The following is a 72,089-nucleotide window of genomic DNA, read 5'->3' as shown; positions in this document are numbered from 1 at the left end:
TCGAAATAGTGAAAATCTCACATTTCTGATAGTGCTACCCCTTTGTGAAATGTGGCCCGGACCAATCTCGGAATATTTTTTGCCACTAGTCACAATGAATTTTTAATACTAAGAAATGAATATGAAGATTGGTTTTGGGTTAAAATTTGTTGAAATGGCCCCCTAATTGAAAATATTCTTCTTTTCAGGGGAAATTTTAACAAGTTTTTTCCTTACTCTTACACTCGTTAGTTATATGTTAAAATCTCAACCTACACATCTCCAAAGATCATGAAATTTAACGGGGGCCTAGCCAAGACCGTTGTGCATTACTTTTCTCTTGGACAAGTTGAGAGAAAAATTAGTTTTCTTGCACTAACGATCGTTTTAATCGAAATAGTGAAAATCTCACATTTCTGATAGTGGTACCCCTTTGTGAAATGTGGCCCGGACCAATCTCGAAATATTTTTTGCCACTAGTCGCAATGAATTTGTACTACTAAGAAATGAATATGAAGATTGGTTTTGGGTTAAAATTTGTTGAAATGGCCCCCTAATTGAAAATAATCTTCTTTTCAGGGGAAATTTTAACAAGTTTTTTCCATACTCTTACACTCGTTAGTTATCTGTTAAAATCTCGACCTACACATCTCCAAAGATCATGTAATTTAACGGGGGCCTAGCCAAGACCGTTGTGCATCACTTTTCTCTTGGACACGTTGAGAGAAAAATTAGCTTTCTTGCACTAACGATCCTTTTACTCGAAATAGTGAAAATCTCACATTTCTGATAGTGGTACCCCTTTGTTAAATGTGGCCCGGACCAATCTCGGAATATTTTTTGCCACTAGCCACAATGAATTTGTACTACTAAGAAATGAATATGAAGATTGGTTTTGGGTTAAAATTTGTTGAAATGGCCCCCTAATTGAAAATATTCTTCTTTTCGGGTGAAATTTTAACAAGTTTTTTCCTTACTCTTACACTCGTTAGTTATCTGTTAAAATCTCCACCTACACATCTCCAAAGATCATGAAATTTCACGAGGGCCTAGCCAAGACCGTTGTGCATCACTTTTCTCTTGGACACGTTGAGAGAAAAATTAGTTTTCTTACAGTAAGAATCATTTTAATCGAAATAGTGAAAATCTCACATTTCTGATAGTGGTACCGCTTTGTGAAATGTGGCCCGGACCAATCTCGGAATATTTTTTGCCACTAGTCACAATGAATTTTTACTACTAAGAAATGAAAATGAAGATTTGTTTTGGGTGAAAATTTAATGAAATGGCCCCCTAATTGAAAATATTCTTCTTTTCAGGGGAAATTTTAACAAGTTTTTTCGTTACTCTTACACTCGTTAGTTATCTGTTAAAATCTCAACCTACACACCTCCAAAGATCATGAAATTTCACGGGGGACTAGCCAAGACCGTTGTGCATCACTTTTCTCTTGGACACGTTGAGAGAAAAATTAGTTTTCTTGCACTAACGATCATTTTAATCGAAATAGTGAAAATCTCACATTTCTGATAGTGGTACCCCTTTGTTAAATGTGGCCCGGACCAATCTCGGAATATTTTTTGCCACTAGTCACAATGAATTTGTACTACTAAGAAATGAATATGAAGATTGGTTTTGGGTTAAAATTTGTTGAAACGACCCCCTAATTGAAAATATTCTTCTTCTCAGGGGAAATTTTAACAAGTTTTTTCCTTACTCTTACACTCGTTAGTTATCTGTTAAAATCTCGACCTACACATCTCCAAAGATCATGAAATTTCACAGGGGCCTAGCCAAGACCGTTGTGCATCACTTTTCTCTTGGACACGTTGAGAGAAAAATTAGTTTTCTTGCACTAACGATCGTTTTAATCGAAATCCTGAAAATCTCACATTTTTTATAGTGGTACCCCTTTGTGAAATGTAGCCCGGACCAATCTCAGAATTTTTTTTGCCACTAGTCACAATGAATTTTTACTACTAAGAAATGAATATGAAGATTGGTTTTGGGTTAAAATTTGTTGAAATGGCCCCCTAATTGAAAATATTCTTCTTTTCAGGGGAAATTTTAACAAGTTTTTTCCTTACTCTTACACTCGTTAGTTATCTGTTAAAATCTCAACCTACACACCTCCAAAGATCATGAAATTTCAAGGGGGCCTAGCCAAGACCGTTGTGCATCACTTTTCTCTTGGACACGTTGAGAGAAAAATTAGTTTTCTTGCACTAACAATCATTTTAATCGAAATAGTGAAAATCTCACATTTCTGATAGTGCTACCCCTTTGTGAAATGTGGCCCGGACCAATCTCGGAATATTTTTTGCCACTAGTCACAATGAATTTTTAATACTAAGAAATGAATATGAAGATTGGTTTTGGGTTAAAATTTGTTGAAATGGCCCCCTAATTGAAAATATTCTTCTTTTCAGGGGAAATTTTAACAAGTTTTTTCCTTACTCTTACACTCGTTAGTTATATGTTAAAATCTCAACCTACACATCTCCAAAGATCATGAAATTTAACGGGGGCCTAGCCAAGACCGTTGTGCATTACTTTTCTCTTGGACAAGTTGAGAGAAAAATTAGTTTTCTTGCACTAACGATCGTTTTAATCGAAATAGTGAAAATCTCACATTTTTGATAGTGGTACCCCTTTGTGAAATGTGGCCCGGACCAATCTCGAAATATTTTTTGCCACTAGTCGCAATGAATTTGTACTACTAAGAAATGAATATGAAGATTGGTTTTGGGTTAAAATTTGTTGAAATGGCCCCCTAATTGAAAATAATCTTCTTTTCAGGGGAAATTTTAATAAGTTTTTTCCATACTCTTACACTCGTTAGTTATCTGTTAAAATCTCGACCTACACATCTCCAAAGATCATGTAATTTAACGGGGGCCTAGCCAAGACCGTTGTGCATCACTTTTCTCTTGGACACGTTGAGAGAAAAATTAGCTTTCTTGCACTAACGATCCTTTTAATCGAAATAGTGAAAATCTCACATTTCTGATAGTGGTACCCCTTTGTTAAATGTGGCCCGGACCAATCTCGGAATATTTTTTGCCACTAGCCACAATGAATTTGTACTACTAAGAAATGAATATGAAGATTGGTTTTGGGTTAAAATTTGTTGAAATGGCCCCCTAATTGAAAATATTCTTCATTTCAGGGGAAATTTTAACAAGTTTTTCCTTACTCTTACACTCGTTAGTTATCTGTTAAAATCTCGACCTACACATCTCCAAAGATCATGAAATTTCACGGGGGCCTAGCCAAGACCGTTGTGCATCACTTTTCTCTTGGACACGTTGAGAGAAAAATTAGTTTTCTTGCACTAACGATCGTGTTAATCGAAATAGTGAAAATCTCACATTTTTTATAGTGGTACCCCTTTGTGAAATGTAGCCCGGACCAATCTCGGAATTTTTTTTGCCACTAGTCACAATGAATTTGTACTACTAAGAAATGAATATGAAGATTGGTTTTGGGTTAAAATTTGATGAAATGGCCCCCTAATTGAAAATATTCTTCTTTTCAGGGGAAATTTTAACAAGTTTTTTCCTTACTCTTACACTCGTTAGTTATCTGTTAAAATCTCAACCTACACACCTCCAAAGATCATGAAATTTCAAGGGGGCCTAGCCAAGACCGTTGTGCATCACTTTTCTCTTGGACACGTTGAGAGAAAAATTAGTTTTCTTGCACTAACAATCATTTTAATCGAAATAGTGAAAATCTCACATTTCTGATAGTGCTACCCCTTTGTGAAATGTGGCCCGGACAAATCTCGAAATATTTTTTGCCACTAGTCACAATGAATTTTTTATACTAAGAAATGAATATGAAGATTGGTTTTGGGTTAAAATTTGTTGAAATGGCCCCCTAATTGAAAATATTCTTCTTTTCAAGGGAAATTTTAACAAGTTTTTTCCATACTCTTAAACTCGTTAGTTATCTGTTAAAATCTCGACCTACACATCTCCAAAGATCATGTAATTTAACGGGGGCCTAGCCAAGACCGTTGTGCATCACTTTTCTCTTGGACACGTTGAGAGAAAAATTAGCTTTCTTGCACTAACGATCCTTTTAATCGAAATAGTGAAAATCTCACATTTCTGATAGTGGTACCCCTTTGTTAAATGTGGCCCGGACCAATCTCGGAATATTTTTTGCCACTAGCCACAATGAATTTGTACTACTAAGAAATTAATATGAAGATTTTTTTTGGGTTAAAATTTGTTGAAATGGCCCCCTAATTGAAAATATTCTTCTTTTCAGGGGAAATTTTAACAAGTTTTTTCCTTACTCTTACACTCGTTAGTTATATGTTAAAATCTCAACCTACACATCTCCAAAGATCATGAAATTTAACGGGGGCCTAGCCAAGACCGTTGTGCATTACTTTTCTCTTGGACACGTTGAGAGAAAAATTAGTTTTGTTGCACTAACGATCGTTTTAATCGAAATAGTGAAATTCTCACATTTTTGATAGTGGTACCGCTTTGTGAAATGTGGCCCGGACCAATCTCGAAATATTTTTTGCCACTAGTCGCAATGAATTTGTACTACTAAGAAATGAATATGAAGATTGGTTTTGGGTTAAAATTTTTTGAAATGGCCCCCTAATTGAAAATAATCTTCTTTTCAGGGGAAATTTTAACAAGTTTTTTCCATACTCTTACACTCGTTAGTTATCTGTTAAAATCTCGACCTACACATCTCCAAAGATCATGTAATTTAACGGGGGCCTAGCCAAGACCGTTGTACATCACTTTTCTCTTGGACACGTAAAGAGAAAAATTAGCTTTCTTGCACTAACGATCCTTTTAATCGAAATAGTGAAAATCTCACATTTCTGATAGTGGTACCCCTTTGTTAAATGTGGCCCGGACCAATCTCGGAATATTTTTTGCCACTAGCCACAATGAATTTGTACTACTAAGAAATGAATATGAAGATTGGTTTTGGGTTAAAATTTGTTGAAATGGCCCCCTAATTGAAAATATTCTTCTTTTCGGTGGAAATTTTAACAAGTTTTTTCCTTACTCTTACACTCGTTAGTTATCTGTTAAAATCTCCACCTACACATCTCCAAAGATCATGAAATTTCACGGGGGCCTAGCCAAGACCGTTGTGCATCACTTTTCTCTTGGACACGTTGAGAGAAAAATTAGTTTTCTTACAGTAAGAATCATTTTAATCGAAATAGTGAAAATCTCACATTTCTGATAGTGGTACCGCTTTGTGAAATGTGGCCCGGAACAATCTCGGAATATTTTTTGCCACTAGTCACAATGAATTTTTACTACTAAGAAATGAATATGAAGATTGGTTTTGGGTGAAAATTTATTGAAATGGCCCCCTAATTGAAAATATTCTTCTTTTCAGGGGAAATTTTAACAAGTTTTGTCGTTACTCTTACACTCGTTAGTTATCTGTTAAAATCTCAACCTACACACCTCCAAAGATCATGAAATTTCACGGGGGCCTAGCCAAGACCGTTGTGCATCACTTTTCTCTTGGACACGTTGAGAGAAAAATTAGTTTTCTTGCACTAACGATCATTTTAATCGAAATAGTGAAAATCTCACATTTCTGATAGTGGTACCCATTTGTTAAATGCGGCCCGGACCAATCTCGGAATATTTTTTGCCACTAGTCACAATGAATTTGTACTACTAAGAAATGAATATGAAGATTGGTTTTGGGTTAAAATTTGTTGAAACGACCCCCTAATTGAAAATATTCTTCTTTTCAGGGGAAATTTTAACAAGTTTTTTCCTTACTCTTACACTCGTTAGTTATCTGTTAAAATCTCGACCTACACATCTCCAAAGATCATGAAATTTCACGGGGGCCTAGCCAAGACCGTTGGGCATCACTTTTCTCGTGGACACATTGAGAGAAAAATTAGTTTTCTTGCACTAACGATCATTTTAATCGAAATAGTGAAAATCTCACATTTCTGATAGTGGTACCCCTTTGTTAAATGTGGCCCGGACCAATCTCGGAATATTTTTTGCCACTAGTCGCAATGAATTTGTACTACTAAGAAATGAATATGAAGATTGGTTTTGGTTTAAAATTTGTTGAAACGACCCCCTAATTGAAAATACTCTTCTTTTCAGGGGAAATTTTAACAAGTTTTTTCCTTACTCTTACACTCGTTAGTTATCTGTTAAAATCTCAACCTACACATCTCCAAAGATCATGAAATTTCACGGGGGCCTAGCCAAGACCGTTGTGCATCACTTTTCTCTTGGACACGTTGAGAGAAAAATTAGTTTTCTTGCACTAACGCTCGTTTTAATCGAAATAGTGAAAATCTCACATTTCTGATAGTGGTACCCCTTTGTGAAATGTGGCCCGGACCAATCTCGGAATATTTTTTGCCACTAGTCACAATCAATTTGTACTACTAAGAAATGAATATGAAGATTGGTTTTGGGTTAAAATTTGTTGAAATGGCCCCCTAATTGAAAATATTCTTCTTTTCAGGGGAAATTTTAACAAGTTTTTTCCTTACTCTTACACTCGTTAGTTATCTGTTAAAATCTCAACCTACACACCTCCAAAGATCATGAAATTTCACGGGGGCCTAGCCAAGACCGTTGTGCATCACTTTTCTCTTGGACACGTTGAGAGAAAAATTAGTTTTCTTGCACTACCGATCGTTTTAATCAAAATAGTGAAAATCTCACATTTCTGATAGTGGTACCGCTTTGTGAAATGTGGCCCGGACCAATCTCGGAATATTTTTTGCCACTAATCACAATCGATTTGTACTACTAAGAAATGATTATGAAGATTGGTTTTGGGTTAAAATTTGTTGAAATGGCCCCCTAATTTAAAATATTCTTCTTTTCGGGGGAAATTTTAACAAGTTTTTTCGTTACTCTTACAGTCATTAGTTATCTGTTAAAATCTCGACCTACAGATCTCCAAAGATCATGAAATTTAACGGGGGCCTAGCCAAGACCGTTGTGCATCACTTTTCTCTTGGACACGTTGAGAGAAAAATTAGTTTTCTTGCACTAACAATCATTTTAATCGAAATAGTGAAAATCTCACATTTCTGATAGTGGTACCCCTTTGTTAAATGTGGCCCGGACCAATCTCGGAATATTTTTTGCCACTAGTCACAATGAATTTGTACTACTAAGAAATGAATATGAAGATTGGTTTTGGGTTAAAATTTGTTGAAATGGCCCCCTAATTGAAAATATTCTTCTTTTCAGGGGAAATTTTAACAAGTTTTTTCCTTACTCTTACACTCGTTAGTTATCTGTTAAAATCTCGACCTACACATCTCGAAAGATCATAAAATTTCACGGGGGCCTAGCCAAGACCGTTGTGCATCACTTTTCTCTTGGACACAGTGAGAGAAAAATTAGTTTTCTTGCACTAACAATCATTTTAATCGAAATAGTGAAAATCTCACATTTCTGATAGTGGTACCGCTTTGTGAAATGTGGCCCGGACCAATCTCGGAATATTTTTTGCCACTAGTCACAATGAATTTTTACTACTAATAAATTAATATGAAGATTGGTTTTGGGTTAAAATTTATTGAAATGGCCCCCTAATTGAAAATATTCTTCTTTTCAGGGGAAATTTTAACAAGTTTTTTCCTTACTCTTACACTCGTTAGTTATCTGTTAAAATCTCGACCTACACACCTCCAAAGATCATGAAATTTCACGGGCGCCTAGCCAAGACCGTTGTGCATCACTTTTCTCTTGGACACGTTGAGAGAAAAATTAGTTTTCTTGCACTAACGATCATTTTAATCGAAATAGTGAAAATCTCACATTTCTGATAGTGGTACCCCTTTGTGAAATGTGGCCCGGACCAATCTCGGAATATTTTTTGCCACTAGTCACAATGAATTTGTACTACTAAGAAATGAATATGAAGATTGGTTTTGGGTTAAAATTTGTTGAAATGGCCCCCTTATTGAAAATATTCTTCTTTTCAGGGGAAATTTTAACAAGTTTTTTCCATACTCTTACACTCGTTAGTTATCTGTTAAAATCTCGACCTACACATCTCCAAAGATCATAAAATTTCACGGGGGCCTAGCCAAGACCGTTGTGCATCACTTTTCTCTTGGACACAGTAAGAGAAAAATTAGTTTTCTTGCACTAACAATCATTTTAATCGAAATAGTGAAAATCTCACATTTCTGATAGTGGTACCGCTTTGTGAAATGTGGCCCGGACCAATCTCGGAATATTTTTTGCCACTAGTCACAATGAATTTTTACTACTAAGAAATGAATATGAAGATTGGTTTTGGGTTAAAATTTATTGAAATGGCCCCCTAATTGAAAATATTCTTCTTTTCGGGGGAAATTTTAACAAGTTTTTTCCTTACTCTTACACTCGTTAGTTATCTGTTAAAATCTCCACCTACACATCTCCAAGGATCATGAAATTTCACGGGGGCCTAGCCAACACCGTTGTGCATCACATTTCTCTTGGACACGTTGAGAGAAAAATTAGTTTTCTTGCACTAACGATCATTTAAATCGAAATAGTGGAAATCTCACATTTCTTATAGTGGTACCCATTTGTTAAATGCGGCCCGGACCAATCTCGGAATATTTTTTGCCACTAGTCACAATGAATTTGTACTACTAAGAAATGAATATGAAGATTTGTTTTGGGTTAAAATTTGTTGAAACGACCCCCTAATTGAAAATATTCTTCTTTTCAGGGGAAATTTTAACAAGTTTTTTCCTTACTCTTACACTCGTTAGTTATCTGTTAAAATCTCGACCTACACATCTCCAAAGATCATGAAATTTCACGGGGGCCTAGCCAAGACCGTTGTGCATCACTTTTCTCTTGGACACGTTGAGAGAAAAATTAGTTTTCTTGCACTAACGATCATTTTAATCGAAATAGTGAAAATCTCACATTTTTGATAGTGGTACCCCTTTGTGAAATGTGGCCCGGACCAATCTCGGAATATTTTTTGCCACTAGTCACAATGAATTTGTACTACTAAGAAATGAATATGAAGATTTGTTTTGGGTTAAAATTTGTTGAAATGGCCCCCTAATTGAAAATATTCTTCTTTTCAGGGGAAATTTTAACAAGTTTTTTCCTTACTCTTACACTCGTTAGTTATCTGTTAAAATCTCCACCTACACATCTCCAAAGATCATGAAATTTCACGGGGACCTAGCCAAGACCGTTGTGCATCACTTTTCTCTTGGACACGTTGAGAGAAAAATTAGTTTTCTTACAGTAAGAATCATTTTAATCGAAATAGTGAAAATCTCACATTTCTGATAGTGGTACCGATTTGTGAAATGTGGCCCGGACCGATCTCGGAATATTTTTTGCCACTAGTCACAATGAATTTTTACTACTAAGAAATGAATATGAAGATTGGTTTTGGGTGAAAATTTATTGAAATGGCCCCCTAATTGAAAATATTCTTCTTTTCAGGGGAAATTTTAACAAGTTTTTTCCTTACTCTTACACTCGTTAGTTATCTGTTAAAATCTCGACCTACACATCTCCAAAGATCATAAAATTTCACGGGGGCCTAGCCAAGACCGTTGTGCATCACTTTTCTCTTGGACACAGTGAGAGAAAAATTAGTTTTCTTGCACTAACAATCATTTTAATCGAAATAGTGAAAATCTCACATTTCTGATAGTGGTACCGCTTTGTGAAATGTGGCCCGGACCAATCTCGGAATATTTTTTGCCACTAGTCACAATGAATTTTTACTACTAAGAAATGAATATGAAGATTGTTTTTGGGTTAAAATTTATTGAAATGGCCCCCTAATTGAAAATATTCTTCTTTTCGGGGGAAATTTTAACAAGTTTTTTCCTTACTCTTACACTCGTTAGTTATCTGTTAAAATCTCCACCTACACATCTCCAAAGATCATGAAATTTCACGGGGGCCTAGCCAAGACCGTTGTGCATCACTTTTCTCTTGGACACGTTGAGAGAAAAATTAGTTTTCTTACAGTAAGAATCATTTTAATCGAAATAGTGAAAATCTCACATTTCTGATAGTGGTACCGCTTTGTGAAATGTGGCCCGGACCAATCTCGGAATATTTTTTGCCACTAGTCACAATGAATTTTTACTACTAAGAAATGAATATGAAGATTGGTTTTGGGTGAAAATTTATTGAAATGGCCCCGTAATTGAAAATATTCTTCTTTTCAGGGGAAATTTTAACAAGTTTTTTCGTTACTCTTACACTCGTTAGTTATCTGTTAAAATCTCAACCTACACACCTCCAAAGATCATGAAATTTCACGGGGGCCTAGCCAAGACCGTTGTGCATCACTTTTCTCTTGGACACGTTGAGAGAAAAATTAGTTTTCTTGCACTAACGATCATTTTAATCGAAATAGTGAAAATCTCACATTTCTGATAGTGGTACCCATTTGTTAAATGCGGCCCGGACCAATCTCGGAATATTTTTTGCCACTAGTCACAATGAATTTGTACTACTAAGAAATGAATATGAAGATTGGTTTTGGGTTAAAATATCTTGAAACGACCCCCTAACTGAAAATATTCTTCTTTTCAGGGGAAATTTTAACAAGTTTTTTCCTTACTCTTACACTCGTTAGTTATCTGTTAAAATCTCGACCTACACATCTCCAAAGATCATGAAATTTCACGGGGGCCTAACCAAGACCGTTGTGCATCACTTTTCTCTTGGACACGTTGAGAGAAAAATTAGTTTTCTTGCACTAACGATCGTTTTAATCGAAATAGTGAAAATCTCACATTTCTGATAGTGGTACCCCTTTGTGAAATGTGGCCCGGACCAATCTCGGAATATTTTTTGCCACTAGTCACAATGAATTTGTACTACTAAGAAATGAATATGAAGATTGGTTTTGGGTTAAAATTTGTTGAAACGGCCCCCTAATTGAAAATATTCTTCTTTTCAGGGGAAATTTTAACAAGTTTTTTTCTTACTCTTACACTCGTTAGTTATCTGTTAAAATCTCAACCTACACACCTCCAAAGATCATGAAATTTCACGGGGGCCTAGCCAAGACCGTTGTGCATCAATTTTCTCTTGGACACGTTGAGAGAAAAATTAGTTTTCTTACAGTAAGAATCATTTTAATCGAAATAGTGAAAATCTCACATTTCTGATAGTGGTACCGCTTTGTGAAATGTGGCCCGGACCAATCTCGGAATATTTTTTGCCACTAGTCACAATGAATTTTTACTACTAAGAAATGAATATGAAGATTGGTTTTGGGTGAAAATTTATTGAAATGGCCCCCTAATTGAAAATATTCTTCTTTTCAGGGGAAATTTTAACAAGTTTTTTCGTTACTCTTACCCTCGTTAGTTATCTGTTAAAATCTCAACCTACACACCTCCAAAGATCATGAAATTTCACGGGGGCCTAGCCAAGACCGTTGTGCATCACTTTTCTCTTGGACACGTTGAGAGAAAAATTAGTTTTCTTGCACTAACGATCATTTTAATCGAAATAGTGAAAATCTCACATTTCTGATAGTGGTACCCATTTGTTAAATGCGGCCCGGACCAATCTCGGAATATTTTTTGCCACTAGTCACAATGAATTTGTACTACTAAGAAATGAATATGAAGATTGGTTTTGGGTTAAAATATCTTGAAACGACCCCCTAACTGAAAATATTCTTCTTTTCAGGGGAAATTTTAAGAAGTTTTTTCCTTACTCTTACACTCGTTAGTTATCTGTTAAAATCTCGACCTACACATCTCCAAAGATCATGAAATTTCACGGGGGCCTAGCCAAGACCGTTGTGCATCACTTTTCTCTTGGACACGTTGAGAGAAAAATTAGTTTTCTTGCACTACCGATCGTTTTAATCAAAATAGTGAAAATCTCACATTTCTGATAGTGGTACCCCTTTGTGAAATGTGGCACGGACCAATCTCGGAATATTTTTTGCCACTAATCACAATCAATTTGTACTACTAAGAAATGAATATGAAGATTGGTTTTTGGTTAAAATTTGTTGAAATGGCCCCCTAATTGAAAATATTCTTCTTTACTTGGGAAATTTTAACAAGTTTTTTCGTTACTCTTACAGTCATTAGTTATCTGTTAAAATCTCGACCTACACATCTCCAAAGATCATGAAATTTAACGGGGGCCTAGCCAAGACCGTTTTGCATCACTTTTCTCTTGGACACGTTGAGAGAAAAATTAGTTTTCTTCCACTAACAATCATTTTAATCGAAAATAGTGAAAATCTCACATTTCTGATAGTGGTACCCCTTTGTTAAATGTGGCCCGGACCAATCTCGGAATATTTTTTGCCACTAGTCACAATGAATTTGTACTACTAAGAAATGAATATGAAGATTGGTTTTGGGTTAAAATTTGTTGAAATGGCCCCCTAATTGAAAATATTCTTCTTTTCAGGGGAAATTTTAACAAGTTTTTTTCTTACTCTTACACTCGTTAGTTATCTGTTAAAATCTCAACCTACACACCTCCAAAGATCATGAAATTTCACGGGGGCCTAGCCAAGACCGTTGTGCATCAATTTTCTCTTGGACACGTTGAGAGAAAAATTAGTTTTCTTGCACTACCGATCGTTTTAATCAAAATAGTGAAAATCTCACATTTCTGATAGTGGTACCCCTTTGTGAAATGTGGCCTGGACCAATCTCGGAATATTTTTTGCCACTAATTACAATCAATTTGTACTACTAAGAAATGAATATGAAGATTGGTTTTTGGTTAAAATTTGTTGAAATGGCCCCCTAATTGAAAATATTCTTCTTTACGGGGGAAATTTTAACAAGTTTTTTCGTTACTCTTACACTCGTTAGTTATCTGTTAAAATCTCAACCTACACACCTCCAAAGATCATGAAATTTCACGGGGGCCTAGCCAAGACCGTTGTGCATCACTTTTCTCTTGGACACGTTGAGAGAAAAATTAGTTTTCTTACAGTAAGAATCATTTTAATCGAAATAGTGAAAATCTCACATTTCTGATAGTGGTACCGCTTTGTGAAATGTGGCCCGGACCAATCTCGGAATATTTTTTGCCACTTGTCACAATGAATTTTTACTACTAAGAAATGAATATGAAGATTGGTTTTGGGTGAAAATTTATTGAAATGGCCCCCTAATTGAAAATATTCTTCTTTTCAGGGGAAATTTTAACAAGTTTTGTCGTTACTCTTACACTCGTTAGTTATCTGTTAAAATCTCAACCTACACACCTCCAAAGATCATGAAATTTCACGGGGGCCTAGCCAAGACCGTTGTGCATCACTTTTCTCTTGGACACGTTGAGAGAAAAATTAGTTTTCTTGCACTAACGATCATTTTAATCGAAATAGTGAAAATCTCACATTTCTGATAGTGGTACCCATTTGTTAAATGCGGCCCGGACCAATCTCGGAATATTTTTTGCCACAAGTCACAATGAATTTGTACTACTAAGAAATGAATATGAAGATTGGTTTTGGGTTAAAATTTGTTGAAACGACCCCCTAATTGAAAATATTCTTCTTTTCAGGGGAAATTTTAACAAGTTTTTTCCTTACTCTTACACTCGTTAGTTATCTGTTAAAATCTCGACCTACACATCTCCAAAGATCATGAAATTTCACGGGGACCTAGCCAAGACCGTTGTGCATCACTTTTCTCTTGGACACGTTGAGAGAAAAATTAGTTTTCTTGCACTAACGATCGTTTTAATCGAAATAGTGAAAATCTCACATTTTTGATAGTGGTACCCCTTTGTGAAATGTGGCCCGGACCAATCTCGGAATATTTTTTGCCACTAGTCACAATGAATTTGTACTACTAAGAAATGAATATGAAGATTGGTTTTGGGTTAAAATTTGTTGAAATGGCCCCCTAATTGAAAATATTCTTCTTTTCAGGGGAAATTTTAACAAGTTTTTCCTTACTCTTACACTCGTTAGTTATCTGTTAAAATCTCAACCTACACACCTCCAAAGATCATGAAATTTCACGGGGGCCTAGCCAAGACCGTTGTGCATCAATTTTCTCTTGGACACGTTGAGAGAAAAATTAGTTTTCTTGCACTACCGATCGTTTTAATCAAAATAGTGAAAATCTCACATTTCTGATAGTGGTACCCCTTTGTGAAATGTGGCCCGGACCAATCTCGGAATATTTTTTGCCACTAATCACAATCAATTTGTACTACTAAGAAATGAATATGAAGATTGGTTTTGGGTTAAAATTTGTTGAAATGGCCCCCTAATTGAAAATATTCTTCTTTACGGGGGAAATTTTAACAAGTTTTTTCGTTACTCTTACAGTCATTAGTTATCTATTAAAATCTCGACCTACACATCTCCAAAGATCATAAAATTTAACGGGGGCCTAGCCAAGACCGTTGTGCATCACTTTTCTCTTGGACACGTTGAGAGAAAAATTAGTTTTCTTGCACTAACAATCATTTTAATCGAAATAGTGAAAATCTCACATTTCTGATAGTGGTACCCCTTTGTTAAATGTGGCCCGGACCAATCTCGGAATATTTTTTGCCACTAGTCACAATGAATTTTTACTACTAAGAAATGAATATGAAGATTGGTTTTGGGTTAAAATTTATTGAAATGGCCACCTAATTGAAAATATTCTTCTTTTCGGGGGAAATTTTAACAAGTTTTTTCCTTACTCTTACACTCGTTAGTTATCTGTTAAAATCTCCACCTACAAATCTGCAAAGATCATGAAATTTCACGGGGGCCTAGCCAAGACCGTTGTGCATCAATTTTCTCTTGGACACGTTGAGAGAAAAATTAGTTTTCTTGCACTACCGATCGTTTTAATCAAAATAGTGAAAATCTCACATTTCTGATAGTGGTACCCCTTTGTGAAATGTGGCCTGGACCAATCTCGGAATATTTTTTGCCACTAATCACAATCAATTTGTACTACTAAGAAATGAATATGAAGATTGGTTTTTGGTTAAAATTTGTTGAAATGGCCCCCTAATTGAAAATATTCTTCTTTACGGGGGAAATTTTAACAAGTTTTTTCGTTACTCTTACACTCGTTAGTTATCTGTTAAAATCTCAACCTACACACCTCCAAAGATCATGAAATTTAACGGGGGCCTAGCCAAGACCGTTGTGCATCACTTTTCTCTTGGACACGTTGAGAGAAAAATTAGTTTTCTTGCACTAACAATCATTTTAATCGAAATAGTGAAAATCTCACATTTCTGATAGTGGTACCCCTTTGTTAAATGTGGCCCGGACCAATCTCGGAATATTTTTTGCCACTAGTCACAATGAATTTTTACTACTAAGAAATGAATATGAAGATTGGTTTTGGGTTAAAATTTATTGAAATGGCCACCTAATTGAAAATATTCTTCTTTTCGGGGGAAATTTTAACAAGTTTTTTCCTTACTCTTACACTCGTTAGTTATCTGTTAAAATCTCCACCTACAAATCTGCAAAGATCATGAAATTTCACGGGGGCCTAGCCAAGACCGTTGTGCATCACTTTTCTCTTGGACACGTTGAGAGAAAAATTAGTTTTCTTACAGTAAGAATCATTTTAATCGAAATAGTGAAAATCTCACATTTCTGATAGTGGTACCGCTTTGTGAAATGTGGCCCGGACCAATCTCGGAATATTTTTTGCCACTAGTCACAATGAATTTTTACTACTAAGAAATGAATATGAAGATTGGTTTTGGGTGAAAATTTATTGAAATGGCCCCCTAATTGAAAATATTCTTCTTTTCAGGGGAAATTTTAACAAGTTTTGTCGTTACTCTTACACTCGTTAGTTATCTGTTAAAATCTCAACCTACACACCTCCAAAGATCATGAAATTTCACGGGGGCCTAGCCAAGACCGTTGTGCATCACTTTTCTCTTGGACACGTTGAGAGAAAAATTAGTTTTCTTGCACTAACGATCATTTTAATCGAAATAGTGAAAATCTCACATTTCTGATAGTGGTACCCATTTGTTAAATGCGGCCCGGACCAATCTCGGAATATTTTTTGCCACTAGTCACAATGAATTTGTACTACTAAGAAATGAATATGAAGATTGGTTTTGGGTTAAAATTTGTTGAAACGACCCCCTAATTGAAAATATTCTTCTTTTCAGGGGAAATTTTAACAAGTTTTTTCCTTACTCTTACACTCGTTAGTTATCTGTTAAAATCTCGACCTACACATCTCCAAAGATCATGAAATTTCACGGGGACCTAGCCAAGACCGTTGTGCATCACTTTTCTCTTGGACACGTTGAGAGAAAAATTAGTTTTCTTGCACTAACGATCGTTTTAATCGAAATAGTGAAAATCTCACATTTTTGATAGTGGTACCCCTTTGTGAAATGTTGCCCGGACCAATCTCGGAATATTTTTTGCCACTAGTCACAATGAACTTGTACTACTAAGAAATGAATATGAAGATTTGTTTTGGGTTAAAATTTGTTGAAATGGCCCCCTAATTGAAAATATTCTTCTTTTCAGGGGAAATTTTAACAAGTTTTTTCCTTACTCTTACACTCGTTAGTTATCTGTTAAAATCTCAACCTACACACCTCCAAAGATCATGAAATTTCACGGGGGCCTAGCCAAGACCGTTGTGCATCAATTTTCTCTTGGACACGTTGAGAGAAAAATTAGTTTTCTTGCACTACCGATCGTTTTAATCAAAATAGTGAAAATCTCACATTTCTGATAGTGGTACCCCTTTGTGAAATGTGGCCCGGACCAATCTCGGAATATTTTTTGCCACTAATCACAATCAATTTGTACTACTAAGAAATGAATATGAAGATTGGTTTTGGGTTAAAATTTGTTGAAATGGCCCCCTAATTGAAAATATTCTTCTTTACGGGGGAAATTTTAACAAGTTTTTTCGTTACTCTTACAGTCATTAGTTATCTATTAAAATCTCGACCTACACATCTCCAAAGATCATAAAATTTAACGGGGGCCTAGCCAAGACCGTTGTGCATCACTTTTCTCTTGGACACGTTGAGAGAAAAATTAGTTTTCTTGCACTAACAATCATTTTAATCGAAATAGTGAAAATCTCACATTTCTGATAGTGGTACCCCTTTGTTAAATGTGGCCCGGACCAATCTCGGAATATTTTTTGCCACTAGTCACAATGAATTTTTACTACTAAGAAATGAATATGAAGATTGGTTTTGGGTTAAAATTTATTGAAATGGCCACCTAATTGAAAATATTCTTCTTTTCAGGGGAAATTTTAACAAGTTTTTTCCTTACTCTTACACTCGTTAGTTATCTGTTAAAATCTCCACCTACAAATCTGCAAAGATCATGAAATTTCACGGGGGCCTAGCCAAGACCGTTGTGCATCAATTTTCTCTTGGACACGTTGAGAGAAAAATTAGTTTTCTTGCACTACCGATCGTTTTAATCAAAATAGTGAAAATCTCACATTTCTGATAGTGGTACCCCTTTGTGAAATGTGGCCCGGACCAATCTCGGAATATTTTTTGCCACTAATCACAATCAATTTGTACTACTAAGAAATGAATATGAAGATTGGTTTTTGGTTAAAATTTGTTGAAATGGCCCCCTAATTGAAAATATTCTTCTTTACGGGGGAAATTTTAACAAGTTTTTTCGTTACTCTTACACTCGTTAGTTATCTGTTAAAATCTCCACCTACACACCTCCAAAGATCATGAAATTTCACGGGGGCCTAGCCAAGACCGTTGTGCATCACTTTTCTCTTGGACACGTTGAGAGAAAAATTAGTTTTCTTACAGTAAGAATCATTTTAATCGAAATAGTGAAAATCTCACATTTCTGATAGTGGTACCGCTTTGTGAAATGTGGCCCGGACCAATCTCGGAATATTTTTTGCCACTAGTCACAATGAATTTTTACTACTAAGAAATGAATATGAAGATTGGTTTTGGGTGAAAATTTATTGAAATGGCCCCCTAATTGAAAATATTCTTCTTTTCAGGGGAAATTTTAACAAGTTTTGTCGTTACTCTTACACTCGTTAGTTATCTGTTAAAATCTCAACCTACACACCTCCAAAGATCATGAAATTTCACGGGGGCCTAGCCAAGACCGTTGTGCATCACTTTTCTCTTGGACACGTTGAGAGAAAAATTAGTTTTCTTGCACTAACGATCATTTTAATCGAAATAGTGAAAATCTCACATTTCTGATAGTGGTACCCATTTGTTAAATGCGGCCCGGACCAATCTCGGAATATTTTTTGCCACTAGTCACAATGAATTTGTACTACTAAGAAATGAATATGAAGATTGGTTTTGGGTTAAAATTTGTTGAAACGACCCCCTAATTGAAAATATTCTTCTTTTCAGGGGAAATTTTAACACACTACAAGAAAGGAGACCTTTTATCCCACTTTTATCCTTAACAAAAATAAAAAGTGGGATAAAAGATATGTTACAACTTTTTATCCCACTTTTAGATTTGGCATCTCAAAAATAATATATAATATTTTTTTAGACAAGGGCCCTGTTTGGTTGAACATTAAAAAAAAAAAAACCATAGTAAAAAATGAGTTAAAGATTGAATTTTTATTTACCAACCAAACAAGCTCCAAATGACTTATGTATATCAAGGGCCTTGTTTGGTTGGTAAGTTAAAAATCTATTTTTCTCTCTTAAAGTAGGATAAAACAATAGCAAGTGCCAAACAGGCTTTAGTTAAACCCTTTTATCCCGGTTTTTTTGCTAAAAACCGGGATAAAAGGGTTTAACCCAAAACCCTTTAATTCACTTTGGACAGACCTTTTATCCCGGTTTTTTGGTTAAAAACCGGGATAAAAGCTTTAGGTAAATAAATTGCCCCTTAGTCGTCTCACACCATAACACACTGCCGTCAGACCATTTTTAACCCTAGCTTCCTCTAAATCGCAAGTGCGATTTTTCTTCTTCTTCTTCTTCTTCTTCTTCTTTTTTTTTTTTTTTTGCCTTGGTTGTACAATAACTCTTTTTTTTTTCAAGTAGGAAGGAGAAGACTCATCTCCATCAGCATCACTAAAGGAAGAAGAAACACATTTTCAGGTACAATAACTTCCTCTTTTTTTCATTTTAATGACTTTTTTTTTTGTCAAAAAACATTTTTTTGCTTCTATTTTTACATTGAAATGTTAAATATACCAATAAAATTATTTCTTTCATATTTTTAGGAAGAAAAAAAATGAGTTTGTGAGTGGGTATGATTGAGTCCGAAAATTTAAGAAAATTTTAAGTGGGTTTGTGAGTGGGTATGATTAAATATTTGTTTGTTTATTTATTTTTTTTAATAAAATACATTGAATATTATTTTTTTGTTACTTTTTATTTATTTCTAATTTAGTATTATTGTTGAATTAATATATTTAGTTCTAATCATATATATGTATTTTTTTGAGTAATTTATTTTATTTAAATTAGAATGTTATAATTGCCCACAAATAATGTGCACCTATGCTAGAAATTAAAATTTATTTTACACCTAGAATTAGAATATGTTACAATATTATTTTTTTCAAAAAAAAAAGAAAAGAAAAAGAATGTTGTAGTTAAATAATGTGTAATGTGTAGGTAAATTAGAAACTTAAATATATTTTTAAAATAATTTTTGTTTAAAAGAGTGATTAGTTTTCAATTGCTCTAATATATTGATATTGAGAAAGTCTTAGTAAGTATAGTCTACTAATTATATAAATAATTTAATTTGTGCTTGTTTATACTTAATTGTAGATATATTAAGTGATTTTGTGGTGATTTTTTTTTATTATTTCTAAGAGCTTCAAGAATATTATTTTAAGTAGTTACTAGTTACTATTCTTACTTAGTTGGAAAAATCTCTAGTACTTTTTTATTTTGTATGCTAGAACTTTGTAGAAAATTTAAATTATTTGAAATTGTATTAAATAATATACAATTATCCTACACTCAAATAGATTTTAGAGATTTTTTTATCTAAAAGAGTAATAGCTTTCAAAAGGATATATTATATTGGATATTGTAAAATTTTTAGTTATATAACTATTATCTACTAACTACATGTGAATAATTTTTAATTGTGTTTGTTTAAACTTAAATATAGATGAATTGGGTGACTTTGTGGTGATTTTGGTTTTGATTTCTAAGAAGCATCAAGAACATTATGGTAAGTAGTTACTAGATACTATATTTACTTAGTTACATAACTATTTAGTTACTAGTTATATATGTATGAGCTAATTATTACCATTATAATTTAACTTTTATTGAAACTTTTTATATTATATTTAATATTTTAGGTTCTGGTTCGTTATTGGAAAACAAAGTAAAATTTCGGTGATCATTAATAACTTTTTAGAGGTACGTTATTTGCTTATTTATTTTTACTAATTATCAAAATATTAGAGGAGTTTGAATATATTAGATATTCATTTGTAGTGAAGTAGGTTCTGAGATATACTATACTGTGGTGAACGAAGAATTAATATATACATGCTATATATTATGATTATTATGTCTTGTTTCCCAATTTGTTGTATTGTTTTTGTTGTATGTTAGGTACTTATGAAATTGGAAAATGTCATAAAAAGAAGGAAAACTCTGCCCAATTTTTTTTAGGATTTGATAAATGAACATATTATTTTATTATTTAATTAAAAAGCATGCTTAGGAATGTATTTGAAACTCTTAAGTTTCTTACAACTTGTTTATTAGGCAATCATTTTTTAATTTTTAGAATAGATAAATCATGGATGAATGATAGAAGAGAAACACCACGATTTTAAGAAGAATACAACAATCTTTTAGAGTTTTGCCTGAAGAAGCCACCCCCATTTATCAATATTGGAAGGGTAAGTTTAGAGCTTTAGATTACTATGTACTAACTTACATTCGTCTTGTTAAATGCTATTATGATTATTTTGTCTTGTTTCCCAATTCGTTGTGTTATTTTTGTTGTATTGTTAGGTAATTATGAAATTGGGAAATGTCATAGAAAGAGGGAAAACTCTGCCCAATTTTTTTTAGGATTTGATAAATGAACATATTTTTTATTATTTAATTAATAAACATGCCTAGGAATGCATTTGAAACTTTTAAGTTTCTTGCAACTTATTTATTAGGAAATTATTTTTTAATTTTTAGAATAGATAAATCGTGGATGAATGATAGAAGAGAAACACCACGATTTTAAGAAGAATACAACAATCTTTTAGAGTTTTGCCTAAGAAGCCACCCCTATTTATCAATATTGGAATGATAAGTTTAGAGCTTTAGATTACTATGTACTAACTTACATTCGTCTTGTTAAATGCTATTATGATTATTTTATCTTGTTTTCCAATTCGTTGTGTTGTTTTGTTGTATTGTTATGTACTTATGAAATTGGGAAATGTCATAGAGAGAGAGAAAATTTTGCCCAATTATTTTAGAATTTTTTAAATGTTCAACATTTAAATCCTATTGAAGTCATAAAAGAAAAAATAAATATATACTCCTCTTTATTATAAATACAAACATATAAAAATACTTTCCTTTTAATTAGTTTTAAATTTTTAATTTGACAGCTTGGCGACCTATCCCAATGTTGTGAGGAAGAACATCTCGTAGCGCTTCGACAATAGTGGTTAAATCAATTACTTCCTTATTTATAAATATTGATCAGTAGTATTTTATTGTATTTTTTTATACACTAGAAATTTATTGTGTGTAGTATTTTAGAGAGATTTGTATACAATGTAAAATATTATTTATTAATTCAAGTTACTAATTATCATTGTTGTTTTTAAAAATTATTTTAATCATTTAATTTTTAGTTAAATTTTTTATACATATTCAATATAATTATAAATATAAAAATTAAATTTAATAATTATTGCAAAAATACAAATACAATAAATTTAAAAGAAAAAAAATGTGAAACACCTACATTGGATAAAAGGTCACCTTTTAAGATCTTTTATCCCGTTTTTTTTCAAAAAAAGTGGGATAAAAAATGACATTTTATCCCGTTTTTAAAATAAAATTTGGGATAAAAGATACCCTTTTATCCCGGTTCTTATGAGAAAACTGGGATAAAAGGGTACTTTTTATCCCGCTTTTCTCATAAGAACCGGGATAAAAGGGTATCTTTTATCCCAGTTTTTTTATAAAAACCGGGATAAAAGGTCCCTTTTTATCCCAGTTTTTTCAAGGACTTTTTATCCCACTGGCATATATCCCGGTTTTCATTTTAGCGAAAACCGGGATAAAAAGCCTAAAAAACCGGGATTAAAGGCCTTTGTTTGTAGTAGTGACAAGTTTTTTCCTTACTCTTACACTCGTTAGTTATCTGTTAAAATCTCGACCTACACATCTCCAAAGATCATGAAATTTCACGGGGACCTAGCCAAGACCGTTGTGCATCACTTTTCTCTTGGACACGTTGAGAGAAAAATTAGTTTTCTTGCACTAACGATCGTTTTAATCGAAATAGTGAAAATCTCACATTTTTGATAGTGGTACCCCTTTGTGAAATGTGGCCCGGACCAATCTCGGAATATTTTTTGCCACTAGTCACAATGAATTTGTACTACTAAGAAATGAATATGAAGATTGGTTTTGGGTTAAAATTTGTTGAAATGGCCCCCTAATTGAAAATATTCTTCTTTTCAGGGGAAATTTTAACAAGTTTTTTCCTTACTCTTACACTCGTTAGTTATCTGTTAAAATCTCAACCTACACACCTCCAAAGATCATGAAATTTCACGGGGGCCTAGCCAAGACCGTTGTGCATCAATTTTCTCTTGGACACGTTGAGAGAAAAATTAGTTTTCTTGCACTACCGATCGTTTTAATCAAAATAGTGAAAATCTCACATTTCTGATAGTGGTACCCCTTTGTGAAATGTGGCCCGGACCAATCTCGGAATATTTTTTGCCACTAATCACAATCAATTTGTACTACTAAGAAATGAATATGAAGATTGGTTTTGGGTTAAAATTTGTTGAAATGGCCCCCTAATTGAAAATATTCTTCTTTACGGGGGAAATTTTAACAAGTTTTTTCGTTACTCTTACAGTCATTAGTTATCTATTAAAATCTCGACCTACACATCTCCAAAGATCATAAAATTTAACGGGGGCCTAGCCAAGACCGTTGTGCATCACTTTTCTCTTGGACACGTTGAGAGAAAAATTAGTTTTCTTGCACTAACAATCATTTTAATCGAAATAGTGAAAATCTCACATTTCTGATAGTGGTACCCCTTTGTTAAATGTGGCCCGGACCAATCTCGGAATATTTTTTGCCACTAGTCACAATGAATTTTTACTACTAAGAAATGAATATGAAGATTGGTTTTGGGTTAAAATTTATTGAAATGGCCACCTAATTGAAAATATTCTTCTTTTCGGGGGAAATTTTAACAAGTTTTTTCCTTACTCTTACACTCGTTAGTTATCTGTTAAAATCTCCACCTACAAATCTGCAAAGATCATGAAATTTCACGGGGGCCTAGCCAAGACCGTTGTGCATCACTTTTCTCTTGGACACGTTGAGAGAAAAATTAGTTTTCTTACAGTAAGAATCATTTTAATCGAAATAGTGAAAATCTCACATTTCTGATAGTGGTACCGCTTTGTGAAATGTGGCCCGGACCAATCTCGGAATATTTTTTGCCACTAGTCACAATGAATTTTTACTACTAAGAAATGAATATGAAGATTGGTTTTGGGTGAAAATTTATTGAAATGGCCCCCTAATTGAAAATATTCTTCTTTTCAGGGGAAATTTTAACAAGTTTTTTCCTTACTCTTACACTCGTTAGTTATATGTTAAAATCTCGACCTACACATCTCCAAAGATCATAAAATTTCACGGGGGCCTAGCCAAGACCGTTGTGCATCACTTTTCTCTTGGACACAGTGAGAGAAAAATTAGTTTTCTTGCACTAACAATCATTTTAATCGAAATAGTGAAAATCTCACATTTCTGATAGTGGTACCGCTTTGTGAAATGTGGCCCGGACCAATCTCGGAATATTTTTTGCCACTAGTCACAATGAATTTTTACTACTAAGAAATGAATATGAAGATTGGTTTTGGGTTAAAATTTATTGAAATGGCCCCCTAATTGAAAATATTCTTCTTTTCAGGGGAAATTTTAACAAGTTTTTTCCTTACTCTTACACTCGTTAGTTATCTGTTAAAATCTCCACCTACACATCTCCAAAGATCATGAAATTTCACGGGGGCCTAGCCAAGACCGTTGTGCATCACTTTTCTCTTGGACACGTTGAGAGAAAAATTAGTTTTCTTGCACTAACGATCGTTTTAATCGAAATAGTGAAAATCTCACATTTTTGATAGTGGTACCCCTTTGTGAAATGTGGCCCGGACCAATCTCGGAATATTTTTTGCCACTAGTCACAATGAATTTGTACTACTAAGAAATGAATATGAAGATTGGTTTTGGGTTAAAATTTGTTGAAATGGCCCCCTAATTGAAAATATTCTTCTTTTCAGGGGAAATTTTAACAAGTTTTTCCTTACTCTTACACTCGTTAGTTATCTGTTAAAATCTCAACCTACACACCTCCAAAGATCATGAAATTTCACGGGGGCCTAGCCAAGACCGTTGTGCATCAATTTTCTCTTGGACACGTTGAGAGAAAAATTAGTTTTCTTGCACTACCGATCGTTTTAATCAAAATAGTGAAAATCTCACATTTCTGATAGTGGTACCCCTTTGTGAAATGTGGCCCGGACCAATCTCGGAATATTTTTTGCCACTAATCACAATCAATTTGTACTACTAAGAAATGAATATGAAGATTGGTTTTGGGTTAAAATTTGTTGAAATGGCCCCCTAATTGAAAATATTCTTCTTTACGGGGGAAATTTTAACAAGTTTTTTCGTTACTCTTACAGTCATTAGTTATCTATTAAAATCTCGACCTACACATCTCCAAAGATCATAAAATTTGACGGGGGCCTAGCCAAGACCGTTGTGCATCACTTTTCTCTTGGACACGTTGAGAGAAAAATTAGTTTTCTTGCACTAACAATCATTTTAATCGAAATAGTGAAAATCTCACATTTCTGATAGTGGTACCCCTTTGTTAAATGTGGCCCGGACCAATCTCGGAATATTTTTTGCCACTAGTCACAATGAATTTTTACTACTAAGAAATGAATATGAAGATTGGTTTTGGGTTAAAATTTATTGAAATGGCCACCTAATTGAAAATATTCTTCTTTTCGGGGGAAATTTTAACAAGTTTTTTCCTTACTCTTACACTCGTTAGTTATCTGTTAAAATCTCCACCTACAAATCTGCAAAGATCATGAAATTTCACGGGTTCTAGCCAAGACCGTTGTGCATCACTTTTCTCTTGGACACGTTGAGAGAAAAATTAGTTTTCTTACAGTAAGAATCATTTTAATCGAAATAGTGAAAATCTCACATTTCTGATAGTGGTACCGCTTTGTGAAATGTGGCCCGGACCAATCTCGGAATATTTTTTGCCACTAGTCACAATGAATTTTTACTACTAAGAAATGAATATGAAGATTGGTTTTGGGTGAAAATTTATTGAAATGGCCCCCTAATTGAAAATATTCTTCTTTTCAGGGGAAATTTTAACAAGTTTTTTCCTTACTCTTACACTCGTTAGTTATCTGTTAAAATCTCGACCTACACATCTCCAAAGATCATAAAATTTCACGGGGGCCTAGCCAAGACCGTTGTGCATCACTTTTCTCTTGGACACGTTGAGAGAAAAATTAGTTTTCTTGCACTAACAATCATTTTAATCGAAATAGTGAAAATCTCACATTTCTGATAGTGGTACCGCTTTGTGAAATGTGGCCCGGACCAATCTCGGAATATTTTTTGCCACTAGTCACAATGAATTTTTACTACTAAGAAATGAATATGAAGATTGGTTTTGGGTTAAAATTTATTGAAATGGCCCCCTAATTGAAAATATTCTTCTTTTCAGGGGAAATTTTAACAAGTTTTTTCCTTACTCTTACACTCGTTAGTTATATGTTAAAATCTCCACCTACACATCTCCAAAGATCATGAAATTTCACGGGGGCCTAGCCAAGACCGTTGTGCATCACTTTTCTCTTGGACACGTTGAGAGAAAAATTAGTTTTCTTGCACTAACGATCGTTTTAATCGAAATAGTGAAAATCTCACATTTCTGATAGTGGTACCCCTTTGTGAAATGTGGCCCGGACCAATCTCGGAATATTTTTTGCCACTAGTCACAATGAATTTGTACTACTAAGAAATGAATATGAAGATTGGTTTTGGGTTAAAATTTGTTGAAATGGCCCCCTAATTGAAAATATTCTTCTTTTCAGGGGAAATTTTAACAAGTTTTTTTCTTACTCTTACACTCGTTAGTTATCTGTTAAAATCTCAACCTACACACCTCCAAAGATCATGAAATTTCACGGGGGCCTAGCCAAGACCGTTGTGCATCACTTTTCTCTTGGACACGTTGAGAGAAAAATTAGTTTTCTTGCACTAACGATCATTTTAATCGAAATAGTGAAAATCTCACATTTCTGATAGTGGTACCCATTTGTTAAATGCGGCCCGGACCAATCTCGGAATATTTTTTGCCACTAGTCACAATGAATTTGTACTACTAAGAAATGAATATGAAGATTGGTTTTGGGTTAAAATTTGTTGAAACGACCCCCTAATTGAAAATATTCTTCTTTTCAGGGGAAATTTTAACAAGTTTTTTCCTTACTCTTACACTCGTTAGTTATCTGTTAAAATCTCGACCTACACATCTCCAAAGATCATGAAATTTCACGGGGACCTAGCCAAGACCGTTGTGCATCACTTTTCTCTTGGACACGTTGAGAGAAAAATTAGTTTTCTTGCACTAACGATCGTTTTAATCGAAATAGTGAAAATCTCACATTTTTGATAGTGGTACCCCTTTGTGAAATGTGGCCCGGACCAATCTCGGAATATTTTTTGCCACTAGTCACAATGAATTTGTACTACTAAGAAATGAATATGAAGATTGGTTTTGGGTTAAAATTTGTTGAAATGGCCCCCTAATTGAAAATATTCTTCTTTTCAGGGGAAATTTTAACAAGTTTTTTCCTTACTCTTACACTCGTTAGTTATCCGATAAACTCTCAACCTACACACCTCCAAAGATCATGAAATTTCACGGGGGCCTAGCCAAGACCGTTGTGCATCAATTTTCTCTTGGACACGTTGAGAGAAAAATTAGTTTTCTTGCACTACCGATCGTTTTAATCAAAATAGTGAAAATCTCACATTTCTGATAGTGGTACCCCTTTGTGAAATGTGGCCCGGACCAATCTCGGAATATTTTTTGCCACTAATCACAATCAATTTGTACTACTAAGAAATGAATATGAAGATTGGTTTTGGGTTAAAATTTGTTGAAATGGCCCCCTAATTGAAAATATTCTTCTTTACGGGGGAAATTTTAACAAGTTTTTTCGTTACTCTTACAGTCATTAGTTATCTATTAAAATCTCGACCTACACATCTCCAAAGATCATAAAATTTAACGGGGGCCTAGCCAAGACCGTTGTGCATCACTTTTCTCTTGGACACGTTGAGAGAAAAATTAGTTTTCTTGCACTAACAATCATTTTAATCGAAATAGTGAAAATCTCACATTTCTGATAGTGGTACCCCTTTGTTAAATGTGGCCCGGACCAATCTCGGAATATTTTTTGCCACTAGTCACAATGAATTTTTACTACTAAGAAATGAATATGAAGATTGGTTTTGGGTTAAAATTTATTGAAATGGCCACCTAATTGAAAATATTCTTCTTTTCGGGGGAAATTTTAACAAGTTTTTTCCTTACTCTTACACTCGTTAGTTATCTGTTAAAATCTCCACCTACAAATCTGCAAAGATCATGAAATTTCACGGGGGCCTAGCCAAGACCGTTGTGCATCACTTTTCTCTTGGACACGTTGAGAGAAAAATTAGTTTTCTTACAGTAAGAATCATTTTAATCGAAATAGTGAAAATCTCACATTTCTGATAGTGGTACCGCTTTGTGAAATGTGGCCCGGACCAATCTCGGAATATTTTTTGCCACTAGTCACAATGAATTTTTACTACTAAGAAATGAATATGAAGATTGGTTTTGGGTGAAAATTTATTGAAATGGCCCCCTAATTGAAAATATTCTTCTTTTCAGGGGAAATTTTAACAAGTTTTTTCCTTACTCTTACACTCGTTAGTTATCTGTTAAAATCTCGACCTACACATCTCCAAAGATCATAAAATTTCACGGGGGCCTAGCCAAGACCGTTGTGCATCACTTTTCTCTTGGACACAGTGAGAGAAAAATTAGTTTTCTTGCACTAACAATCATTTTAATCGAAATAGTGAAAATCTCACATTTCTGATAGTGGTACCGCTTTGTGAAATGTGGCCCGGACCAATCTCGGAATATTTTTTGCCACTAGTCACAATGAATTTTTACTACTAAGAAATGAATATGAAGATTGGTTTTGGGTTAAAATTTATTGAAATGGCCCCCTAATTGAAAATATTCTTCTTTTCGGGGGAAATTTTAACAAGTTTTTTCCTTACTCTTACACTCGTTAGTTATCTGTTAAAATCTCCACCTACACATCTCCAAAGATCATAAAATTTCACGGGGGCCTAGCCAAGACCGTTGTGCATCACTTTTCTCTTGGACACGTTGAGAGAAAAATTAGTTTTCTTGCACTAACGATCGTTTTAATCGAAATAGTGAAAATCTCACATTTCTGATAGTGGTACCCCTTTGTGAAATGTGGCCCGGACCAATCTCGGAATATTTTTTGCCACTAGTCACAATGAATTTGTACTACTAAGAAATGAATATGAAGATTGGTTTTGGGTTAAAATTTGTTGAAATGGCCCCCTAATTGAAAATATTCTTCTTTTCAGGGGAAATTTTAACAAGTTTTTTTCTTACTCTTACACTCGTTAGTTATCTGTTAAAATCTCAACCTACACACCTCCAAAGATCATGAAATTTCACGGCGGCCTAGCCAAGACCGTTGTGCATCAATTTTCTCTTGGACACGTTGAGAGAAAAATTAGTTTTCTTACAGTAAGAATCATTTTAATCGAAATAGTGAAAATCTCACATTTCTGATAGTGGTACCGCTTTGTGAAATGTGGCCCGGACCAATCTCGGAATATTTTTTGCCACTAGTCACAATGAATTTTTACTACTAAGAAATGAATATGAAGATTGGTTTTGGGTGAAAATTTATTGAAATGGCCCCCTAATTGAAAATATTCTTCTTTTCAGGGGAAATTTTAACAAGTTTTTTCGTTACTCTTACACTCGTTAGTTATCTGTTAAAATCTCAACCTACACACCTCCAAAGATCATGAAATTTCACGGGGGCCTAGCCAAGACCGTTGTGCATCACTTTTCTCTTGGACACGTTGAGAGAAAAATTAGTTTTCTTGCACTAACGATCATTTTAATCGAAATAGTGAAAATCTCACATTTCTGATAGTGGTACCCATTTGTTAAATGCGGCCCGGACCAATCTCGGAATATTTTTTGCCACTAGTCACAATGAATTGGTACTACTAAGAAATGAATATGAAGATTGGTTTTGGGTTAAAATATCTTGAAACGACCCCCTAACTGAAAATATTCTTCTTTTCAGGGGAAATTTTAACAAGTTTTTTCCTTACTCTTACACTCGTTAGTTATCTGTTAAAATCTCGACCTACACATCTCCAAAGATCATGAAATTTCACGGGTTCTAGCCAAGACCGTTGTGCATCACTTTTCTCTTGGACACGTTGAGAGAAAAATTAGTTTTCTTGCACTAACGATCGTTTTAATCGAAATAGTGAAAATCTCACATTTTTGATAGTGGTACCCCTTTGTGAAATGTGGCCCGGACCAATCTCGGAATATTTTTTGCCACTAGTCACAATGAATTTGTACTACTAAGAAATGAATATGAAGATTGGTTTTGGGTTAAAATTTGTTGAAATGGCCCCCTAATTGAAAATATTCTTCTTTTCAGGGGAAATTTTAACAAGTTTTTTCCTTACTCTTACACTCGTTAGTTATCTGTTAAAATCTCAACCTACACACCTCCAAAGATCATGAAATTTCACGGGGGCCTAGCCAAGACCGTTGTGCATCAATTTTCTCTTGGACACGTTGAGAGAAAAATTAGTTTTCTTGCACTACCGATCGTTTTAATCAAAATAGTGAAAATCTCACATTTCTGATAGTGGTACCCCTTTGTGAAATGTGGCCCGGACCAATCTCGGAATATTTTTTGCCACTAATCACAATCAATTTGTACTACTAAGAAATGAATATGAAGATTGGTTTTGGGTTAAAATTTGTTGAAATGGCCCCCTAATTGAAAATATTCTTCTTTACGGGGGAAATTTTAACAAGTTTTTTCGTTACTCTTACAGTCATTAGTTATCTATTAAAATCTCGACCTACACATCTCCAAAGATCATAAAATTTAACGGGGGCCTAGCCAAGACCGTTGTGCATCACTTTTCTCTTGGACACGTTGAGAGAAAAATTAGTTTTCTTGCACTAACAATCATTTTAATCGAAATAGTGAAAATCTCACATTTCTGATAGTGGTACCCCTTTGTTAAATGTGGCCCGGACCAATCTCGGAATATTTTTTGCCACTAGTCACAATGAATTTTTACTACTAAGAAATGAATATGAAGATTGGTTTTGGGTTAAAATTTATTGAAATGGCCACCTAATTGAAAATATTCTTCTTTTCGGGGGAAATTTTAACAAGTTTTTTCCTTACTCTTACACTCGTTAGTTATCTGTTAAAATCTCCACCTACAAATCTGCAAAGATCATGAAATTTCACGGGGGCCTAGCCAAGACCGTTGTGCATCACTTTTCTCTTGGACACGTTGAGAGAAAAATTAGTTTTCTTACAGTAAGAATCATTTTAATCGAAATAGTGAAAATCTCACATTTCTGATAGTGGTACCGCTTTGTGAAATGTGGCCCGGACCAATCTCGGAATATTTTTTGCCACTAGTCACAATGAATTTTTACTACTAAGAAATGAATATGAAGATTGGTTTTGGGTGAAAATTTATTGAAATGGCCCCCTAATTGAAAATATTCTTCTTTTCAGGGGAAATTTTAACAAGTTTTTTTCTTACTCTTACACTCGTTAGTTATATGTAAAAATCTCGACCTACACATCTCCAAAGATCATAAAATTTCACGGGGGCCTAGCCAAGACCGTTGTGCATCACTTTTCTCTTGGACACAGTGAGAGAAAAATTAGTTTTCTTGCACTAACAATCATTTTAATCGAAATAGTGAAAATCTCACATTTCTGATAGTGGTACCGCTTTGTGAAATGTGGCCCGGACCAATCTCGGAATATTTTTTGCCACTAGTCACAATGAATTTTTACTACTAAGAAATGAATATGAAGATTGGTTTTGGGTTAAAATTTATTGAAATGGCCCCCTAATTGAAAATATTCTTCTTTTCGGGGGAAATTTTAACAAGTTTTTTCCTTACTCTTACACTCGTTAGTTATCTGTTAAAATCTCCACCTACACATCTCCAAAGATCATGAAATTTCACGGGGGCCTAGCCAAGACCGTTGTGCATCACTTTTCTCTTGGACACGTTGAGAGAAAAATTAGTTTTCTTGCACTAACGATCGTTTTAATCGAAATAGTGAAAATCTCACATTTTTGATAGTGGTACCCCTTTGTGAAATGTGGCCCGGACCAATCTCGGAATATTTTTTGCCACTAGTCACAATGAATTTGTACTACTAAGAAATGAATATGAAGATTGGTTTTGGGTTAAAATTTGTTGAAATGGCCCCCTAATTGAAAATATTCTTCTTTTCAGGGGAAATTTTAACAAGTTTTTTTCTTACTCTTACACTCGTTAGTTATCTGTTAAAATCTCAACCTACACACCTCCAAAGATCATGAAATTTCACGGGGGCCTAGCCAAGACCGTTGTGCATCAATTTTCTCTTGGACACGTTGAGAGAAAAATTAGTTTTCTTACAGTAAGAATCATTTTAATCGAAATAGTGAAAATCTCACATTTCTGATAGTGGTACCGCTTTGTGAAATGTGGCCCGGACCAATCTCGGAATATTTTTTGCCACTAGTCACAATGAATTTTTACTACTAAGAAATGAATATGAAGATTGGTTTTGGGTGAAAATTTATTGAAATGGCCCCCTAATTGAAAATATTCTTCTTTTCAGGGGAAATTTTAACAAGTTTTTTCGTTACTCTTACACTCGTTAGTTATCTGTTAAAATCTCAACCTACACACCTCCAAAGATCATGAAATTTCACGGGGGCCTAGCCAAGACCGTTGTGCATCATTTTTCTCTTGGACACGTTGAGAGAAAAATTAGTTTTCTTGCACTAACGATCATTTTAATCGAAATAGTGAAAATCTCACATTTCTGATAGTGGTACCCATTTGTTAAATGCGGCCCGGACCAATCTCGGAATATTTTTTGCCACTAGTCACAATGAATTGGTACTACTAAGAAATGAATATGAAGATTGGTTTTGGGTTAAAATATCTTGAAACGACCCCCTAACTGAAAATATTCTTCTTTTCAGGGGAAATTTTAACAAGTTTTTTCCTTACTCTTACACTCGTTAGTTATCTGTTAAAATCTCGACCTACACATCTGCAAAGATCATGAAATTTCACGGGTTCTAGCCAAGACCGTTGTGCATCACTTTTCTCTTGGACACGTTGAGAGAAAAATTAGTTTTCTTGCACTAACGATCGTTTTAATCGAAATAGTGAAAATCTCACATTTCTGATAGTGGTACCCCTTTGTGAAATGTGGCCCGGACCAATCTCGGAATATTTTTTGCCACTAGTCACAATGAATTTGTACTACTAAGAAATGAATATGAAGATTGGTTTTGGGTTAAAATTTGTTGAAATGGCCCCCTAATTGAAAATATTCTTCTTTTCAGGGGAAATTTTAACAAGTTTTTTTCTTACTCTTACACTCGTTAGTTATCTGTTAAAATCTCAACCTACACACCTCCAAAGATCATGAAATTTCACGGGGGCCTAGCCAAGACCGTTGTGCATCAATTTTCTCTTGGACACGTTGAGAGAAAAATTAGTTTTCTTGCACTACCGATCGTTTTAATCAAAATAGTGAAAATCTCACATTTCTGATAGTGGTACCCCTTTGTGAAATGTGGCCCGGACCAATCTCGGAATATTTTTTGCCACTAATCACAATCAATTTGTACTACTAAGAAATGAATATGAAGATTGGTTTTTGGTTAAAATTTGTTGAAATGGCCCCCTAATTGAAAATATTCTTCTTTACGGGGGAAATTTTAACAAGTTTTTTCGTTACTCTTACACTCGTTAGTTATCTGTTAAAATCTCAACCTACACACCTCCAAAGATCATGAAATTTCACGGGGCCCTAGCCAAGACCGTTGTGCATCACTTTTCTCTTGGACACGTTGAGAGAAAAATTAGTTTTCTTACAGTAAGAATCATTTTAATCGAAATAGTGAAAATCTCACATTTCTGATAGTGGTACCGCTTTGTGAAATGTGGCCCGGACCAATCTCGGAATATTTTTTGCCACTAGTCACAATGAATTTTTACTACTAAGAAATGAATATGAAGATTGGTTTTGGGTGAAAATTTATTGAAATGGCCCCCTAATTGAAAATATTCTTCTTTTCAGGGGAAATTTTAACAAGTTTTGTCGTTACTCTTACACTCGTTAGTTATCTGTTAAAATCTCAACCTACACACCTCCAAAGATCATGAAATTTCACGGGGGCCTAGCCAAGACCGTTGTGCATCACTTTTCTCTTGTACAGGTTGAGAGAAAAATTAGTTTTCTTGCACTAACGATCATTTTAATCGAAATAGTGAAAATCTCACATTTCTGATAGTGGTACCCATTTGTTAAATGCGGCCCGGACCAATCTCGGAATATTTTTTGCCACTAGTCACAATGAATTTGTACTACTAAGAAATGAATATGAAGATTGGTTTTGGGTTAAAATTTGTTAAAACGACCACCTAATTGAAAATATTCTTCTTTTCAGGGGAAATTTTAACAAGTTTTTTCCTTACTCTTACACTCGTTAGTTATCTGTTAAAATCTCGACCTACACATCTCCAAAGATCATGAAATTTCACGGGGACCTAGCCAAGACCGTTGTGCATCACTTTTCTCTTGGACACGTTGAGAGAAAAATTAGTTTTCTTGCACTAACGATCGTTTTAATCGAAATAGTGAAAATCTCACATTTCTGATAGTGGTACCCCTTTGTGAAATGTGGCCCGGACCAATCTCGGAATATTTTTTGCCACTAGTCACAATGAATTTGTACTACTAAGAAATGAATATGAAGATTGGTTTTGGGTTAAAATTTGTTGAAATGGCCCCCTAATTGAAAATATTCTTCTTTTCAGGGGAAATTTTAACAAGTTTTTTCCTTACTCTTACACTCGTTAGTTATCTGTTAAAATCACGACCTACACATCTCCAAAGATCATGAAATTTCACGGGGACCTAGCCAAGACCGTTGTGCATCACTTTTCTCTTGGACACGTTGAGAGAAAAATTAGTTTTCTTGCACTAACGATCGTTTTAATCGAAATAGTGAAAATCTCACATTTTTGATAGTGGTACCCCTTTGTGAAATGTGGCCCGGACCAATCTCGGAATATTTTTTGCCACTAGTCACAATGAATTTGTACAACTAAGAAATGAATATGAAGATTGGTTTTGGGTTAAAATTTGTTGAAATGGCCCCCTAATTGAAAATATTCTTCTTTTCAGGGGAAATTTTAACAAGTTTTTTCCTTACTCTTACACTCGTTAGTTATCTGTTAAAATCTCAACCTACACACCTCCAAAGATCATGAAATTTCACGGGGGCCTAGCCAAGACCGTTGTGCATCAATTTTCTCTTGGACACGTTGAGAGAAAAATTAGTTTTCTTGCACTACCGATCGTTTTAATCAAAATAGTGAAAATCTCACATTTCTGATAGTGGTACCCCTTTGTGAAATGTGGCCCGGACCAATCTCGGAATATTTTTTGCCACTAATCACAACCAATTTGTACTACTAAGAAATGAATATGAAGATTGGTTTTGGGTTAAAATTTGTTGAAATGGCCCCCTAATTGAAAATATTCTTCTTTACGGGGGAAATTTTAACAAGTTTTTTCGTTACTCTTACAGTCATTAGTTATCTATTAAAATCTCGACCTACACATCTCCAAAGATCATAAAATTTAACGGGGGCCTAGCCAAGACCGTTGTGCATCACTTTTCTCTTGGACACGTTGAGAGAAAAATTAGTTTTCTTGCACTAACAATCATTTTAATCGAAATAGTGAAAATCTCACATTTCTGATAGTGGTACCCCTTTGTTAAATGTGGCCCGGACCAATCTCGGAATATTTTTTGCCACTAGTCACAATGAATTTGTACTACTAAGAAATGAATATGAAGATTGGTTTTGGGTTAAAATTTGTTGAAATGGCCCCCTAATTGAAAATATTCTTCTTTTCAGGGGAAATTTTAACAAGTTTTTTCCTTACTCTTACACTCGTTAGTTATCTGTTAAAATCTCAACCTACACATCTCCAAAGATCATGAAATTTCACGGGGGCCTAGCCAAGACCGTTGTGCATCACTTTTCTCTGGGACACGTTGAGAGAAAAATTAGTTTTCTTACAGTAAGAATCATTTTAATCGAAATAGTGAAAATCTCACATTTCTGATAGTGGTACCGCTTTGTGAAATGTGGCCCGGACCAATCTCGGAATATTTTTTGCCACTAGTCACAATGAATTTTTACTACTAAGAAATGAATATGAAGATTTGTTTTGGGTTAAAATTTATTGAAATGGCCCCCTAATTGAAAATATTCTTCTTTTCAGGGGAAATTTTAACAAGTTTTTTCCTTACTCTTACACTCGTTAGTTATCTGTTAAAATCTCGACCTACACATCTCCAAAGATCATAAAATTTCACGGGGGCCTAGCCAAGACCGTTGTGCATCACTTTTCTCTTGGACACAGTGAGAGAAAAATTAGTTTTCTTGCACTAACAATCATTTTAATCGAAATAGTGAAAATCTCACATTTCTGATAGTGGTACCGCTTTGTGAAATGTGGCCCGGACCAATCTCGGAATATTTTTTGCCACTAGTCACAATGAATTTTTACTACTAAGAAATGAATATGAAGATTGGTTTTGGGTTAAAATTTATTGAAATGGCCCCCTAATTGAAAATATTCTTCTTTTCGGGGGAAATTTTAACAAGTTTTTTCCTTACTCTTACACTCGTTAGTTATCTGTTAAAATCTCCACCTACACATCTGCAAAGATCATGAAATTTCACGGGGGCCTAGCCAAGACCGTTGTGCATCACTTTTCTCTTGGACACGTTGAGAGAAAAATTAGTTTTCTTACAGTAAGAATCATTTTAATCGAAATAGTGAAAATCTCACATTTCTGATAGTGGTACCGCTTTGTGAAATGTGGCCCGGACCAATCTCGGAATATTTTTTGCCACTAGTCACAATGAATTTTTACTACTAAGAAATGAATATGAAGATTGGTTTTGGGTGAAAATTTATTGAAATGGCCCCCTAATTGAAAATATTCTTCTTTTCAGGGGAAATTTTAACAAGTTTTTTCCTTACTCTTACACTCGTTAGTTATCTGTTAAAATCTCAACCTACACATCTCCAAAGATCATGAAATTTCACGGGGGCCTAGCCAAGACCGTTGTGCATCACTTTTCTCTGGGACACGTTGAGAGAAAAATTAGTTTTCTTACAGTAAGAATCATTTTAATCGAAATAGTGAAAATCTCACATTTCTGATAGTGGTACCGCTTTGTGAAATGTGGCCCGGACCAATCTCGGAATATTTTTTGCCACTAGTCACAATGAATTTTTACTACTAAGAAATGAATATGAAGATTTGTTTTGGGTTAAAATTTATTGAAATGGCCCCCTAATTGAAAATATTCTTCTTTTCAGGGGAAATTTTAACAAGTTTTTTCCTTACTCTTACACTCGTTAGTTATACGTAAAAATCTCGACCTACACATCTCCAAAGATCATAAAATTTCACGGGGGCCTAGCCAAGACCGTTGTGCATCACTTTTCTCTTGGACACAGTGAGAGAAAAATTAGTTTTCTTGCACTAACAATCATTTTAATCGAAATAGTGAAAATCTCACATTTCTGATAGTGGTACCGCTTTGTGAAATGTGGCCCGGACCAATCTCGGAATATTTTTTGCCACTAGTCACAATGAATTTTTACTACTAAGAAATGAATATGAAGATTGGTTTTGGGTTAAAATTTATTGAAATGGCCCCCTAATTGAAAATATTCTTCTTTTCGGGGGAAATTTTAACAAGTTTTTTCCTTACTCTTACACTCGTTAGTTATCTGTTAAAATCTCCACCTACACATCTGCAAAGATCATGAAATTTCACGGGGGCCTAGCCAAGACCGTTGTGCATCACTTTTCTCTTGGACACGTTGAGAGAAAAATTAGTTTTCTTACAGTAAGAATCATTTTAATCGAAATAGTGAAAATCTCACATTTCTGATAGTGGTACCGCTTTGTGAAATGTGGCCCGGACCAATCTCGGAATATTTTTTGCCACTAGTCACAATGAATTTTTACTACTAAGAAATGAATATGAAGATTGGTTTTGGGTGAAAATTTATTGAAATGGCCCCCTAATTGAAAATATTCTTCTTTTCAGGGGAAATTTTAACAAGTTTTTTCCTTACTCTTACACTCGTTAGTTATCTGTTAAAATCTCGACCTACACATCTCCAAAGATCATAAAATTTCACGGGGGCCTAGCCAAGACCGTTGTGCATCACTTTTCTCTTGGACACAGTGAGAGAAAAATTAGTTTTCTTGCACTAACAATCATTTTAATCGAAATAGTGAAAATCTCACATTTCTGATAGTGGTACCGCTTTGTGAAATGTGGCCCGGACCAATCTCGGAATATTTTTTGCCACTAGTCACAATGAATTTTTACTACTAAGAAATGAATATGAAGATTGGTTTTGGGTTAAAATTTATTGAAATGGCCCCCTAATTGAAAATATTCTTCTTTTCAGGGGAAATTTTAACAAGTTTTTTCCTTACTCTTACACTCGTTAGTTATAGGTTAAAATCTCCACCTACACATCTGCAAAGATCATGAAATTTCACGGGGGCCTAGCCAAGACCGTTGTGCATCACTTTTCTCTTGGACACGTTGAGAGAAAAATTAGTTTTCTTACAGTAAGAATCATTTTAATCGAAATAGTGAAAATCTCACATTTCTGATAGTGGTACCGCTTTGTGAAATGTGGCCCGGACCAATCTCGGAATATTTTTTGCCACTAGTCACAATGAATTTTTACTACTAAGAAATGAATATGAAGATTGGTTTTGGGTGAAAATTTATTGAAATGGCCCCCTAATTGAAAATATTCTTCTTTTCAGGGGAAATTTTAACAAGTTTTTTCCTTACTCTTACACTCGTTAGTTATACGTAAAAATCTCGACCTACACATCTCCAAAGATCATAAAATTTCACGGGGGCCTAGCCAAGACCGTTGTGCATCACTTTTCTCTTGGACACAGTGAGAGAAAAATTAGTTTTCTTGCACTAACAATCATTTTAATCGAAATAGTGAAAATCTCACATTTCTGATAGTGGTACCGCTTTGTGAAATGTGGCCCGGACCAATCTCGGAATATTTTTTGCCACTAGTCACAATGAATTTTTACTACTAAGAAATGAATATGAAGATTGGTTTTGGGTTAAAATTTATTGAAATGGCCCCCTAATTGAAAATATTCTTCTTTTCGGGGGAAATTTTAACAAGTTTTTTCCTTACTCTTACACTCGTTAGTTATCTGTTAAAATCTCCACCTACACATCTGCAAAGATCATGAAATTTCACGGGGGCCTAGCCAAGACCGTTGTGCATCACTTTTCTCTTGGACACGTTGAGAGAAAAATTAGTTTTCTTACAGTAAGAATCATTTTAATCGAAATAGTGAAAATCTCACTTTTCTGATAGTGGTACCGCTTTGTGAAATGTGGCCCGGACCAATCTCGGAATATTTTTTGCCACTAGTCACAATGAATTTTTACTACTAAGAAATGAATATGAAGATTGGTTTTGGGTGAAAATTTATTGAAATGGCCCCCTAATTGAAAATATTCTTCTTTTCAGGGGAAATTTTAACAAGTTTTTTCGTTACTCTTACACTCGTTAGTTATCTGTTAAAATCTCCACCTACACACCTCCAAAGATCATGAAATTTCACGGGGGCCTAGCCAAGACCGTTGTGCATCACTTTTCTCTTGGACACGTTGAGAGAAAAATTAGTTTTCTTGCACTAACGATCATTTTAATCGAAATAGTGAAAATCTCACATTTCTGATAGTGGTACCCATTTGTTAAATGCGGCCCGGACCAATCTCGGAATATTTTTTGCCACTAGTCACAATGAATTTGTACTACTAAGAAATGAATATGAAGATTGGTTTTGGGTTAAAATTTGTTAAAACGACCACCTAATTGAAAATATTCTTCTTTTCAGGGGAAATTTTAACAAGTTTTTTCGTTACTCTTACACTCGTTAGTTATCTGTTAAAATCTCGACCTACACATCTCCAAAGATCATGAAATTTCACGGGGACCTAGCCAAGACCGTTGTGCATCACTTTTCTCTTGGACACGTTGAGAGAAAAATTAGTTTTCTTGCACTAACGATCGTTTTAATCGAAATAGTGAAAATCTCACATTTCTGATAGTGGTACCCCTTTGTGAAATGTGGCCCGGACCAATCTCGGAATATTTTTTGCCACTAGTCACAATGAATTTGTAATACTAAGAAATGAATATGAAGATTGGTTTTGGGTTAAAATTTGTTGAAATGGCCCCCTAATTGAAAATATTCTTCTTTTCAGGGGAAATATTAACAAGTTTTTTCCTTACTCTTACACTCGTTAGTTATCTGTTAAAATCTCGACCTACACATCTCCAAAGATCATGAAATTTCACGGGGACCTAGCCAAGACCGTTGTGCATCACTTTTCTCTTGGACACGTTGAGAGAAAAATTAGTTTTCTTGCACTAACGATCGTTTTAATCGAAATAGTGAAAATCTCACATTTTTGATAGTGGTACCCCTTTGTGAAATGTGGCCCGGACCAATCTCGGAATATTTTTTGCCACTAGTCACAATGAATTTGTACAACTAAGAAATGAATATGAAGATTGGTTTTGGGTTAAAATTTGTTGAAATGGCCCCCTAATTGAAAATATTCTTCTTTTCAGGGGAAATTTTAACAAGTTTTTTCCTTACTCTTACACTCGTTAGTTATCTGTTAAAATCTCGACCTACACATCTCCAAAGATCATGAAATTTCACGGGGGCCTAGCCAAGACCGTTGTGCATCACTTTTCTCTGGGACACGTTGAGAGAAAAATTAGTTTTCTTACAGTAAGAATCATTTTAATCGAAATAGTGAAAATCTCACATTTCTGATAGTGGTACCGCTTTGTGAAATGTGGCCCGGACCAATCTCGGAATATTTTTTGCCACTAGTCACAATGAATTTTTACTACTAAGAAATGAATATGAAGATTTGTTTTGGGTTAAAATTTATTGAAATGGCCCCCTAATTGAAAATATTCTTCTTTTCAGGGGAAATTTTAACAAGTTTTTTCCTTACTCTTACACTCGTTAGTTATCTGTTAAAATCTCGACCTACACATCTCCAAAGATCATAAAATTTCACGGGGGCCTAGCCAAGACCGTTGTGCATCACTTTTCTCTTGGACACAGTGAGAGAAAAATTAGTTTTCTTGCACTAACAATCATTTTAATCGAAATAGTGAAAATCTCACATTTCTGATAGTGGTACCGCTTTGTGAAATGTGGCCCGGACCAATCTCGGAATATTTTTTGCCACTAGTCACAATGAATTTTTACTACTAAGAAATGAATATGAAGATTGGTTTTGGGTTAAAATTTATTGAAATGGCCCCCTAATTGAAAATATTCTTCTTTTCGGGGGAAATTTTAACATGTTTTTTCCTTACTCTTACACTCGTTAGTTATCTGTTAAAATCTCCACCTACACATCTGCAAAGATCATGAAATTTCACGGGGGCCTAGCCAAGACCGTTGTGCATCACTTTTCTCTTGGACACGTTGAGAGAAAAATTAGTTTTCTTACAGTAAGAATCATTTTAATCGAAATAGTGAAAATCTCACATTTCTGATAGTGGTACCGCTTTGTGAAATGTGGCCCGGACCAATCTCGGAATATTTTTTGCCACTAGTCACAATGAATTTTTACTACTAAGAAATGAATATGAAGATTGGTTTTGGGTGAAAATTTATTGAAATGGCCCCCTAATTGAAAATATTCTTCTTTTCAGGGGAAATTTTAACAAGTTTTTTCCTTACTCTTACACTCGTTAGTTATATGTAAAAATCTCGACCTACACATCTCCAAAGATCATAAAATTTCACGGGGGCCTAGCCAAGACCGTTGTGCATCACTTTTCTCTTGGACACGTTGAGAGAAAAATTAGTTTTCTTGCACTAACGATCATTTTAATCGAAATAGTGAAAATCTCACATTTCTGATAGTGGTACCGCTTTGTGAAATGTGGCCCGGACCAATCTCGGAATATTTTTTGCCACTAGTCACAATGAATTTTTACTACTAAGAAATGAATATGAAGATTGGTTTTGGGTTAAAATTTATTGAAATGGCCCCCTAATTGAAAATATTCTTCTTTTCGGGGGAAATTTTAACAAGTTTTTCCTTACTCTTACACTCGTTAGTTATCTGTTAAAATCTCCACCTACACATCTGCAAAGATCATGAAATTTCACGGGGGCCTAGCCAAGACCGTTGTGCATCACTTTTCTCTTGGACACGTTGAGAGAAAAATTAGTTTTCTTACAGTAAGAATCATTTTAAAAGAAATAGTGAAAATCTCACTTTTCTGATAGTGGTACCGCTTTGTGAAATGTGGCCCGGACCAATCTCGGAATATTTTTTGCCACTAGTCACAATGAATTTTTACTACTAAGAAATGAATATGAAGATTGGTTTTGGGTGAAAATTTATTGAAATGGCCCCCTAATTGAAAATATTCTTCTTTTCAGGGGAAATTTTAACAAGTTTTTTCCTTACTCTTACACTCGTTAGTTATCTGTTAAAATCTCCACCTACACATCTGCAAAGATCATGAAATTTCACGGGGGCCTAGCCAAGACCGTTGTGCATCACTTTTCTCTTGGACACGTTGAGAGAAAAATTAGTTTTCTTACAGTAAGAATCATTTTAATCGAAATAGTGAAAATCTCACATTTCTGATAGTGGTACCGCTTTGTGAAATGTGGCCCGGACCAATCTCGGAATATTTTTTGCCACTAGTCACAATGAATTTTTACTACTAAGAAATGAATATGAAGATTGGTTTTGGGTGAAAATTTATTGAAATGGCCCCCTAATTGAAAATATTCTTCTTTTCAGGGGAAATTTTAACAAGTTTTTTCCTTACTCTTACACTCGTTAGTTATCTGTTAAAATCTCGACCTACACATCTCCAAAGATCATAAAATTTCACGGGGGCCTAGCCAAGACCGTTGTGCATTACTTTTCTCTTGGACACAGTGAGAGAAAAATTAGTTTTCTTGCACTAACAATCATTTTAATCGAAATAGTGAAAATCTCACATTTCTGATAGTGGTACCGCTTTGTGAAATGTGGCCCGGACCAATCTCGGAATATTTTTTGCCACTAGTCACAATCAATTTGTACTACTAAGAAATGAATATGAAGATTGGTTTTTGGTTAAAATTTATTGAAATGGCCCCCTAATTGAAAATATTCTTCTTTTCGGGGGAAATTTTAACAAGTTTTTTCGTTACTCTTACAGTCATTAGTTATCTGTTAAAATCTCGACCTACACATCTCCAAAGATCATGAAATTTAACGGGGGCCTAGCCAAGACCGTTTTGCATCACTTTTCTCTTGGACACGTTGAGAGAAAAATTAGTTTTCTTCCACTAACAATCATTTTAATCGAAAATAGTGAAAATCTCACATTTCTGATAGTGGTACCCCTTTGTTAAATGTGGCCCGGACCAATCTCGGAATATTTTTTGCCACTAGTCACAATGAATTCGTACTACTAAGAAATGAATATGAAGATTTGTTTTGGGTTAAAATTTGTTGAAATGGCCCCCTAATTGAAAATATTCTTCTTTTCAGGGGAAATTTTAACAAGTTTTTTCCTTACTCTTACACTCGTTAGTTATCTGTTAAAATCTCAACCTACACATCTCCAAAGATCATGAAATTTCACGGGGGCCTAGCCAAGACCGTTGTGCATCACTTTTCTCTGGGACACGTTGAGAGAAAAATTAGTTTTCTTACAGTAAGAATCATTTTAATCGAAATAGTGAAAATCTCACATTTCTGATAGTGGTACCGCTTTGTGAAATGTGGCCCGGACCAATCTCGGAATATTTTTTGCCACTAGTCACAATGAATTTTTACTACTAAAAAATAAATATGAAGATTGGTTTTGGGTTAAAATTTATTGAAATGGCCCCCTAATTGAAAATATTCTTCTTTTCGGGGGAAATTTTAACAAGTTTTTTCCTTACTCTTACACTCGTTAGTTATCTGTTAAAATCTCCACCTACACATCTCCAAAGATCATGAAATTTCACGGGGGCCTAGCCAAGACCGTTGTGCATCACTTTTCTCTTGGACACGTTGAGAGAAAAATTAGTTTTCTTATAGTAACAATCATTTTAATCGAAATAGTGAAAATCTCACATTTCTGATAGTGGTACCGCTTTGTGAAATGTGGCCCGGACCAATCTCGGAATATTTTTTGCCACTAGTCACAATGAATTTTTACTACTAAGAAATGAATATGAAGATTGGTTTTGGGTGAAAATTTATTGAAATGGCCCCCTAATTGAAAATATTCTTCTTTTCAGGGGAAATTTTAACAAGTTTTTTCGTTACTCTTACACTCGTTAGTTATCTGTTAAAATCTCAACCTACACACCTCCAAAGATCATGAAATTTCACGGGGGCCTAGCCAAGACCGTTGTGCATCACTTTTCTCTTGGACACGTTGAGAGAAAAATTAGTTTTCTTGCACTAACGATCATTTTAATCGAAATAGTGAAAATCTCACATTTCTGATAGTGGTACCCATTTGTTAAATGCGGCCCGGACCAATCTCGGAATATTTTTTGCCACTAGTCACAATGAATTTGTACTACTAAGAAATGAATATGAAGATTGGTTTTGGGTTAAAATTTGTTGAAACGACCCCCTAATTGAAAATATTCTTCTTTTCAGGGGAAATTTTGACAAGTTTTTTCCTTACTCTTACACTCGTTAGTTATCTGTTAAAATCTCAACCTACACATCTCCAAAGATCATGAAATTTCACGGGGGCCTAGCCAAGACCGTTGTGCATCACTTTTCTCTTGGACACGTTGAGAGAAAAATTAGTTTTCTTGCACTAACGATCGTTTTAATCGAAATAGTGAAAATCTCACATTTCTGATAGTGGTACCCCTTTGTGAAATGTGGCCCGGACCAATCTCGGAATATTTTTTGCCACTAGTCACAATGAATTTGTACTACTAAGAAATGAATATGAAGATTGGTTTTGGGTTAAAATTTGTTGAAATGGCCCCCTAATTGAAAATATTCTTCTTTTCAGGGGAAATTTTAACAAGTTTTTTCCTTACTCTTACACTCGTTAGTTATCTGTTAAAATCTTAACCTACACACCTCCAAAGATCATGAAATTTCACGGGGGCCTAGCCAAGACCGTTGTGCATCACTTTTCTCTGGGACACGTTGAGAGAAAAATTAGTTTTCTTACAGTAAGAATCATTTTAATCAAAATAGTGAAAATCTCACATTTCTGATAGTGGTACCGCTTTGTGAAATGTGGCCCGGACCAATCTCGGAATATTTTTTGCCACTAGTCACAATGAATTTTTACTACTAAAAAATGAATATGAAGATTGGTTTTGGGTTAAAATTTATTGAAATGGCCCCCTAATTGAAAATATTCTTCTTTTCGGGGGAAATTTTAACAAGTTTTTTCCTTACTCTTACACTCGTTAGTTATCTGTTAAAATCTCCACCTACACATCTCCAAAGATAATGAAATTTCACGGGGGCCTAGCCAAGACCGTTGTGCATCACTTTTCTCTTGGACACGTTGAGAGAAAAATTAGTTTTCTTATAGTAACAATCATTTTAATCGAAATAGTGAAAATCTCACATTTCTGATAGTGGTACCGCTTTGTGAAATGTGGCACGGACCAATCTCGGAATATTTTTTGCCACTAGTCACAATGAATTTTTACTACTAAGAAATGAATATGAAGATTGGTTTTGGGTGAAAATTTATTGAAATGGCCCCCTAATTGAAAATATTCTTCTTTTCAGGGGAAATTTTAACAAGTTTTTTCGTTACTCTTACACTCGTTAGTTATCTGTTAAAATCTCAACCTACACACCTCCAAAGATCATGAAATTTCACGGGGGCCTAGCCAAGACCGTTGTGCATCACTTTTCTCTTGGACACGTTGAGAGAAAAATTAGTTTTCTTGCACTAACGATCATTTTAATCGAAATAGTGAAAATCTCACATTTCTGATAGTGGTACCCATTTTTTAAATGCGGCCCGGACCAATCTCGGAATATTTTTTGCCACTAGTCACAATGAATTTGTACTACTAAGAAATGAATATGAAGATTGGTTTTGGGTTAAAATTTGTTGAAACGACCCCCTAATTGAAAATATTCTTCTTTTCAGGGGAAATTTTAACAAGTTTTTTCCTTACTCTTACACTCGTAATTTATCTGTTAAAATCTCAACCTACACATCTCCAAAGATCATGAAATTTCACGGGGGCCTAGCCAAGACCGTTGTGCATCACTTTTCTCTTGGACACGTTGAGAGAAAAATTAGTTTTCTTGCACTAACGATCGTTTTAATCGAAATAGTGAAAATCTCACATTTTTGATAGTGGTACCCCTTTGTGAAATGTGGCCCGGACCAATCTCGGAATATTTTTTGCCACTAGTCACAATGAATTTGTACTACTAAGAAATGAATATGAAGATTGGTTTTGGGTTAAAATTTGTTGAAATGGCCCCCTAATTGAAAATATTCTTCTTTTCAGGGGAAATTTTAACAAGTTTTTTCCTTACTCTTACACTCGTTAGTTATCTGTTAAAATCTCAACCTACACACCTCCAAAGATCATGAAATTTCATGGGTGCCTAGCCAAGACCGTTGTGCATCAATTTTCTCTTGGACACGTTGAGAAAAAAATTAGTTTTCTTGCACTACCGATCGTTTTAATCAAAATAGTGAAAATCTCACATTTCTGATAGTGGTACCCCTTTGTGAAATGTGGCCCGGACCAATCTCGGAATATTTTTTGCCACTAATCACAATCAATTTGTACTACTAAGAAATGAATATGAAGATTGGTTTTGGGTTAAAATTTGTTGAAATGGCCCCCTAATTGAAAATATTCTTCTTTACGGGGGAAATTTTAACAAGTTTTTTCGTTACTCTTACAGTCATTAGTTATCTGTTAAAATCTCGACCTACACATCTCCAAAGATCATAAAATTTCACGGGGGCCTAGCCAAGACCGTTGTGCATCACTTTTCTCTTGGACACGTTGAGAGAAAAATTAGTTTTCTTGCACTAACAATCATTTTAATCGAAATAGTGAAAATCTCACATTTCTGATAGTGGTACCCCTTTGTTAAATGTGGCCCGGACCAATCTCGGAATATTTTTTGCCACTAGTCACAATGAATTTGTACTACTAAGAAATGAATATGAAGATTGGTTTTGGGTTAAAATTTGTTGAAATGGCCCCCTAATTGAAAATATTCTTCTTTTCAGGGGAAATTTTAACAAGTTTTTTCGTTACTCTTACAGTCATTAGTTATCTGTTAAAATCTCGACCTACACATCTCCAAAGATCATGAAATTTAGCGGGGGCCTAGCCAAGACCGTTTTGCATCACTTTTCTCTTGGACACGTTGAGAGAAAAATTAGTTTTCTTGCACTAACAATCATTTTAATCGAAATAGTGAAAATCTCACATTTCTGATAGTGGTACCCCTTTGTTAAATGTGGCCCGGACCAATCTCGGAATATTTTTTGCCACTAGTCACAATGAATTTGTACTACTAAGAAATGAATATGAAGATTGGTTTTGGGTTAAAATTTGTTGAAATGGCCCCCTAATTGAAAATATTCTTCTTTTCAGGGGAAATTTTAAAAAGTTTTTTCCTTACTCTTACATCGTTAGTTATCTGTTAAAATCTCAACCTACACATCTCCAAAGATCATGAAATTTCACGGGGGCCTAGCCAAGACCGTTGTGCATCACTTTTCTCTGGGACACGTTGAGAGAAAAATTAGTTTTCTTACAGTAAGAATCATTTTAATCGAAATAGTGAAAATCTCACATTTCTGATAGTGGTACCGCTTTGTGAAATGTGGCCCGGACCAATCTCGGAATATTTTTTGCCACTAGTCAAAATGAATTTTTACTACTAAGAAATTAATATGAAGATTTGTTTTGGGTTAAAATTTATTGAAATGGCCCCCTAATTGAAAATATTCTTCTTTTCAGGGGAATTTTTAACAAGTTTTTTCCTTACTCTTACACTCGTTAGTTATCTGTTAAAATCTCAACCTACACATCTCCAAAGATCATGAAATTTCACGGGGGCCTAGCCAAGACCGTTGTGCATCACTTTTCTCTTGGACACGTTGAGAGAAAAATTAGTTTTCTTGCACTAACGATCGTTTTAATCGAAATAGTGAAAATCTCACATTTCTGATAGTGGTACCCCTTTGTGAAATGTGGCCCGGACCAATCTCGGAATATTTTTTGCCACTAATCACAATCAATTTGTACTACTAAGAAATGAATATGAAGATTGGTTTTGGGTTAAAATTTGTTGAAATGGCCCCCTAATTGAAAATATTCTTCTTTACGGGGGAAATTTTAACAAGTTTTTTCGTTACTCTTACAGTCATTAGTTATCTGTTAAAATCTCGACCTACACATCTCCAAAGATCATAAAATTTCACGGGGGCCTAGCCAAGACCGTTGTGCATCACTTTTCTCTTGGACACGTTGAGAGAAAAATTAGTTTTCTTGCACTAACAATCATTTTAATCGAAATAGTGAAAATCTCACATTTCTGATAGTGGTACCCCTTTGTTAAATGTGGCCCGGACCAATCTCGGAATATTTTTTGCCACTAGTCACAATGAATTTGTACTACTAAGAAATGAATATGAAGATTGGTTTTGGGTTAAAATTTGTTGAAATGGCCCCCTAATTGAAAATATTCTTCTTTTCGGGGGAAATTTTAACAAGTTTTTTCGTTACTCTTACAGTCATTAGTTATCTGTTAAAATCTCGACCTACACATCTCCAAAGATCATGAAATTTAGCGGGGGCCTAGCCAAGACCGTTTTGCATCACTTTTCTCTTGGACACGTTGAGAGAAAAATTAGTTTTCTTGCACTAACAATCATTTTAATCGAAATAGTGAAAATCTCACATTTCTGATAGTGGTACCCCTTTGTTAAATGTGGCCCGGACCAATCTCGGAATATTTTTTGCCACTAGTCACAATGAATTTGTACTACTAAGAAATGAATATGAAGATTGGTTTTGGGTTAAAATTTGTTGAAATGGCCCCCTAATTGAAAATATTCTTCTTTTCAGGGGAAATTTTAAAAAGTTTTTTCCTTACTCTTACATCGTTAGTTATCTGTTAAAATCTCAACCTACACATCTCCAAAGATCATGAAATTTCACGGGGGCCTAGCCAAGACCGTTGTGCATCACTTTTCTCTGGGACACGTTGAGAGAAAAATTAGTTTTCTTACAGTAAGAATCATTTTAATCGAAATAGTGAAAATCTCACATTTCTGATAGTGGTACCGCTTTGTGAAATGTGGCCCGGACCAATCTCGGAATATTTTTTGCCACTAGTCAAAATGAATTTTTACTACTAAGAAATTAATATGAAGATTTGTTTTGGGTTACAATTTATTGAAATGGCCCCCTAATTGAAAATATTCTTCTTTTCAGGGGAAATTTTAACAAGTTTTTTCCTTACTCTTACACTCGTTAGTTACCTGTTAAAATCTCGACCTACACACCTCCAAAGATCATGAAATTTCACGGGCGCCTAGCCAAGACCGTTGTGCATCACTTTTCTCTTGGACACGTTGAGAGAAAAATTAGTTTTCTTGCACTAACGATCATTTTAATCGAAATAGTGAAAATCTCACATTTCTGATAGTGGTACCCCTTTGTGAAATGTGGCCCGGACCAATCTCGGAATATTTTTTGCCACTAGTCACAATGAATTTGTACTACTAAGAAATGAATATGAAGATTGGTTTTGAGTTAAAATTTGTTGAAATGGCCCCCTTATTGAAAATATTCTTCTTTTCAGGGGAAATTTTAACAAGTTTTTTCCTTACTCTTACACTCGTAGTTATCTGTTAAAATCTCGACCTACACATCTCCAAAGATCATAAAATTTCACGGGGGCCTAGCCAAGACCGTTGTGCATCACTTTTCTCTTGGACACGTTGAGAGAAAAATTAGTTTTCTTGCACTAACAATCATTTTAATCGAAATAGTGAAAATCTCACATTTCTGATAGTGGTACCGCTTTGTGAAATGTGGCCCGGACCAATCTCGGAATATTTTTTGCCACTAGTCACAATGAATTTTTACTACTAAGAAATGAATATGAAGATTGGTTTTGGGTTAAAATTTATCGAAATGGCCCCCTAATTGAAAATATTCTTCTTTTCGGGGGAAATTTTAACAAGTTTTTTCCTTACTCTTACACTCGTTATTTATCTGTTAAAATCTCCACCTACACATCTCCAAAGATCATGAAATTTCACGGGGGCCTAGCCAAGACCATTGTGCATCACTTTTCTCTTGGACACGTTGAGAGAAAAATTAGTTTTCTTACAGTAAGAATCATTTTAATCGAAATAGTGAAAATCTCACATTTCTGATAGTGGTACCGCTTTGTGAAATGTGGCCCGGACCAATCTCGGAATATTTTTTGCCACTAGTCACAATGAATTTGTACTACTAAGAAATGAATATGAAGATTGGTTTTGGGTTAAAATTTGTTGAAATGGCCCCCTTATTGAAAATATTCTTCTTTTCAGGGGAAATTTTAACAAGTTTTTTCCTTACTCTTACACTCGTTAGTTATCTATTAAAATCTCGACCTACACATCTCCAAAGATCATGAAATTTCACGGGGGCCTAGCCAAGACCGTTGTGCATCACTTTTCTCTTGGACACGTTGAGAGAAAAATTAGTTTTCTTGCACTAACGACCGTTTTAATCGAAATAGTGAAAATCTCACATTTCTGATAGTGGTACCCCTTTGTTAAATGTGGCCCGGACCAATCTCGGAATATTTTTTGCCACTAGTCACAATGAATTTGTACTACTAAGAAATGAATATGAAGATTGGTTTTTGGTTAAAATTTGTTGAAGTGGCCCCCTAATTGAAAATATTCTTCTTTTCAGGGGAAATTTTAACAAGTTTTTTCCTTACTCTTACACTCGTTAGTTATCTGTTAAAATCTTGACCTACACATCTCCAAAGATCATAAAATTTCATGGGGGCCTAGCCAAGACCGTTGTGCATCACTTTTCTCTTGGACACGTTGAGAGAAAAATTAGTTTTCTTGCACTAACAATCATTTTAATCGAAATAGTGAAAATCTCACATTTCTGATAGTTGTACCGCTTTGTGAAATGTGGCCCGGACCAATCTCGGAATATTTTTTGCCACTAGTCACAATGAATTTTTACTACTAAGAAATGAATATGAAGATTGGTTTTGGGTTAAAATTTATTGAAATGGCCCCCTAATTGAAAATATTCTTCTTTTCAGGGGAAATTTTAACAAGTTTTTTCCTTACTCTTACACACGTTAGTTATCTATTAAAATCTCAACCTACACATATCCAAAGATCATGAAATTTCATGGGTGCCTAGCCAAGACCGTTGTGCATCACTTTTCTCTTGGACACGTTGAGAGAAAAATTAGTTTTCTTGCACTAACGATCATTTTAATCGAAATAGTGAAAATCTCACATTTCTGATAGTGGTACCCATTTTTTAAATGCGGCCCGGACCAATCTCGGAATATTTTTTGCCACTAGTCACAATGAATTTGTACTACTAAGAAATGAATATGAAGATTGGTTTTGGGTTAAAATTTGTTGAAACGACCCCCTAATTGAAAATATTCTTCTTTTCAGGGGAAATTTTGACAAGTTTTTTCCTTACTCTTACACTCGTTAGTTATCTGTTAAAATCTCAACCTACACATCTCCAAAGATCATGAAATTTCACGGGGGCCTAGCCAAGACCGTTGTGCATCACTTTTCTCTTGGACACGTTGAGAGAAAAATTAGTTTTCTTGCACTAACGATCGTTTTAATCGAAATAGTGAAAATCTCACATTTCTGATAGTGGTACCCCTTTGTGAAATGTGGCCCGGACCAATCTCGGAATATTTTTTGCCACTAGTCACAATGAATTTGTACTACTAAGAAATGAATATGAAGATTGGTTTTGGGTTAAAATTTGTTGAAATGGCCCCCTAATTGAAAATATTCTTCTTTTCAGGGGAAATTTTAACAAGTTTTTTCCTTACTCTTACACTCGTTAGTTATCTGTTAAAATCTCAACCTACACACCTCCAAAGATCATGAAATTTCACGGGGGCCTAGCCAAGACCGTTGTGCATCAATTTTCTCTTGGACACGTTGAGAAAAAAATTAGTTTTCTTGCACTACCGATCGTTTTAATCAAAATAGTGAAAATCTCACATTTCGGATAGTGGTACCCCTTTGTGAAATGTGGCCCCGACCAATCTCGGAATATTTTTTGCCACTAATCACAATCAATTTGTACTACTAAGAAATGAATATGAAGATTGGTTTTGGGTTAAAATTTGTTGAAATGGCCCCCTAATTGAAAATATTCTTCTTTACGGGGGAAATTTTAACAAGTTTTTTCGTTACTCTTACAGTCATTAGTTATCTGTTAAAATCTCGACCTACACATCTCCAAAGATCATAAAATTTCACGGGGGCCTAGCCAAGACCGTTGTGCATCACTTTTCTCTTGGACACGTTGAGAGAAAAATTAGTTTTCTTGCACTAACAATCATTTTAATCGAAATAGTGAAAATCTCACATTTCTGATAGTGGTACCCCTTTGTTAAATGTGGCCCGGACCAATCTCGGAATATTTTTTGCCACTAGTCACAATGAATTTGTACTACTAAGAAATGAATATGAAGATTTGTTTTGGGTTAAAATTTGTTGAAATGGCCCCCTAATTGAAAATATTCTTCTTTTCGGGGGAAATTTTAACAAGTTTTTTCGTTACTCTTACAGTCATTAGTTATCTGTTAAAATCTCGACCTACACATCTCCAAAGATCATGAAATTTAGCGGGGGCCTAGCCAAGACCGTTTTGCATCACTTTTCTCTTGGACACGTTGAGAGAAAAATTAGTTTTCTTGCACTAACAATCATTTTAATCGAAATAGTGAAAATCTCACATTTCTGATAGTGGTACCCCTTTGTTAAATGTGGCCCGGACCAATCTCGGAATATTTTTTGCCACTAGTCACAATGAATTTGTACTACTAAGAAATGAATATGAAGATTGGTTTTGGGTTAAAATTTGTTGAAATGGCCCCCTAATTGAAAATATTCTTCTTTTCAGGGGAAATTTTAAAAAGTTTTTTCCTTACTCTTACATCGTTAGTTATCTGTTAAAATCTCAACCTACACATCTCCAAAGATCATGAAATTTCACGGGGGCCTAGCCAAGACCGTTGTGCATCACTTTTCTCTGGGACACGTTGAGAGAAAAATTAGTTTTCTTACAGTAAGAATCATTTTAATCGAAATAGTGAAAATCTCACATTTCTGATAGTGGTACCGCTTTGTGAAATGTGGCCCGGACCAATCTCGGAATATTTTTTGCCACTAGTCAAAATGAATTTTTACTACTAAGAAATTAATATGAAGATTTGTTTTGGGTTAAAATTTATTGAAATGGCCCCCTAATTGAAAATATTCTTCTTTTCAGGGGAATTTTTAACAAGTTTTTTCCTTACTCTTACACTCGTTAGTTATCTGTTAAAATCTCAACCTACACATCTCCAAAGATCATGAAATTTCACGGGGGCCTAGCCAAGACCGTTGTGCATCACTTTTCTCTTGGACACGTTGAGAGAAAAATTAGTTTTCTTGCACTAACGATCGTTTTAATCGAAATAGTGAAAATCTCACATTTTTGATAGTGGTACCCCTTTGTGAAATGTGGCCCGGACCAATCTCGGAATATTTTTTGCCACTAATCACAATCAATTTGTACTACTAAGAAATGAATATGAAGATTGGTTTTGGGTTAAAATTTGTTGAAATGGCCCCCTAATTGAAAATATTCTTCTTTACGGGGGAAATTTTAACAAGTTTTTTCGTTACTCTTACAGTCATTAGTTATCTGTTAAAATCTCGACCTACACATCTCCAAAGATCATAAAATTTCACGGGGGCCTAGCCAAGACCGTTGTGCATCACTTTTCTCTTGGACACGTTGAGAGAAAAATTAGTTTTCTTGCACTAACAATCATTTTAATCGAAATAGTGAAAATCTCACATTTCTGATAGTGGTACCCCTTTGTTAAATGTGGCCCGGACCAATCTCGGAATATTTTTTGCCACTAGTCACAATGAATTTGTACTACTAAGAAATGAATATGAAGATTGGTTTTGGGTTAAAATTTGTTGAAATGGCCCCCTAATTGAAAATATTCTTCTTTTCGGGGGAAATTTTAACAAGTTTTTTCGTTACTCTTACAGTCATTAGTTATCTGTTAAAATCTCGACCTACACATCTCCAAAGATCATGAAATTTAGCGGGGGCCTAGCCAAGACCGTTTTGCATCACTTTTCTCTTGGACACGTTGAGAGAAAAATTAGTTTTCTTGCACTAACAATCATTTTAATCGAAATAGTGAAAATCTCACATTTCTGATAGTGGTACCCCTTTGTTAAATGTGGCCCGGACCAATCTCGGAATATTTTTTGCCACTAGTCACAATGAATTTGTACTACTAAGAAATGAATATGAAGATTGGTTTTGGGTTAAAATTTGTTGAAATGGCCCCCTAATTGAAAATATTCTTCTTTTCAGGGGAAATTTTAAAAAGTTTTTTCCTTACTCTTACATCGTTAGTTATCTGTTAAAATCTCAACCTACACATCTCCAAAGATCATGAAATTTCACGGGGGCCTAGCCAAGACCGTTGTGCATCACTTTTCTCTGGGACACGTTGAGAGAAAAATTAGTTTTCTTACAGTAAGAATCATTTTAATCGAAATAGTGAAAATCTCACATTTCTGATAGTGGTACCGCTTTGTGAAATGTGGCCCGGACCAATCTCGGAATATTTTTTGCCACTAGTCAAAATGAATTTTTACTACTAAGAAATTAATATGAAGATTTGTTTTGGGTTACAATTTATTGAAATGGCCCCCTAATTGAAAATATTCTTCTTTTCAGGGGAAATTTTAACAAGTTTTTTCCTTACTCTTACACTCGTTAGTTATCTGTTAAAATCTCGACCTACACACCTCCAAAGATCATGAAATTTCACGGGTGCCTAGCCAAGACCGTTGTGCATCACTTTTCTCTTGGACACGTTGAGAGAAAAATTAGTTTTCTTGCACTAACGATCATTTTAATCGAAATAGTGAAAATCTCACATTTCTGATAGTGGTACCCCTTTGTGAAATGTGGCCCGGACCAATCTCGGAATATTTTTTGCCACTAGTCACAATGAATTTGTACTACTAAGAAATGAATATGAAGATTGGTTTTGGGTTAAAATTTGTTGAAATGGCCCCCTTATTGAAAATATTCTTCTTTTCAGGGGAAATTTTAACAAGTTTTTTCCTTACTCTTACACTCGTAGTTATCTGTTAAAATCTCGACCTACACATCTCCAAAGATCATAAAATTTCACGGGGGCCTAGCCAAGACCGTTGTGCATCACTTTTCTCTTGGACACGTTGAGAGAAAAATTAGTTTTCTTGCACTAACAATCATTTTAATCGAAATAGTGAAAATCTCACATTTCTGATAGTGGTACCGCTTTGTGAAATGTGGCCCGGACCAATCTCGGAATATTTTTTGCCACTAGTCACAATGAATTTTTACTACTAAGAAATGAATATGAAGATTGGTTTTGGGTTAAAATTTATCGAAATGGCCCCCTAATTGAAAATATTCTTCTTTTCGGGGGAAATTTTAACAAGTTTTTTCCTTACTCTTACACTCGTTATTTATCTGTTAAAATCTCCACCTACACATCTCCAAAGATCATGAAATTTCACGGGGGCCTAGCCAAGACCATTGTGCATCACTTTTCTCTTGGACACGTTGAGAGAAAAATTAGTTTTCTTACAGTAAGAATCATTTTAATCGAAATAGTGAAAATCTCACATTTCTGATAGTGGTACCGCTTTGTGAAATGTGGCCCGGACCAATCTCGGAATATTTTTTGCCACTAGTCACAATGAATTTGTACTACTAAGAAATGAATATGAAGATTGGTTTTGGGTTAAAATTTGTTGAAATGGCCCCCTTATTGAAAATATTCTTCTTTTCAGGGGAAATTTTAACAAGTTTTTTCCTTACTCTTACACTCGTTAGTTATCTATTAAAATCTCGACCTACACATCTCCAAAGATCATGAAATTTCATGGGGGCCTAGCCAAGACCGTTGTGCATCACTTTTCTCTTGGACACGTTGAGAGAAAAATTAGTTTTCTTGCACTAACGACCGTTTTAATCGAAATAGTGAAAATCTCACATTTCTGATAGTGGTACCCCTTTGTTAAATGTGGCCCGGACCAATCTCGGAATATTTTTTGCCACTAGTCACAATGAATTTGTACTACTAAGAAATGAATATGAAGATTGGTTTTTGGTTAAAATTTGTTGAAGTGGCCCCCTAATTGAAAATATTCTTCTTTTCAGGGGAAATTTTAACAAGTTTTTTCCTTACTCTTACACTCGTTAGTTATCTGTTAAAATCTGGACCTACACATCTCCAAAGATCATAAAATTTCATGGGGGCCTAGCCAAGACCGTTGTGCATCACTTTTCTCTTGGACACGTTGAGAGAAAAATTAGTTTTCTTGCACTAACAATCATTTTAATCGAAATAGTGAAAATCTCACATTTCTGATAGTTGTACCGCTTTGTGAAATGTGGCCCGGACCAATCTCGGAATATTTTTTGCCACTAGTCACAATGAATTTTTACTACTAAGAAATGAATATGAAGATTGGTTTTGGGTTAAAATTTATTGAAATGGCCCCCTAATTGAAAATATTCTTCTTTTCAGGGGAAATTTTAACAAGTTTTTTCCTTACTCTTACACACGTTAGTTATCTATTAAAATCTCAACCTACACATCTCCAAAGATCATGAAATTTCATGGGTGCCTAGCCAAGACCGTTGTGCATCACTTTTCTCTTGGACACATTGAGAGAAAAATTAGTTTTCTTGCACTAACGACCGTTTTAATCGAAATAGTGAAAATCTCACATTTCTGATAGTGGTACCCCTTTGTTAAATGTGGCCCGGACCAATCTCGGAATATTTTTTGCCACTAGTCCCAATGAATTTGTACTACTAAGAAATGAATATGAAGATTGGTTTTGGGTTAAAATTTGTTGAAATGGCCCCCTAATTGAAAATATTCTTCTTTTCAGGGGAAATTTTAACAAGTTTTTTCGTTACTCTTACAGTCATTAGTTATCTGTTAAAATCTCGACCTACACATCTCCAAAGATCATGAAATTTAACGGGGGCCTAGCCAAGACCGTTGTGCATCACTTTTCTCTTGGACACGTTGAGAGAAAAATTAGTTTTCTTGCACTAACAATCATTTTAATCGAAATAGTGAAAATCTCACATTTCTGATAGTGGTACCCCTTTTTTAAATGTGGCCCGGACAAATCTCGGAATATTTTTTGCCACTAGTCACAATGAATTTGTACTACTAAGAAATGAATATGAAGATTGGTTTTGGGTTAAAATTTGTTGAAATGGCCCCCTAATTGAAAATATTCTTCTTTTCAGGGGAAATTTTAACAAGTTTTTTCATTACTCTTACACTCGTTAGTTATCTGTTAAAATCTCAACCTACACATCTCCAAAGATCATGAAATTTCACGGGGGCCTAGCCAAGACCGTTGTGCATCACTTTTCTCTGGGACACGTTGAGAGAAAAATTAGTTTTCTTACAGTAAGAATCATTTTAATCGAAATAGTGAAAATCTCACATTTCTGATAGTGGTACCGCTTTGTGAAATGTGGCCCGGACCAATCTCGGAATATTTTTTGCCACTAGTCACAATGAATTTTTACTACTAAGAAATGAATATGAAGATTTGTTTTGGGTTAAAATTTATTGAAATGGCCCCCTAATTGAAAATATTCTTCTTTTCAGGGGAAATTTTAAAAAGTTTTTTCCTTACTCTTACACTCGTTAGTTATCTGTTAAAATCTCGACCTACACACCTCCAAAGATCATGAAATTTCACGGGCGCCTAGCCAAGACCGTTGTGCATCACTTTTCTCTTGGACACGTTGAGAGAAAAATTAGTTTTCTTGCACTAACAATCATTTTAATCGAAATAGTGAAAATCTCACATTTCTGATATTGGTACCGCTTTGTGAAATGTGGCCCGGACCAATCTCGGAATATTTTTTGCCACTAGTCACAATGAATTTTTACTACTAAGAAATGAATATGAAGATTTGTTTTGGGTTAAAATTTATTGAAATGGCCCCCTAATTGAAAATATTCTTCTTTTCAGGGGAAATTTTAACAAGTTTTTTCCTTACTCTTACACTCGTTAGTTATCTGTTAAAATCTCGACCTACACACCTCCAAAGATCATGAAATTTCACGGGCGCCTAGCCAAGACCGTTGTGCATCACTTTTCTCTTGGACACGTTGAGAGAAAAATTAGTTTTCTTGCACTAACGATCATTTTAATCGAAATAGTGAAAATCTCACATTTCTGATAGTGGTACCCCTTTGTGAAATGTGGCCCGGACCAATCTCGGAATATTTTTTGCCACTAGTCACAATGAATTTGTACTACTAAGAAATGAATATGAAGATTGGTTTTGGGTTAAAATTTGTTGAAATGGCCCCCTAATTGAAAATATTCTTCTTTTCAGGGGAAATTTTAACAAGTTTTTTCGTTACTCTTACAGTCATTAGTTATCTGTTAAAATCTCGACCTACACATCTCCAAAGATCATGAAATTTAACGGGGGCCTAGCCAAGACCGTTGTGCATCACTTTTCTCTTGGACACGTTGAGAGAAAAATTAGTTTTCTTGCACTAACAATCATTTTAATCGAAATAGTGAAAATCTCACATTTCTGATAGTGGTACCCCTTTTTTAAATGTGGCCCGGACAAATCTCGGAATATTTTTTGCCACTAGTCACAATGAATTTGTACTACTAAGAAATGAATATGAAGATTGGTTTTGGGTTAAAATTTGTTGAAATGGCCCCCTAATTGAAAATATTCTTCTTTTCAGGGGAAATTTTAACAAGTTTTTTCATTACTCTTACACTCGTTAGTTATCTGTTAAAATCTCGACCTACACACCTCCAAAGATCATGAAATTTCACGGGCGCCTAGCCAAGACCGTTGTGCATCACTTTTCTCTTGGACACGTTGAGAGAAAAATTAGTTTTCTTGCACTAACAATCATTTTAATCGAAATAGTGAAAATCTCACATTTCTGATATTGGTACCGCTTTGTGAAATGTGGCCCGGACCAATCTCGGAATATTTTTTGCCACTAGTCACAATGAATTTTTACTACTAAGAAATGAATATGAAGATTTGTTTTGGGTTAAAATTTATTGAAATGGCCCCCTAATTGAAAATATTCTTCTTTTCAGGGGAAATTTTAACAAGTTTTTTCCTTACTCTTACACTCGTTAGTTATCTGTTAAAATCTCGACCTACACACCTCCAAAGATCATGAAATTTCACGGGCGCCTAGCCAAGACCGTTGTGCATCACTTTTCTCTTGGACACGTTGAGAGAAAAATTAGTTTTCTTGCACTAACGATCATTTTAATCGAAATAGTGAAAATCTCACATTTCTGATAGTGGTACCCCTTTGTGAAATGTGGCCCGGACCAATCTCGGAATATTTTTTGCCACTAGTCACAATGAATTTGTACTACTAAGAAATGAATATGAAGATTGGTTTTGGGTTAAAATTTGTTGAAATGGCCCCCTAATTGAAAATATTCTTCTTTTCAGGGGAAATTTTAACAAGTTTTTTCGTTACTCTTACAGTCATTAGTTATCTATTAAAATCTCGACCTACACATCTCCAAAGATCATGAAATTTAACGGGGGCCTAGCCAAGACCGTTGTGCATCACTTTTCTCTTGGACACGTTGAGAGAAAAATTAGTTTTCTTGCACTAACAATCATTTTAATCGAAATAGTGAAAATCTCACATTTCTGATAGTGGTACCCCTTTTTTAAATGTGGCCCGGACAAATCTCGGAATATTTTTTGCCACTAGTCACAATGAATTTGTACTACTAAGAAATGAATATGAAGATTGGTTTTGGGTTAAAATTTGTTGAAATGGCCCCCTAATTGAAAATATTCTTCTTTTCAGGGGAAATTTTAACAAGTTTTTTCATTACTCTTACACTCGTTAGTTATCTGTTAAAATCTCAACCTACACATCTCCAAAGATCATGAAATTTCACGGGGGCCTAGCCAAGACCGTTGTGCATCACTTTTCTCTGGGACACGTTGAGAGAAAAATTAGTTTTCTTACAGTAAGAATCATTTTAATCGAAATAGTGAAAATCTCACATTTCTGATAGTGGTACCGCTTTGTGAAATGTGGCCCGGACCAATCTCGGAATATTTTTTGCCACTAGTCACAATGAATTTTTACTACTAAGAAATGAATATGAAGATTTGTTTTGGGTTAAAATTTATTGAAATGGCCCCCTAATTGAAAATATTCTTCTTTTCAGGGGAAATTTTAAAAAGTTTTTTCCTTACTCTTACACTCGTTAGTTATCTGTTAAAATCTCGACCTACACACCTCCAAAGATCATGAAATTTCACGGGCGCCTAGCCAAGACCGTTGTGCATCACTTTTCTCTTGGAGACGTTGAGAGAAAAATTAGTTTTCTTGCACTAACAATCATTTTAATCGAAATAGTGAAAATCTCACATTTCTGATAGTGGTACCGCTTTGTGAAATGTGGCCCGGACCAATCTCGGAATATTTTTTGCCACTAGTCACAATGAATTTTTACTACTAAGAAATGAATATGAAGATTTGTTTTGGGTTAAAATTTATTGAAATGGCCCCCTAATTGAAAATATTCTTCTTTTCAGGGGAAATTTTAACAAGTTTTTTCCTTACTCTTACACTCGTTAGTTATCTGTTAAAATCTCGACCTACACACCTCCAAAGATCATGAAATTTCACGGGCGCCTAGCCAAGACCGTTGTGCATCACTTTTCTCTTGGACACGTTGAGAGAAAAATTAGTTTTCTTGCACTAACGATCATTTTAATCGAAATAGTGAAAATCTCACATTTCTGATAGTGGTACCCCTTTGTGAAATGTGGCCCGGACCAATCTCGGAATATTTTTTGCCACTAGTCACAATGAATTTGTACTACTAAGAAATGAATATGAAGATTGGTTTTGGGTTAAAATTTGTTGAAATGGCCCCCTTATTTAAAATATTCTTCTTTTCAGGGGAAATTTTAACAAGTTTTTTCCTTACTCTTACACTCGTAGTTATCTGTTAAAATCTCGACCTACACATCTCCAAAGATCATAAAATTTCACGGGGGCCTAGCCAAGACCGTTGTGCATCACTTTTCTCTTGGACACGTTGAGAGAAAAATTAGTTTTCTTGCACTAACAATCATTTTAATCGAAATAGTGAAAATCTCACATTTCTGATAGTGGTACCGCTTTGTGAAATGTGGCCCGGACCAATCTCGGAATATTTTTTGCCACTAGTCACAATGAATTTTTACTACTAAGAAATGAATATGAAGATTGGTTTTGGGTTAAAATTTATTGAAATGGCCCCCTAATTGAAAATATTCTTCTTTTCGGGGGAAATTTTAACAAGTTTTTTCCTTACTCTTGCACTCGTTATTTATCTGTTAAAATCTCCTCCTACACATCTCCAAAGATCATGAAATTTCACGGGGGCCTAGCCAAGACCATTGTGCATCACTTTTCTCTTGGACACGTTGAGAGAAAAATTAGTTTTCTTACAGTAAGAATCATTTTAATCGAAATAGTGAAAATCTCACATTTCTGATAGTGGTACCGCTTTGTGAAATGTGGCCCGGACCAATCTCGGAATATTTTTTGCCACTAGTCACAATGAATTTGTACTACTAAGAAATGAATATGAAGATTGGTTTTGGGTTAAAATTTGTTGAAATGGCCCCCTTATTGAAAATATTCTTCTTTTCAGGGGAAATTTTAACAAGTTTTTTCCTTACTCTTACACTCGTTAGTTATCTATTAAAATCTCGACCTACACATCTCCAAAGATCATGAAATTTCACGGGGGCCTAGCCAAGACCGTTGTGCATCACTTTTCTCTTGGACACGTTGAGAGAAAAATTAGTTTTCTTGCACTAACGACCGTTTTAATGGAAATAGTGAAAATCTCACATTTCTGATAGTGGTACCCCTTTTTTTAAATGTGGCCCGGACCAATCTCGGAATATTTTTTGCCACTAGTCACAATGAATTTGTACTACTAAGAAATGAATATGAAGATTGGTTTTTGGTTAAAATTTGTTGAAGTGGCCCCCTAATTGAAAATATTCTTCTTTTCAGGGGAAATTTTAACAAGTTTTTTCCTTACTCTTACACTCGTTAGTTATCTATTAAAATCTTGACCTACACATCTCCAAAGATCATAAAATTTCATGGGGGCCTAGCCAAGACCGTTGTGCATCACTTTTCTCTTGGACACGTTGAGAGAAAAATTAGTTTTCTTGCACTAACAATCATTTTAATCGAAATAGTGAAAATCTCACATTTCTGATAGTGGTACCGCTTTGTGAAATGTGGCCCGGACCAATCTCGGAATATTTTTTGCCACTAGTCACAATGAATTTTTACTACTAAGAAATGAATATGAAGATTGGTTTTGGGTTAAAATTTATTGAAATGGCCCCCTAATTGAAAATATTCTTCTTTTCAGGGGAAATTTTAACAAGTTTTTTCCTTACTCTTACACACGTTAGTTATCTATTAAAATCTCAACCTACACATCTCCAAAGATCATGAAATTTCATGGGGGCCTAGCCAAGACCGTTGTGCATCACTTTTCTCTTGGACACGTTGAGAGAAAAATTAGTTTTTTTGCACTAACAATCATTTTAATCGAAATAGTGAAAATCTCACATTTCTGATAGTGGTACCCCTTTGTTAAATGTGGCCCGGACCAATCTCGGAATACTTTTTGCCACTAGTCACAATGAATTTGTACTACTAAGAAATGAATATGAAGATTGGTTTTGGGTTAAAATTTGTTGAAATGGCCCCCTAATTGAAAATATTCTTCTTTTCGGGGGAAATTTTAACAAGTTTTTTTCTTACTCTTACACTCGTTAGTTATCTGTTAAAATCTCAACCTGCACATCTCCAAAGATCATGAAATTTCACGGGGGCCTAGCCAAGACCGTTGTGCATCACTTTTCTCTTGGACACGTTGAGAGAAAAATTAGTTTTCTTACAGTAACAATCATTTTAATCGAAATAGTGAAAATCTCACATTTCTGATAGTGGTACCGCTTCGTGAAATGTGGCCCGGACAAATCTCGGAATATTTTTTTCCACAAGTCACAATGAATTTTTACCACTAAGAAATGAATATGAAGATTGGTTTTGGGTGAAAATTTATTGAAATGGCCACCTAATTGAAAATATTCTTCTTTTCAGCGGAAATTTTAACAAGTTTTTTCGTTACTCTTACACTCGTTAGTTATCTGTTAAAATCTCGACCTACACACCTCCAAAGATCATGAAATTTCACGGGGGCCTAGCCAAGACCGTTTTGCATCTTTTTTCTCTTGGACACGTTGAGAGAAAAATTAGTTTTCTTGCACTAACAATCATTTTAATCGAAATAGTGAAAATCTCACATTTCTGATAGTGGTACCGCTTTGTGAAATGTGGCCCGGACCAATCTCGGAATATTTTTTGCCACTAGTCACAATGAATTTTTACTACTAAGAAATGAATATGAAGATTGGTTTTGGGTTAAAATTTATTGAAATGGCCACCTAATTGAAAATATTCTTCTTTTCAGGGGAAATTTTAACAAGTTTTTTCCTTACTCTTACACTCGTTAGTTATCTGTTAAAATCTCAACCTACACACCTCCAAAGATCGTGAAATTTCACGGGCGCCTAGCCAAGACCGTTGTGCATCACTTTTCTCTTGGACACGTTGAGAGAAAAATTAGTTTTTTTGCACTAACAATCATTTTAATCGAAATAGTGAAAATCTCACATTTCTGATAGTGGTACCCCTTTGTTAAATGTGGCCCGGACCAATCTCGGAATACTTTTTGCCACTAGTCACAATGAATTTGTACTACTAAGAAATGAATATGAAGATTGGTTTTGGGTTAAAATTTGTTGAAATGGCCCCCTAATTGAAAATATTCTTCTTTTCGGGGGAAATTTTAACAAGTTTTTTTCTTACTCTTACACTCGTTAGTTATCTGTTAAAATCTCAACCTGCACATCTCCAAAGATCATGAAATTTCACGGGGGCCTAGCCAAGACCGTTGTGCATCACTTTTCTCTTGGACACGTTGAGAGAAAAATTAGTTTTCTTACAGTAACAATCATTTTAATCGAAATAGTGAAAATCTCACATTTCTGATAGTGGTACCGCTTCGTGAAATGTGGCCCGGACAAATCTCGGAATATTTTTTTCCACAAGTCACAATGAATTTTTACCACTAAGAAATGAATATGAAGATTGGTTTTGGGTGAAAATTTATTGAAATGGCCACCTAATTGAAAATATTCTTCTTTTCAGCGGAAATTTTAACAAGTTTTTTCGTTACTCTTACACTCGTTAGTTATCTGTTAAAATCTCGACCTACACACCTCCAAAGATCATGAAATTTCACGGGGGCCTAGCCAAGACCGTTTTGCATCACTTTTCTCTTGGACACGTTGAGAGAAAAATTAGTTTTCTTGCACTAACAATCATTTTAATCGAAATAGTGAAAATCTCACATTTCTGATAGTGGTACCGCTTTGTGAAATGTGGCCCGGACCAATCTCGGAATATTTTTTGCCACTAGTCACAATGAATTTTTACTACTAAGAAATGAATATGAAGATTGGTTTTGGGTTAAAATTTATTGAAATGGCCACCTAATTGAAAATATTCTTCTTTTCAGGGGAAATTTTAACAAGTTTTTTCCTTACTCTTACACTCGTTAGTTATCTGTTAAAATCTCAACCTACACACCTCCAAAGATCATGAAATTTCACGGGCGCCTAGCCAAGACCGTTGTGCATCACTTTTCTCTTGGACACGTTGAGAGAAAAATTAGTTTTCTTACAGTAAGAATCATTTTAATCGAAATAGTGAAAATCTCACATTTCTGATAGTGGTACCGCTTTGTGAAATGTGGCCCGGACCAATCTCGGAATATTTTTTGCCACTAGTCACAATGAATTTGTACTACTAAGAAATGAATATGAAGATTGGTTTTGGGTTAAAATTTGTTGAAATGGCCCCCTTATTGAAAATATTCTTCTTTTCAGGGGAAATTTTAACAAGTTTTTTCCTTACTCTTACACTCGTTAGTTATCTATTAAAATCTCGACCTACACATCTCCAAAGATCATGAAATTTCACGGGGGCCTAGCCAAGACCGTTGTGCATCACTTTTCTCTTGGACACGTTGAGAGAAAAATTAGTTTTCTTGCACTAACGACCGTTTTAATCGAAATAGTGAAAATCTCACATTTCTGATAGTGGTACCCCTTTGTTAAATGTGGCCCGGACCAATCTCGGAATATTTTTTGCCACTAGTCACAATGAATTTGTACTACTAAGAAATGAATATGAAGATTGGTTTTTGGTTAAAATTTGTTGAAGTGGCCCCCTAATTGAAAATATTCTTCTTTTCAGGGGAAATTTTAACAAGTTTTTTCCTTACTCTTACACTCGTTAGTTATCTGTTAAAATCTTGACCTACACATCTCCAAAGATCATAAAATTTCATGGGGGCCTAGCCAAGACCGTTGTGCATCACTTTTCTCTTGGACACGTTGAGAGAAAAATTAGTTTTCTTGCACTAACAATCATTTTAATCGAAATAGTGAAAATCTCACATTTCTGATAGTGGTACAGCTTTGTGAAATGTGGCCCGGACCAATCTCGGAATATTTTTTTGCCACTAGTCACAATGAATTTTTACTACTAAGAAATGAATATGAAGATTGGTTTTGGGTTAAAATTTATTGAAATGGCCCCCTAATTGAAAATATTCTTCTTTTCAGGGGAAATTTTAACAAGTTTTTTCCTTACTCTTACACACGTTAGTTATCTATTAAAATCTCAACCTACACATCTCCAAAGATCATGAAATTTCATGGGTGCCTAGCCAAGACCGTTGTGCATCACTTTTCTCTTGGACACATTGAGAGAAAAATTAGTTTTCTTGCACTAACGACCGTTTTAATCGAAATAGTGAAAATCTCACATTTCTGATAGTGGTACCCCTTTGTTAAATGTGGCCCGGACCAATCTCGGAATATTTTTTGCCACTAGTCCCAATGAATTTGTACTACTAAGAAATGAATATGAAGATTGGTTTTGGGTTAAAATTTGTTGAAATGGCCCCCTAATTGAAAATATTCTTCTTTTCAGGGGAAATTTTAACAAGTTTTTTCGTTACTCTTACACTCGTTAGTTATCTGTTAAAATCTCAACCTACACATCTCCAAAGATCATGAAATTTCACGGGGGCCTAGCCAAGACCGTTGTGCATCACTTTTCTCTGGGACACGTTGAGAGAAAAATTAGTTTTCTTACAGTAAGAATCATTTTAATCGAAATAGTGAAAATCTCACATTTCTGATAGTGGTACCGCTTTGTGAAATGTGGCCCGGACCAATCTCGGAATATTTTTTGCCACTAGTCACAATGAATTTTTACTACTAAGAAATGAATATGAAGATTTGTTTTGGGTTAAAATTTATTGAAATGGCCCCCTAATTGAAAATATTCTTCTTTTCAGGGGAAATTTTAACAAGTTTTTTCCTTACTCTTACACTCGTTAGTTATCTGTTAAAATCTCGACCTACACACCTCCAAAGATCATGAAATTTCACGGGCGCCTAGCCAAGACCGTTGTGCATCACTTTTCTCTTGGACACGTTGAGAGAAAAATTAGTTTTCTTGCACTAACAATCATTTTAATCGAAATAGTGAAAATCTCACATTTCTGATAGTGGTACCGCTTTGTGAAATGTGGCCCGGACCAATCTCGGAATATTTTTTGCCACTAGTCACAATGAATTTTTACTACTAAGAAATGAATATGAAGATTGGTTTTGGGTTAAAATTTATTGAAATGGCCCCCTAATTGAAAATATTCTTCTTTTCAGGGGAAATTTTAACAAGTTTTTTCCTTACTCTTACACTCGTTAGTTATCTATTAAAATCTCGACCTACACATCTCCAAAGATCATGAAATTTCACGGGGGCCTAGCCAAGACCGTTGTGCATCACTTTTCTCTTGGACACGTTGAGAGAAAAATTAGTTTTCTTGCACTAACGACCGTTTTAATCGAAATAGTGAAAATCTCACATTTCTGATAGTGGTACCCCTTTGTTAAATGTGGCCCGGATTAATCTCGGAATATTTTTTGCCACTAGTCACAATGAATTTGTACTACTAAGAAATGAATATGGAGATTAGTTTTGGGTTAAAATTTGTTGAAATGGCCCCCTAATTGAAAATATTCTTCTTTTTGGGGGAAATTTTAACAAGTTTTTTCCTTACTCTTACACTCGTTAGTTATCTGTTATAATCTCAACCTACACATCTCCAAAGATCATGAAATTTAACGGGGGCCTAGCCAAGACCGTTGTGCATCTCTTTTCTCTTGGACACATTGATAGAAAAATTAGTTTTCTTTCACTAACAATCATTTTAATCGAAATAGTGAAAATCTCACATTTCTGATAGTGGTACCCCTTTGTGAAATGTGGCCCGGACCAATCTCGGAATATTTTTTGCCACTAGTCACAATCAATTTGTACTACTAAGAAATGAATATGAAGAATGGTTTTGGGTTAAAATTTGTTGAAATGGCCCCCTAATTGAAAATATTCTTCTTTTCAGGGAAAATTTTAACAAGTTTTTTCGTTACTCTTACACTCATTAGTTATCTGTTAAAATCTCGACCTACACATCTCCAAAGATCATGAAATTTAACAGGGGCCTAGCCAAGACCGTTGTGCATCACTTTTCTCTTGGACACGTTGAGAGAAAAATTAGTTTTTTTGCACTAACAATCATTTTAATCGAAATAGTGAAAATCTCACATTTCTGATAGTGGTACCCCTTTGTTAAATGTGGCCCGGACCAATCTCGGAATACTTTTTGCCACTAGTCACAATGAATTTGTACTACTAAGAAATGAATATGAAGATTAGTTTTGGGTTAAAATTTGTTGAAATGGCCCCCTAATTGAAAATATTCTTCTTTTTGGGGGAAATTTTAACAAGTTTTTTCCTTACTCTTACACTCGTTAGTTATCTGTTCTAATCTCAACCTACACATCTCCAAAGATCATGAAATTTAACGGGGGCCTAGCCAAGACCGTTGTGCATCTCTTTTCTCTTGGACACATTGAGAGAAAAATTAGTTTTCTTTCACTAACAATCATTTTAATCGAAATAGTGAAAATCTCACATTTCTGATAGTGGTACCCCTTTGTGAAATGTGGCCCGGACCAATCTCGGAATATTTTTTGCCACTAGTCACAATCAATTTGTACTACTAAGAAATGAATATGAAGAATGGTTTTGGGTTAAAATTTGTTGAAATGGCCCCCTAATTTAAAATATTCTTCTTTTCAGGGAAAATTTTAACAAGTTTTTTCGTTACTCTTACACTCATTAGTTATCTGTTAAAATCTCGACCTACACATCTCCAAAGATCATGAAATTTAACAGGGGCCTAGCCAAGACCGTTGTGCATCACTTTTCTCTTGGACACGTTGAGAGAAAAATTAGTTTTTTTGCACTAACCATCATTTTAATCGAAATAGTGAAAATCTCACATTTCTGATAGTGGTACCCCTTTGTTAAATGTGGCCCGGACCAATCTCGGAATACTTTTTGCCACTAGTCACAATGAATTTGTACTACTAAGAAATGAATATGAAGATTGGTTTTGGGTTAAAATTTGTTGAAATGGCCCCCTAATTGAAAATATTCTTCTTTTCGGGGGAAATTTTAACAAGTTTTTTTCTTACTCTTACACTCGTTAGTTATCTGTTAAAATCTCAACCTGCACATCTCCAAAGATCATGAAATTTCACGGGGGCCTAGCCAAGACCGTTGTGCATCACTTTTCTCTTGGACACGTTGAGAGAAAAATTAGTTTTCTTACAGTAACAATCATTTTAATCGAAATAGTGAAAATCTCACATTTCTGATAGTGGTACCGCTTTGTGAAATGTGGCCCGGACAAATCTCGGAATATTTTTTTCCACAAGTCACAATGAATTTTTACCACTAAGAAATGAATATGAAGATTGGTTTTGGGTGAAAATTTATTGAAATGGCCACCTAATTGAAAATATTCTTCTTTTCAGCGGAAATTTTAACAAGTTTTTTCGTTACTCTTACACACGTTAGTTATCTGTTAAAATCTCGACCTACACACCTCCAAAGATCATGAAATTTCACGGGGGCCTAGCCAAGACCGTTTTGCATCACTTTTCTCTTGGACACGTTGAGAGAAAAATTAGTTTTCTTGCACTAACAATCATTTTAATCGAAATAGTGAAAATCTCACATTTCTGATAGTGATACCCCTTTGTGAAATGTGGCCCGGACCAATCTCGGAATATTTTTTGCCACTAGTCACAATGAATTTTTACTACTAAGAAATGAATATGAAGATTGGTTTTGGGTTAAAATTTATTGAAATGGCCACCTAATTGAAAATATTCTTCTTTTCAGGGGAAATTTTAACAAGTTTTTTCCTTACTCTTACACTCGTTAGTTATCTGTTAAAATCTCAACCTACACATCTCCAAAGATCATGAAATTTCACGGGGGCCTAGCCAAGACCGTTGTGCATCACTTTTCTCTTGGACACGTTGAGAGAAAAATTAGTTTTCTTACACTTATAATTATTTTAATCGAAATAGTGAAAATCTCACATTTCTGATAGTGGTACCCCTTTGTTAAATGTGGCCCGGACCAATCTCGGAATATTTTTTGCCACTAGTCACAATGAATTTGTACTACTAAGAAATGAATATGAAGATTGGTTTTGGGTTAAAATTTGTTGAAATGGCCCCCTAATTGAAAATATTCTTCTTTTCGGGGGAAATTTTAACCAGTTTTTTCCTTACTCTTACACTCGTTAGTTATCTGTTAAAATCTCAACCTACACATCTCCAAAGATAATGAAATTTCACGGGGGCCTAGCCAAGACCGTTGTGCATCACTTTTCTCTTGGACACGTTGAGAGAAAAATTAGTTTTCTTACAGTAACAATCATTTTAATCGAAATAGTGAAAATCTCACATTTCTGATAGTGGTACCGCTTTGTGAAATGTGGCCCGGACCAATCTCGGAATATTTTTTGCCACTAGTCACAATGAATTTTTACTACTAAGAAATGAATATGAAGATTGGTTTTGGGTGAAAATTTATTGAAATGGCCCCCTAATTGAAAATATTCTTCTTTTCCGGGGAAATTTTAACAAGTTTTTTCCTTACTCTTACACTCGTTAGTTATCTGTTAAAATCTCGACCTACACATCTCCAAAGATCATGAAATTTCACGGGAGCCTAGCCAAGACCGTTGTGCATCACTTTTCTCTTGGACACGTTGAGAGAAAAATTAGTTTTCTTGCACTAATAATTATTTTAATCGAAATAGTGAAAATCTCACATTTCTGATAGTGGTACCCCTTTGTTAAATGTGGCCCGGACCAATCTCGGAATATTTTTTGCCACTAGTCACAATGAATTTGTACTACTAAGAAATGAATATGAAGATTGGTTTTGGGTTAAAATTTGTTGAAATGGCCCCCTAATTGAAAATATTCTTCTTTTCAGGGGAAATTTTAACAAGTTTTTTCCTTACTCTTACACTCGTTAGTTATCTGTTAAAATCTCCACCTACACATCTCCAAAGATCATGAAATTTAACAGGGGCCTAGCCAAGACCGTTGTGCATCACTTTTCTCTTGGACACGTTGAAAGAAAAATTAGTTTTCTTGCACTAACGATCGTTTATTCGAAATAGTGAAAATCTCACATTTCTGATAGTGGTACCGCTTTGTGAAATGTGGCCCCGACAAATCTCGGAATATTTTTTGCCACTTATCACAATCAATTTGTACTACTAAAAAATGAATATGAAGAATGGTTTTGGGTTAAAATTTGTTGAAATGGCCCCCTAATTGAAAATATTCTTCTTTTCAGGGGAAATTTTAACAAGTTTTTTCCTTACTCTTACACTCGTTAGTTATCTGTTAAAATCTCAATCTACACATCTCCAAAGATCATGAAATTTCACGGGGGCCTAGCCAAGACCGTTGTGTATCACGTTTCTCTTGGACACGTTGAGAGAAAAATTAGTTTTCTTACAGTAACAACCATTTTAATCGAAATAGTGAAAATCTCACATTTCTGATAGTGGTACCGCTTTGTGAAATGTGGCCCGGACCAATCTCGGAATATTTTTTGCCACTAGTCACAATCAATTTGTACTTCTAAGAAATGAATATGAAGAATGGTTTTGGGTTAAAATTTGTTGAAATGGCCCCCTAATTGAAAATATTCTTCTTTTCAGGGGAAATTTTAACAAGTTTTTCCTTACTCTTACACTCGTTAGTTATCTGTTAAAATCTCAACCTACACATCTCCAAAGATCATGAAATTTCACGGGGGCCTAGCCAAGACCGTTGTGCATCACTTTTCTCTTGGACACGTTGAGAGAAAAATTAGTTTTCTTGCACTAATAATTATTTTAATCGAAATAGTGAAAATCTCACATTTCTGATAGTGGTACCCCTTTGTTAAATGTGGCCCGGACCAATCTCGGAATATTTTTTGCCACTAGTCACAATGAATTTGTACTACTAAGAAATGAATATGAAGATTGGTTTTGGGTTAAAATTTGTTGAAATGGCCCCCTAATTGAAAATATTCTTCTTTTCAGGGGAAATTTTAACAAGTTTTTTCCTTACTCTTACACTCGTTAGTTATCTGTTAAAATCTCCACCTACACATCTCCAAAGATCATGAAATTTAACAGGGGCCTAGCAAAGACCGTTGTGCATCACTTTTCTCTTGGACACGTTGAGAGAAAAATTAGTTTTCTTGCACTAACGATCGTTTTAATCGAAATAGTGAAAATCTCACATTTCTGATAGTGGTACCGCTTTGTGAAATGTGGCCCCGACCAATCTCGGAATATTTTTTGCCACTAATCACAATCAATTTGT

The sequence above is a fragment of the Cannabis sativa genome, chromosome 1, assembly GCF_029168945.1.
Source record: "Cannabis sativa cultivar Pink pepper isolate KNU-18-1 chromosome 1, ASM2916894v1, whole genome shotgun sequence".
Classification (NCBI taxonomy): domain Eukaryota; kingdom Viridiplantae; phylum Streptophyta; class Magnoliopsida; order Rosales; family Cannabaceae; genus Cannabis; species Cannabis sativa.
Note: the sequence above shows the minus strand (reverse complement) of the source record.